This window comes from Dromiciops gliroides, chromosome 3, assembly GCF_019393635.1.
Source record: "Dromiciops gliroides isolate mDroGli1 chromosome 3, mDroGli1.pri, whole genome shotgun sequence".
In the NCBI taxonomy this organism is placed as follows: Eukaryota; Metazoa; Chordata; class Mammalia; order Microbiotheria; family Microbiotheriidae; genus Dromiciops; species Dromiciops gliroides.
This window is the reverse complement of record NC_057863.1, coordinates 418,490,757-418,551,704: the sequence shown is the minus strand read 5'-3', so window position 1 is coordinate 418,551,704 and position 60,948 is coordinate 418,490,757. Positions and strand designations below refer to the sequence as shown.

Below are 60,948 nucleotides of genomic sequence, written 5' to 3'. Positions count from 1 at the left end.
AAACAACTATTTACATGCAGACCTTTAAAACGAGATGCATATAAGGAATTTATATGAAAATACTTGCATGGTGTAATGGAAAGAACTCTGGTCTAGGAGTCGTCGACCTGCGTTCTAATCGTGGTTTTGTTACTTACCACTTCTTGGGTAAGTAGCTCCTTTAAGCTCTCTGTTCAGCTTCAGTTTAAACTTGTAGGTTCCTTGAGGGCAGGGACTGTCTTTTGCCTCTTTTTGTAACCCCAATACTTAGCACAGTGACTGCCACATGGGAGGCACTAAATAAATCTTTGATTAAATGTGGGTAAAACCACAGGGTTGTACTAAATGATCTTTTAAGGTCCCTTCCCATTATAAATCCCATGATCCTAAACATGTGGTCTACATATGCATAACAGTTACAAATAGCTCTTCCTTATGCCTGAATAGATTACCCACCTGCCCTAGGTCAGTAGAGAGAAAACCAAGCCCAGAATCAGGAAGACCTGGATTTAAATCCAGCCTCAGAGACTTACTAGCTGTATGACCCTGGGCAAGTCACTTAACCCTGTTTGCCTCAACTTCCTCATCTGTAAAAACAAGCTGGAGAAGGAAATGACAGACCACTTCAGTATCTTTGCCAAGAAAACCCCAACGGGTCACCAAGAGTCGGACAAGACTGAAATGACTGAACAACTCTACCCATGCATGTGTGGTAAAATATGAAAGTTTTTAACAGTCGGTTAGGATAACTGAAAGACGCCAGTTTTTCAAGGACCACCCTTTAGGGGAGGAGATGAACAGTCCGCCTGCTGTGCATGTCAGACTGCCTGCCGGGTACAGGCCGCCTGCTGCGCATGTCAGACTGCCTGCCGGGTTTTTTGACTTCCGGGGTGGAGAGAACGAGAGGAGGCCTTTTGCCTGCTTGGCGGGACTCCTGACGGCGCGGCACAGACTCTCTCTCCAAAGGTGGCCTTTTTCGGTTTGGTGAGTTTTTATAAGGAATATAGACTAAGCTTAGACTTAAGACGATTTGTATTGTGTTTCTACTTTCCTATCCTTCTAATCAACATCACCTTGTGACTATCATAACTATAAATAAAAAGGTCTATCTAGAAAACCAAAAGCTGCTTCCATTTACTAGTTTGGGAGATAAATTAAAGGAAAGGTTAAGTAGGGGAGATTTATGATCTAATATCCAATTTTAAATCTCACACATGTTAATCAGTACACTCCATCATTGTTTATTACCATGCATGTTAATCAGTACACTCCATCATTGTTTATTAGGTTCCCATTATGTGTCAATCACTGTGATGGAGTGTACTGATTAACATGCATGGGAGACAAAGGCAAAATGGAAATCCTTCCCTCAAGTTTACCTTCAACAGGAAGAGACAACATACACAAATGTATATATACAAAATCAATAATATGGAAGATGGACAAGGAATCAGCAGCGAGAGGGATTAGGGAAGGTCTTGTGTAGGGTGTAGTATATGAACTGATCTTTGAGGGAAACCAGAGACTCTTTTTCTGTTGTTGTTTTTGTTTTTTGTTTTTTTAGTAAGGCGATTGGAGTTAAGTGACTTGCCCAGGGTCACACAGCTAGTAAGTGTTAAGTGTCTGAGGCTGGATTTGAACTCAGGTCCTCCTGAATCCAGGGCCAGCGCTCTATCCACCGCGCCATCTAGCTGCCCTGAAACCAGAGACTATTAAGAGGGAACACTGTAGGCATGGTGGTTTAAGCTGGTATAACTCTTTAGTACAGCAACAACTATTCTGACCTGAATCCTCGATGACTGGTACATTTTTTGCTTTTCCTTTTAGGAAAGAACAAAAAGAAAGAAAAATAACAAGAAAATCACCTTGCTACTGGGTCTTTCTTAGGTACAAAGAATACCATAGTATAGCCTAGGGGCAGCACCTATTTATCCAAATCTCCTAAAACAAGACAATAGATGTGAAAGCTTTGCTGTTCAGTGGTTTTCAGTCATGTCCAACTCTTTATGACTCCATTTGGAGTTTTCTTGGCAGATACTGGAATGGTTTGCTATTTCCTTCTACAGGTCATTTGACAGATGAGGAAACTAAGGTAAACAAGGTTAAGTGATTTGCCCAGGTTCATACAGCCAGGAAGTGTCTGAGGCTGAATTTGAATTCAGGTCTTCCTGACTCCAGGCCCACCAGTCTAGACACTGTGCCAATCTAACTGCTACCAATAGTGGAAAAACCTACTGTGCTTTAGAAAGATTTTCATTTAAGTATGGGGAAGGGTAGACTTCTGGCTAATGCTGCCTGGTTCCTCAGAAATTTGCTCCTGGCCTAGAGAAAAGACCAATGAAAATTTCTTAATCAGACAAATTACCCTAAACATCTGACTCCTTAAACATTCAAGATAAGCCAGATTTTGTAGCACATGATTCCCTGAAGCACTGTTGTTGGTGGTTTTTTTTGTTTTTGCTTATTTTTGGTGGGGCAGTTGGGGTTAAGTGACTTGCCCGGGTCACACAGCTAGTAAGTGTCAAGGGTCTGAGGTCGGATTTGAACTCAGGTCCTCCTGAATCCAGGGCCGGTGCTCTATCCACTGCGCCACCTAGCTGCCCCCCCTGAAGCACTGTTACAGAATCAGCTTTAGACCTGGAAGGAATCTTAGAAGCCATCTAGTCCAACCCACTCATTTTACAGATGAGGAAATTGAGACTTAGCCAGACCGAGTGTGACCTGTGTGGGGCCACATAGTTATCAGTGTTAGAAGTGGGATATGAACTCAGCTCTCCCTGGCTCCATGTCCAGCATGCTCCCCACTCCACCAGACTGCCTACTACTTTTCTTGTTTTCTGAGCAACTAATTAAGAGCTTTATCCTCAGGCACTCTCCATCTTGATCACTGTTGGAAAGACTGCAAGGCATAACAGGAGCAAAACCTCAGGGAATTTCCTTGGAATCACGGGAACTTTAGAGCTAGAAGGAATCTTAGTCTAATCCCTCACTTTACAGATGTGGAAACTGAGGCCCGAAGTCTCACAGCTACTAAGCTGCAGAGCTGGACACCTGAATTAAAATCTTCTGTCTCTAAGTTCACTGTTCTTTCTACTATTACTGACTACATGGCCAGGGTAAAACATTTGCAATCTATCCTAATGGCCATCAGACTCCAGGAATCTGTAACAGCAAAGCCCTGCCTAGGTACCAGCATCTTATATTGTTGCTGATGATGCTCCCCTCCAGCAGTTTTGACAATGAAAAGTCTATTTTAAAAAGTAATTTCTCTAGAATCTAATTCTGAGCTGTCTTCATCTGGTTGTAAGTTTGTTGTCTCCCCTAGCCGACTGTAAGCTCCTTGAGGGGAGGGGCTGTCTTTTGCCTGTTTTTGTATCCCTAGAGCTTAGCACAGTGCCCGGCACATAGTAGGCTCTTTGTTGTTGTTCAGCAGTCTCTGACTCTGTGGACCACAGCACACCAATGCTGTCCATGGGCTTTTCCCGGCAAAGATACTGGAGTGACATACAGACAGAGATCAAATGACTTGCCCAGTGTCACATAGCTATTAAGTGTCTAAGGCCACATTTGAACTTGGGTCTTTCCAACTCCAAGCCCAGTGCTTTATCTACTGAGCCACCTAACCACCTCTAGTAGGTGCTTAATGTTTATTGGCATTACACAGACAGTTGGCTGTGCCAACTGTTATAGTACCATAAGTTCAGAGACTTAGATTTGGAAAGGTTACCCAAAAGATGTGGTTTGCTGGAGTCACCTTGTACTGGTTTCTAAGAGCAAATTGTTACATTTTCAGTATGAGCACCTACACCTCACAAATGGGTGAATGCTACAAATCCAGGCTTAATTTATTTACATTATTATTACATTTTCATTAGTTACTTCCTGGTGTCTAAAAACTATAAATCTATCAAATATCTGGCCCATTCTAAATCCAAGGTCAGTGAATTTAAAAAAATATTTTGAAAAAATATATTTTGAGAATTTAAATATAACTGGTTTTCTTGGTAACATTATATATCTTACTTTATTACTTTAAAAACATTATCCTGGGGCAGCTAGGTGGTGCAGTGAATAGAGCACCAGCCCTGGATTCAGGAGGACCTGAGTTCAAATCCAGCCTCAGACACTTGACACTAACTAGCTGTGTGACCCTGGGCAAGTCACTTAACCCTCTTTGCCCTGCAAAAAAAACAACCAAACAAAAAAACATTATTCTGAGAATCTGCCAAAATGCCATGGGAGTCCATGACACAAAACCAGTTGAAGACCTCTGCTGTAAACAAAGAAATGATGGTAAAGACACTCCCAATGTCAAAGGAACACACCCTTGGAGAGTTCTAAATACCATCAGCAAATTAGATATTTGTTTCACAAAACATTTTTGGTGACATGTGAAATAGATTTTAAGAACTTTTAAAAATAATGTTTGAATGACATAATTGTTTAAGCACAGCCACCTACACAACAGCCTACCTACACATTTTGTGTTAAATAGTCCAGCTCATTAACCACAGTAAGCCTTTGTGAGGCACCTTGTGTACGCAATGTCACATGAGAAAGGATTCAATTCTGCTGAATAATTGCACACCTCCGTGGTGATGTGGGGAATGGGACCAAGTGCTTCAACCACCCGTGAAGGGTGGAGGTGGAAATTTTTATTTCAAAAGGTCATTTAAGCCCTCCGCTAATATCAAAAAGGTCCCTTAATAAGACTATATTACCCATGGCTTTTTGTTGGGGTGAGAGGGTTGACCTGTAATGAGTCATACTGGGAGAATAAAAATAATGGTCCTCCGCCCTCCAGCACAAGCAAACACACAATAAAAAATAAACACACGTATAAAATCAAACACATTTTATTTTAATTATCCAACTTTTCATAGTAATCAAAGTAAATTTGCTCAAGTAAAGGTAACAATAAAAAAATGTTCTCTGAAAGAATGTTGCATTTTTAAAAAATTTCTGAGCCTCAAGGGTGTAAACGCTGTCATAATAGTTACCCGTTGAACTAGTCCCACCCCCAGTTTCTCTCTATCCTTTCAAACTCATTTCTCTCTCCTCCTCCCCTTTCCCAAGGTCTCATATGATGTTATGGGACTAGTTTGCACTGAGGGAAGATAAAATGAGGGGGGCCCCCCGATGTGGTACTACTCCAAATATTGCCTATTACTATAATATAGTCCAATTACTTAGGCTATTCACGTTACCCCAAATATTCTGAACTGCACCATGTACTCCCACCAAGGTATTTGTCTGTGATTATTTCAGGCACAGGAAACATTTACAACATACTACCAGAAAATATATTTGTAAAAAAGATCACCTGGTCTCATCTCATGCCTAAAACAAAGATGATGACTCCAGTAATTCTATGCCTGTGCACACTGACAAATGGTTATTGAAATAGATTTTACTGATTATGTCAGAAGAGAAAATACTTGTTTTGGTTTACTTTTAAATGGTTACCACAGGAAAGAGTAGACTGAGTGTGCCTGACATAAGCCAATTTGCCTAACTGTAAGTTGCCTGGTAATAACGAAGGTTTTAGTGAATGACTTAGCTCTTCTTAGCAATACAATGATCCAAGACAACGCTGAAGGACTTATGATGAAAAATGCTATCCATCTCCAGAGAAAGAACTGATGGAGTCTGAATGCAGATCAAAGCACACTTTCTCTTTATTTTTCTTGGGTTTTTTTTGGTCTGTGTTTTCTTTCACAAATTGACTAACATGAAGATATGTTTTACATGACTGCACACGTATTACCTATATCAAATTGCTTGCCTTCTAAATGAGAGGGGAGGGGAAAGAGTAAGGGAGAGAATTTGGAGCTCAAAATTTTACAAAACAAAAGTTAAAAATTATTTTCACATATCATTGGGGAAAAAATAAAATATTAAATCATCCAAAAAGACCCCCAAAGATTTTATAGAAAGAACTATTCGATTTTGCTGAAGAAATACCATTTAAAAATTCATTCCTGCACTAGTCCCCACTTCTGGGTCCTACATCATTACCCCCCAAGAGCAAAACTCTACCCTGACTTGGCTCAGTGATGCAACACAGCTTTAATTTTCCCCACTCCACTCCTCCCTTTTGTTCTTCCTTCCAGAGAAGGTGATTCCTTAAGAATGCTTAAGAAAGTGTTTGTGAATTTTAGAACAGAAAAAGTCTAGGACAAATACTAAAAGGGAATTAATGCTATAACAAATAAATGCTATTGGACCATTAGCCTGTGGACAATTTTCTCAGTTCCAGGCTTCTACCCCTTCACTAGAAAAATACTGTCATTTATTTCCCCTTCTCTCTGGCTGAATATCATATGATCAAAAAAAAAAAAAAAGATCTTTTCCCACGGATCCATGAGGTGTTGCTACAAAAACTGGATGAGGTAAAGACCAGACAGATCTGTGATTTCATTGGTACAGGGAATTTCCATGTGAGAAAACTGCCTCTATCAAGGCAGATGGGCACCTTTTGTCTTAGGAAGCTGCCTGGGGCCCTGAGACGTTAAGTCACACAACTAGCATGTGTAAAAGGTGGGACTTGACCCCAGATCTTCTTGCTTTCAAGGCTAGCTCTCATTCCAATCTGCCACTTCCTCAAAAACAAAACAAAACAAAACCCCAAGCCCCCCTAACAAATGATTTAAATATTAGAAGATAAACATGCTCAAACATTATTTGAACATTACCATTCAAGTTAAATATGAAAAGTAACCCTGATGTCATGAAATTACATTCGTGAAATTATCAAAACCTGAAAAAATATAGAAAAATGGGTTTCCCTTTTTCAAAGTTATCAATGTTTATCCAACACACCTAAAACAAACCAAAAAAATCAAATAAGGAATGGCATATGAAGCTTATCTGTCACATTATCAATGGTCTCTTCCTCTAGTTGAGAGCCAAAATATGCTAGAAGACAACAACGGCCTCTCTCACTTTGAGGATCAAGAGGAAGACTTAATGCAACAATGATAAGGCACCTCTTCATACTGGCTGACCTCCTGAGGAACAGAAAGAAAGCCTCCCATTGTTCCCAGGGAGAGTTTCCCTTCTAGGAAACTCAGAAGGAATCTTTCAAAGAATCTTGGTTGCCACCTACAGTACAAGGAGTAGCAAAACTTGCCAGCAGGGATGACTTCCAGGCACAAAAGATATTTACAATGTTTAATTTCCCTTTCCCTTGGGACTCTTAGGTATTCCAGGGAAATTGCTGAGGCCTCGGTTTCCCTATAATACTTCCTCTTCCCTTTCAGACACACCCTGAATTTCAACTACTTCCTCTTCCTGAGAGTAATCACCTTGTTGATTGGACTCATGGGCCCCTCCTGAGTTAAAGAGCTGTTCTTCCAAGAACCATCCTCCAATACCATACTGCTCTTCATGAGCTCTGATTTCTTCAGGTGACAGGTGACTTGCTCCCAAAACAAACTCTGCAAACCTACCAAAAAACATTTTTTTTAAAACAAGGTTAACATTAGGAAGGAATATTTTATTCAGCAAACAAATGTGTTTTTCTGGGTATTCTGACAATCCTTTAATTAAATTTGCCTTTGTGTCAGTCTAGATTTGGCATTTAAAGAGCATTCATGGTGGGAGTAAAAACTGGAGATGTTTATGTGACTGCTGGAAAAATGCATTCTGGGAAGCATCAGAAAACATTAATATGCAATACAGTCCTATGTATTAACTTCATTCTATTTCCTTTCCTTTTTCTTAATTTTTTTAAAAATCAAAGGTAAAATCTAAACTAACAACACACAGTGCCTAGAGAGATAGCTTTGAAATCAGGACGAACAGGGTTTAAACCTGTCATCTGACATGTACCAGACATGAGACCCTGGGCAACTGATTTCAGTGAGTCCAGGAAAATCTCCAAGAGCATTGTGCTAGTCTACATTAGGACTTTTTCTATTGGGAAGGTTCTTAGTACCAGTGAAATCCTAGGTTCAGCTCATATTTTCCTTTAAATTTTAACTTAATAAGGGAAAGCTATATAATTGGGGAAGGAAGGAGGGCGGGAAATGATTCCTTGTAAATTCAGAGATGGTTTCCAATATCTGAGGAAGGTAGGAGTCTTTAGATCCCACCAACTTTACTTTCTCCCCACCCAAAAGTTATTTTTTAAAATCTTGCCTATCAAGGAGACCAAACTAATATTTAACCTGCTGGGCACAATTCTATTGAGTAAGTTGAGGAATCTGAGAAAGAATGGAGTGAAGACTGCATTATGTTCTCTTCTCTTTTGAATGGTAAGCAAAACATTAGGCATGTTAATCTAGTCTGTATTTTCTATCTGACATGGCTATACCCGAAAAACCATAATGTTCACAGAAGTCTAACCAACTCGATAAGAATTGTACGCTCAAGAGCCAGAAGGGAACTTAGACGATCAAATCCAAATCTAGTGCCTATGCAACAAAGAAAGCTTTTAAGAAGGATGGAATTCTTTTTTTTTACTTTTTTGGGGATTGGAGTCTGGATATAGTTAACCACGATGGGAAGTCTGTGCTGTGGCAAAACTCCCGCAACCTCTGCAATGCTTTGGCTGTCTCCATTTCAGCTTGCTCCCTATATTCTTCTTCCGTAATATGCTTAATCACCAGCCTTTTTGATTTATAATATTCCTTGATTTTTCTAAAATGACAAAAATAAGCAACATTTAAAATGGAAAATGCAAATTATACGTAACTTCAATTTTTTCTAATGACCCATACAGCATTTTTGGCAAAATAAGGAGTGCTAGAATTGGAGTCAGAAAGATCCAGGTCTGAATCTTGACCCTAGCTAAGAGTCAGCTGATGAGTTATCTCTCTGAATTTTCTTATCTGTAAAATGAGAATATTGGCAACTAGGTGGCAGAGTAGATAGAGTGTTGGGGCCTGAAAGTCACGAAGACTCATCTTTTTGAGTTCAAACTGACCTCAGAAACTTACTAGCTGTGTGACCCTGGGCAAGTTACTTAACTCTGTTTGCCTCAGTTTCCTCATCTGTCAAATGAGCTGGAGAAGGAAATGGTAAACAACTCCAGTATTTCAGCCATAAAAAACCCAAATGCGGTCATGAAGAGTCAGACACGACTGAAAAAGACTGGAAAGATTAGAATAATACCTCTAGTACCTGCCTCACAGAGGCTCAAACACCATGGAAGACTTTGTAAACTTTACAATGCTACATAAATAAAGGTCAGCTCTTATTCCAAATACCTGCTTGAACGGTTAAGACCAGTCTACTGAAGTCCAAGAAAATGCACTTGTTAGTTCTACCAACTCTGCCTCTAACTACCTTTATATCTTTACAATCTTTTTCTCCGTGTCACTGGCCCCTTTGGCTGTCCAGTGAAACCTATGACCTCATTTCATAATGTTTTAAAAATGCATAGGGAGTTCCAAAAGTCTTCATCTTAAAATTTCAATGAGACTTTTGGGACACCCTGTCAAATAACACAGCAGATGAGGCAGCTAGGTGGTGCAGTAGATAGAGCACTGGCCCTGGATTCAGGAGGACCTGAGTTCAAATCCAGCCTCAGACACTTGACACTTACTAGCTGTGTGACCCTATGCAAGTCACTTAACCCCAGTTGCCTCACCCCCCCCCAAAGAAATAAATAACACAGCAGATTAGAAAGAAAACCAATTATATTGAAATACAGCTGTCAAAATATTTTGTTAAGTTGAGTTTTAAGACTCAAGGTTAAGAACCCCTGCTTTGTGCTATCTGTGGTTTTTATGTTTTATTTATTTTTTTTATTTTTTTGGTTATTGTAAGATTTTCAGGGTCTCAGACCAGATACAGAGAGTGTGGGTCCTGCTTATACTTTTGTCTCCTTTCCCCCTCCATGTAGGCTAACCTGTAAACAAATGAAGCCATGGGGGTTTTCATTTTTGTTCTTTAAGCACAGATGATGAAAATATATAATTTGCTTCCTCTAGGAAATTCAACATGAATTTAAAATAATGGCTTCTCTACATCTGATCTGATTCTACCCTAGAATATTAAAGAAACAGGCCAGTAGCACTAGGGAAATGGGCCACTCAAGAAGTCTTTATTTAGGAAACAAGTAGATAGTGGGAAAAACTATTTCCTCAAATCACATATGCTAAAAAAGGGCCCCACACCTAGAGGATGTTGTGGGGTGTAGCCTCCACCTAGTGGTAGTGAGTCTGTGTAATGCCAGTGGAAAGGAGAAGGGGGCTAGAATGTTTGTGTGTCCTCTACAACCAGGTGGCATAAGGCCACAATCTAGTTTGCTTGAAGGGGACACTCTTTAAAGACTACTGAATATCAGGTTTTAGGAAGTTACCAATTATATTAGTCAATGAGTTTTTTAAAACTTCTCACTGCTTCCCTCAGACTTCACAAAGACTAATTTATCTTTTCCATTCTTCCTTTTGCCAAGTACATGATAATCATTTGTTTTTAAAAAAAATAGCCCACAGTGGGCAGGGGAAATAGGAAGGAGAAAAAAATGCTTGATAATCGAAATATATGTACACATACACACCCTCCCAAAAAAACCCTCCATTTCAAAGCTACCTTTAAATTGAATGTGGCAAATGACAAGATTTATCCTATAGGATCTCATGTTTTCTGCTGGGCTTTCCAGAAGTGGTACATATCATTTTTATTGTCTAATCATTTCAGTGGTGTCTAACTCTTTGTGACTCCATTTGGGGTTTTCTTGGCAAAGATAATGGAGTAGCTTGCCATCTCCTTCTCCAGCTCATTTGACAGATGAGAAATGGAGGCAAATATGATTAAGTGATTACACAACTAGTAAGTGTGGAAGGCTGTATTTGAACTCAAATCTTCCTCACTCCAGGTCCAGCCCTCTATCCACTGAGCCAACTAGATGCTTACGTATAATTAGCGAGATGAAAAAGTGAATAAATGTAGTAATCAAAATCCTACCTAAATAATTGGGGGCAGCTAGGCAACACAGTGGATAAAGTACCAACCTTGGATTCAGGAGGACCTGAGTTCAAATTCAGCCTCAGACACTTAACACTAGCTGTGTCACTTAACCCTCATTGCCCCACCCCACCCGCCCAAATCCTACCTAAATAATTAATGGGAGGGTCAGGTAAACAATTGTAACACCAAAGAGACTAACAGTTCTCTATTTGAACATTACACATTTCACATATTGGAATAATCCTAGCAAGGAAAAATTTGTCAAGTCAACATTCTCATAGAAAGGTGGCTTTGTCTATAAGATATTATAATAATGTATTTATTCATAGTTACATTTTTATTGATGCTATTTGGCTTGAAGTTCCAGTAAAACCACATATATGTGGTTTTGGGGGTTTTTTTGTTTTTTTTGCAGGGCAACAGGGGTTAAGTGACTTGCCCAGGGTCACACAGCTAGTAAGTGTCTGAGGCTGGGTATGAACTCAGGTCCAACAGAATCCAAGCCTGGTGCCTTATCCACTGCACCACCTAGCTGCCCCCACATATATGTGTTTTTATAGAATAGAGCCCTTCGATGAGGAAACACCCTCCAATAAAGCGGGACAGCACTATCCCTACAACCTATTGTCTTAGAGAATTATTCAGTGCACTGAGAAGTGACTTGCCCAGGCTGGAATTGGTTTGAGTCCTGCCTAAGATATATACTAGCAGTGTGACCCTGGGCAAGTCACTTAACCCTGTTTGCTTCAGTTTCCTCATCTGTCAAATGAGCAGAAGAAAATGACAAACCACTTCAGTATCTTTGCCAAGAAAATGCCAAATGGGGTCATTCAGCGTCAAACACAACTGAAAAACAAATGAACAAATGTTTGTTTATACTTGTAACATCTATATAATATGTGTTACATATGTATATCTTTTCAATTATGGTTTACAGCATCAAATTCACTGGAGGGATATACTAACCTGCCCACACAGCAGAAAGCTCTGAATGGATAATGTAGACCCTGAGAAGAAATCAGGAGAACTATCACTGCATAGGCAACCTGGGTTGTGGTGACACCAAAGTAAATTATGACCAAGGATAAAAGCTGTAATGTCCACATCAAGAGATTTATGCTCCTTTCTTTGACGAGTGGTCCATGTCTATAACAAGCAGCAAAGCTGATGGATCCCATGGTCAGGATGTAGCCTGGGAGAGCACAAGAAGGTGGAAAAATCAGCACTTGTACAAGAGCCTGGAAAATGGTGGAAAAAACCTGACCCCGGGCATTGTATACAAGGAACACAGGTTTGAGACAGCACCATAGACATTAGTGCAATGTTAGGAAATGCATGTTTTCACTTTCCTTTGTTGGTGCCAGATGAAATCAGTCACTAAAGTAGGCAGTACATTCCTGATTAGCTATTCCTTCTGAAATGCAAAGATGAATCTTATAATCATCTGAGATGTTTTTCAGACCAGCAGACATCTGAGTTTATTTCTCAGGTCAAGCAACTTGTTACTCTGAAAGTTTGGGGGTACAACTCCCTGTGATTTCCAAGATTTTCTTTTATTTACTATGAATTTGAAACTGCTTTTCAGAGTTGTGGGTTAATAGTCAGAGAACCAGGTGTGTCAAGTGACGTGAAAATGTTCTTAAATTTATTTATTTTATTTTATTTTATTTTATTTTTGGTGAGGCAATTGGGGTTAAGTGACTTGCCCAGTGTCACACAGCTAGTAAATGTCAAGTATCTGATGCTGGATTTGAACTCAGGTCCTTCTGACTCCAGGGCCAGTGCTCTATCCACTGCTCTACCTAGCTGCCCCATTAAAATTTTACTTTAAAATAAAAATTTTCATCCTATCTCTTATTTATTGTGCTTTGGATAAAAAAACAATTATCACATCAATTGATGCAGCATGGTCCTTCTGCAGTATTCTTAAATTCTAGTCCTTCTTAGGGCTTGTATAAGAAGTTAAATGTTTAAGTTATGCAAAAGCTTAAAAATCAAACCCAACAAATTAATCTTCTTTTTCTATGAATGCCCCAAACTATTCCCCATTCTACACTGTGCCCCAAGTTACTCATGTCAGTACTTCAAGGATTTCATTAGTCTTTCTATGCCCTTGGTAGAACTGTCTTCTTGAGTTGCTTTGGTCAAAACAAGTCAATACTTGGTAACCAATCTCATGGTAATGAACTTCTCTAAACAGTTAGGATGGTCCATGGACAACAGATATACACTTAGGAGGCAGTGTAGTGTCATGGAAGGAGGAACACTGGCTATAGCAGGGAGAGTATCTGGGTTCAAATCCCAGATTGCCACCATGGGCAAGTCATTTATCTTCTCTGGTCTTCATTTTCCTCAATCGTAAAATGAGTTAGATGAACTCAAAGGTCATCTTTCACCTCTAAATCCACGATCCTATGATAGCCTGTCTCTTGGGCCATATTTGGAGCCTTTCCAGATTGATAACAATTTCCAGAACTTATGTCTGGCTGGCAAAGGCTACCATCCTGTTAGAATGAAAGCTCCTTGAGGGAAGGAACTGTTTTTTATTTTTTTTTTCTTCTGTGCACTTCTGGTATTTAGTACATCTTAAGTGCTTAATAAATGCTTGCTGACTGATTGCCTTCAAGAGCTCAGGACCACCAACACAACAGAGGAGGTACTTAGTATCCTTCAGTGAAGAAACTGAACAAGCTGTTTCACTTAGGATGTTTCTCAGGGAGCCTCTTCTTATCTTATGGATAAGGTACAATTAAATTTAATTTTCATTATCAGACTAGGATGTCATCAGACAAACATAAATATGATTTCATACTATATCAATTTAAAAAAGGAAATAAAGTCACACTTTAGTGCTTCTTTTAAGAAGCATTTTGAACTACTATGAAGATTTAGGTTGGAATTCAACTCCAATGTAGCAGGTAGAAAGGATATTCAATCACTTAGTTTTTTAGTTAACGATTCTCAAACATTTAAAGAAACAAACAAACCTGTTTTAAGGTAGAAGAGATATCTATCTATCATCCATTTATCTATCCATCTATCCATCTATCTATCTATCTATCTATCTATGGAAATAGCCTCTGACTTTGAGAACACACTCATACAAATCTGGCAAGACTCAAAGACTTTTCCACTCCAATGCATCAGTACAGCATGAAAGTAACCCTAAGTTCCCAAAGGTTATGCCAAGTCCTGGCAAGTCCTACCCACCTGGAAAAGGAAGAGCTTCTTGCATGGGCTTGTTAATGGACTATGTATGGGATATCTGAAGACCAGAAAAAGTTGTAGGAGAGATTCATTCCCAGTTGACCGCAGGGCCAGAGCAACTCTTGGAGACAACTTCCTAAATTTTAGAAAGGCTGTGACCTGTCCTAGTAGAAGGAGTTCTTTTTCCCTACTGCCCCATGAGAGCTTAGCTCCTTGAAAGGCTCTCAAAACTTACCTCCTTCTAAAGTTCAAAACTGTCACTAGAAAGATCCCTCTGCATACTTTTCAGTTTTATAAATACAAGAGTCTACATGTTTCTTTTAATTTACCTACCTAATATATACGTTTTGTTTTCATACCAGAGCCACCTTAGTTCTTCCATTAACTGGCATACGAGGTAAAACGAAGCAAACCAACAACCAACCATGAGGGCCCCAAAGGTGCTATACTGTGTGTGGAAGAAAAGAAATAAAGAATGTTCCAATTTATTCATCCTTAAATGAAAAGCACTGTTCCATTAGACTTCATTATCAATTGACAGAAAGGTATAGAGAATATAAAGATCACATTGTACCCATGGTTTACTGATGACAAGAATATATTCTACTTGATAGAACAAAGACTTAAAGACTCTTCCCAAAAGATGTCCTCTAGGTGTATGTCCATGAAGGATGTAACAACATAGATAACTTTGGTTGACAAGCCTCTGATGATTCATATTAAATGGGGCATTAAAAACCAGAAGCATTTATAAAAGATGTTGGTCATGATCATGGAAGATGTCCAACAGGGAGTCTAAATGAAAGGAGGAATTCCTAGACAATGAGTTCCTCAAGAGGCTACTTTTTTGAAGATGACTGCTGATTGTATCAAACCCCAGATCCCTGAAAAGCCTTCTATATGACACTGTGTAATTTAAGATTCTAAATGTGGGTTCTAATCTGTTCCCCCAGTTTGGGGGGAAACTGACTAAAATCACTGATAAAACGAGTTTAGGTTTTTAAGGGTTTATTGGAAAATAGAAAAAAAAACATTGAGAACAGAATTCTAACAGCCTGGCATTCCTATCTTTCCTCAAATTTCCTGTGAAGTCCTCTGCCGCCACCACCATCAAGTCAGGAACCCAAAAAGCCCAAGAGCTCTCTGCGCAGGCTCCTTTTCCTCCTTCCTGTCTCCTCCCAGAAAGTAGGAGGCTCCTCAAGTTGATTGGCTGGTAGCCTTGATAGACAGCACCCATGAGCAAACGTCATTTCCTGACGCCAAGGAAAAGCCACAATGTCTCTGAGGCATTTTCCTCATGGTGGAGCTTTCCCACAGCAAGTCTCCAGTAGGTGGCATCATTCCAATCATTCCAATAGCCATAATCATGCAAAAGAATATGGCTTTACTCTCCACAGTTATCTATAGATGAGGAACATTTATTCTCCAGGCTATAATATATAAGATTGGTTAGGGTTAGTGAATCCGTATCTATCTTGCATGTACCTATATAATAATATGTTGTCTCTGCCATTAGAATGGGAGCTCCTTGAGGGATAGGAGCTGATTTTTTTTAACTTTCCATATATCTCCAGCATTTAATACATTGCATGGCACATCATTTAATAAATGTTTGTTGACCGAGTCACTGACTGGTCCAACAAATGGACAATGAAATGGGCCCAGACTGATGAAAAGAAGCAACATGGCCTGAATTGCTCCCACCCAATTACACAGATTTTAATGACTTCTTTCCAAAACAAAGGTTTAACTTTTAAAAACAATATTCTTCAGGTGGTACTATATGGTTGTGAGTCACAGAATATCAAAATCTCCAAAACCAAAGGGCAACAGATGGCACAAGCAAGTTAATATCGCATGAACCATAAAGAAATAAATGGGAGAGATGGCATAAAAGATGTCATGAAATATATGACCAGGCTAAACATAAAGGGACAACAAAGGGTAACCGAGAGATAGCCCATGTACTATTAGGACCCAGAGGAATACCAACAGCACATTGAGAGGATGCCCTGTGATGCAGGATTTATGGACATGATTAGCTCTGGACGAGAAAGCAAGGATGGAATGTGATCTGCATTGCTGGGGGAACATCTACAATAATGAGTTTACTGATCCTTTGAGGTCTCAACCTAAACTAGGACAGAGGCAGAGTTTTATCAGCTTTGATGATACAGCTGCCGTCTCTTAGGGCCTTGACTGAACTCAACGAAACATGGCCACAGGGGGACAGACTTAGATTGGTAAAGACCTTAGAAATGGCCTAGTCCATGGATACTTCACCTGGGGTCTGTGAACTTTTTTTTTTCCTTTAAATATCTGGAAAACTCTATTTGAATGTAATTATATTATATTCAGTAATTGTAATCTTATGTAATTTATTTTATGCAATTAAAACGTTATCCTGAGAAGGAATTCATGGATTTCATCAGACTGAAAAAAAGATCTGTGACACAGAAGAAGTCAATAACTAACCCCTGATCTTGTCCGCCCCTCATTTTATAGAAGAGTGACTTATCCAATGTCAAACAGGAAGGAAGTAGAGGAGCCTGGATTTGAACTCAGGTTCTTTGATGTCAAATCCTTCCCACCACCCCCCCCCCAGCCACAACAATGAACATATGTTGATGGCTAAATAAGCACATACCAAGATGGTATGAAAATGTGCTGTGAGAGGGCAGTTGGGTGGCACAGTGGAAAAAGCACAGGTCCTGGATTCAGAAGGAGCTGAGTTCAAATCCAGCCTCAAACTCTTGACACTTATTAGCTGTGTGACCCTGGGCAGGTCACTTAACCCTCACACTTCCCTGCCAAAAAAAAAATGAAATGAAAATGTGCTGTGAGATGATATATGGCCTGGATGTGAGAAAAGTGTCATATAAAGCCTTAATGTGATGGTGCTGTGCTATGCCCCACACCTTTCAATATGGGAGAAAATTTTAGCATGTAATTTAATTTTTACCTGAATGGAAAAAAAAGATGACCTGAAAGTAGAATGTCAAAAGGAATAGCAAAACTATAAACTTATTTCAGCTGCTAAAAAATGATGAGATTTTTCCACCCTATATGTTGAAAATCCACACATTTTAAAGACAGTTTCTAGACTGATGTAACACAGTATAGAATAAGGAACTGATAGGATCAAATGAATGAAATAACCTTCCCCCCCTCCCCCCCTCCCAAGTCCTAATGCTTAGCACATCAAGATTTCCAGTTTTAGTTTTATAAATAACACACCTACCTTGGGAATGTATCTTCTCATGAACAGCAGGAAAAAGACTAAGGTCATAAGGATGCCCAGCACAGTTCCAGCAGAATAATAGAAAGTAGTGCTCCTGTTAGGGACAAACAGTCAGATACTAGTTACCTGATAACTGTTATTTTCAAGTATAAAACATAGACATTTTAACCTTGCTCTGGTAGTCACAAAGAAAATCTTAAAAGAAAAAATACACAATTGAATGGTAGATCATGGTAAATACGCCTCTCTCTATTTAATTAGGAATATAACCCAGTGGCTGAAATTGACAATGATTTGCTTGCCTTTGGTGTATATGCCCTATAATTTTATATGTTAAACAGAAATATATTATTGATGCACAATACGGCACATATTTAAAATGAAATAAGAGATAAAGTTAAAATTCGTAACCAATTAACACGTTAAGCAGGATGGGCATCTAAGAACTAAAATGTTGGCAGGGAAAGGTCTCTCACTAGAAGAAGTGGCTGAAGATTGGGATCATAATGTAATTATACCGGATTATTCAGAGCTCAGACTTCTGGCAAACTCAGTCATCCATTACAGACCCCCCCTCCACCCCCGCCCCAAGGCAAAAAGACCTTTCAGTAGTAAGGGAAAAAGAACTGTAGTTATCACACAGTTTATGTTCTTACTCCACAGGATGGATGGGAATGGAATCCACCTTAACTCTACTGATTCAAGACCCATGAACTCTAAATGAAATAGGCATCAGATAGAATCCATAAGGACACATTGACTGGAAGTGATAGCCAACTATGGAGGGAGAAGATAGAAGAATTATAAAAGGTACACAAAATAAGTATAAAAGCATAGCACCAGGGGCAGCTAGGTGGCACAGTGGATAAAGCACTGGCCTTGGATTCAGGAGGACCTGAGTTCAAATCCAGCCTCAGACACTTAACACTAGCTGTGTGACCCTGGGCAAGTCACTTAACCCTCATTGCCCCACAAAACAAAACAAAAAAGCATAGCACCATGGAACCATTTTTGGAAAAACCCTAAAACAATGAACAGACTGTGAAAATATACTGTACAGTAATTGATGTTCATTATGATGACCTTGCATCAGTAGGAAAATATTAAACTATGGACAATATGTTCTGATTGATAAAACAGGGAAATATGCAATCATTTGACAAAGATTTACATCTAAAATTGTTAAATTTTTGAAAACTGGTCTTTTAAGAGATAAGCTTCAATTATTTATACATTATATTTAAGTGGAAAAGCTCATTTCCTGATATGCAAAATTAAAAGAGTCAGAGCATAGAGGTGGTGAAGAAATTTTCATTTTTCACTTTTACCATTGGAATACTGACTTCCCAGATAAGTGTCGGTTATAGTGTGTGGTAAAAAAATATGAAAGTTTTTTAACAGTCGGTTAGGATAACTGAAAGACGCCAGTTTTTGAAGGACCACCCTTTTGGGGAGGAGACCAATGGCATGAGCTACGCACGCCAGTCCGCCTGCTGTGCACGTCAGACTGCCTGCTACACACTTGACTTCCGGGGTGCGAGCTTAAAAGGCAAGGAGAGAATGGAAGTGGGAGTTTTTTTCCTGCTCTGCTGGTCTCCTGACTGCGCTGCACAGGCTGATGCTGTGCTGATGAGAGTTCGACTGGGCCCGGCTCGCGGTTAGCAGCAGCACTCGCTTGACACGGTCTCATTCTCCCCAAAGGTGGCCTTCAGCTTTTGGTGAGTTTTATACAGAATATAGACTAAGCTTAGACTTAAGACGATCTGTATTGTATTTCTACTTTCCTATCCTTCTAATCAACATCACCTTGTGACTACCATACAATAAAAGCTCTATCTAGAAAACCAGAAGCTTCTTCCATTTACTAGTCTGGGAGATAAATTAAGGGAAAGGTTAAAGAGGGGAGATTTATGATCTAATATCCAATTTTAAATCTCACAACTGTGTTGTCACCAAAAAAAGCTTTGAACTTGGATTTAGAAAGAATTGTATTCAAGTCACCATTCTGATACTTAATAGCTTTCTGATCATGGGCAAGTCATTTTATCTCTCTGGAACTGAATGAATTAGTACCAATGAAGACTCGCAAAGAAGCAAAAATAGGAAACACATCTCTCTAAAGTACATAGATTCTACCCCAAAGTCATTGTGAGGTTCTGGATGTAATATAAGATACCCAAGTTTAGTACCTAGCACAAAGACTTGTATAAACTTGGCACTTAATAAAATCTGTTGAATTTAAATGAATTCTGGAAAATACCAAACTTTAAATAAAGACAACTGAAAATTTTAAAAGTTCAAGTTATACCCATTGACAAAATCAGTAAGGAAATTTGACTTACCTACTCAGGGTCTTTGCTTTAAAGAACAGGAATATCCCTGTCATGAACACAAGGAAGAGTTTTGTATCCACAACTAAAAAAACAAGAAAACATTAAGATTTGGAGCAAAATGTATTCAAATGTTACCTCACAAGTGTTTAATCTAGTGTAACGATTGGAATGATGCCACCTGCTGGAGAGCTACTGTAGGAAAGCTCTGCCATGAGGAGAAGGCATCTGAGGGCAAGCCATGCGGTCAGGTCCTTGGCATCAGGAAGTGACGTTTGCTCATGGGTGCTGTCTATCAAGGCTACCAGCCAATTAGCTTGGAGATGTGTGTGCATGTGGATGGGATGTTGCCAGTTTCACAGGAGGCTTGTGGGATGAAGGAGGTGTGGCTCTTGCTCTTTTGTGAGGACTCTCGTGGAGAGTGGAACTAAAATGCGCTCTCCCTTTGATAGATAGATGAATCTAGGCCTTTTTCTCTTTCTTCACCAAATTCTTATTCTCCTTAATAAATGCTTAAAAGTTTAACTCTTGCTAAAGCTTATAATTTATTGGTGACCACTCATTAGATATTTTAGAAAGACTAGCTAGAATTTTAGCCTTTATACTAGACAGTTATGACAAAATGGTAGATGAAATATTATTATTATCACTTATGTCAATTAAAAAAACCTCAACTTACCATTTCGATTCACCCTCAATGTATAAGCAAATCTTTTGGCAGACTTCACATAGAAACACACAGACTTCTCATATGGATTAATATTAATAGTTATATCATTAGACTCCTTTGGTTTCCAAAAGGCATGAATCGTGCACTTGATAAAAGCAAGGATAGTTTCTGGATACTGACAATCGTGTTCTTCCATGATAAATACAATGCTGAGCATGTCTGAGCTGGTAATTTTCACCTATTGAGAGAGAGAGAGAGAAACTGTCAGTTTTTAAAACAAGAGTCAAGGGGGCAGCTAGGTGGTGCAGTGGATAAAGCACCTGCCCTGGATTCAGGAGGACCTGAGTTCAAATCTGGGCTCGGAAACATGATACTTACTAGCTGTGTGACCCTAGGCAAGTCACTTAACCCTCATTGCCCCACAAAACAAAACAAAACAAAACAAAAGACAAAGAAAAGAAACGAGTCAATAAAGCTGGAGCTAATGGAATGTAACAAAGAGTATCCAGCATTAGATTTTTAAGAAGAAAATAAATTATAGTAACATAACACTGAAATCCTGGACATTTTCTATAGGCATGTGCTTAATAAAGAGGACATACATTGCAGGCAAGCATCCCCTTTTATGATAATTTAACTAATCAATATAACGCATTACTGAGTACATAAGAAATACCAGGTAATAAAAGATGGGAGGCATTATCAGGGTTATAAGAGAACATAACTCATGTTTTTTAATAGTGTAAAAAACATTACACCACAAATTTTTTAACTTAAATTTTTAATTTTAAAGATCATTTTTTAAGTGAAGAAAAACACCAGTTCTTCCTTCTTCCCCATGCCTACCAGAAAGGGACCAGTACCAGATCTCAGATCCTTCCTGACTCATCTACTATAGAGCCAAACAGATGGTGATGGACAGCTCCTTAAGAATTAACTCATGATAATTCTGCTGCTGCCAATCTATGCTGTGCTCTGTTTGCTGTTCTTTAGCACCGGGAGTAAGCCAGACCCAATGATAAGTGTTAGCAGCAAAATACTAAAGTTTTCTTGCTAACTGAAAAGCAGTCCTATTACAAAACCCATTTTCTGGTTTTGTATTTCATCTCTCCGTTTACGACTTAAAGATAGAGCCTTACCTGGATAGTTGACCAAATGTATTTCCATTCCATTTGGGCAAGTCGGTTGTAGCAGTAACAGACTGATTCAGAACTCTTAATTATATCCATTTCCTTCAGAACTCTACATGGTGCTGGGAGAGAGGAAGAGAGATCAACCAGGAACTGAAACAAAATCAAATTCAGATGTTTAAGAAATGTTCCTTTTTATTTCCATGTCTTTGGGAGCCATAACATTTCACAGAATTTTTGACCTACCTGCTTCATCTCAAGCCCTTCACTCTCTCCTCTCTGGGTTTTCATGACACTGCTCTCTCTTACTCTCTTCCCACCTTGCCTAGATGCTCCTCCTCGGTCTGCTTTGTTGATTCATCATTCAGGCCATGCCCCCATACTGTGGTGTTACTCAAGGCTCTTTCCTAGGCCCCCAATTCTTTCTTCTCTACACTCTCTCGGTGACTTCATTGGCTCCCGTAGGTAAAGCGATCATTTCTATGCTGATGACTCCCAGTTTTTTATATATACAGCCTTAGTCTCTCTCCTGAGCTTCAAATCTGCATCCTGTTTCTTGCATGAGGCACTCCATCACCTGACTCAGTGTCTTTGCATTAGCTGTCTTCCATACCTGGAACATACTCCCTTCTTATCTCAACCTCACAGAATCCCTCTTTTTCTTCAAAACGCAAGTCAGGTAACACCCTTTATGTGAAACTTTTCCTAAATCTCTGAATTGCTAGGGCCCTCCTCAAATTATCTTGTATTTAACTACTTTATGTTAATTTGCTTTATATTTATGTATTTCTTCATTGTCTTTCCCCATTCAGATGTAAGGCCCTTGACAGTAGGGATGGTTTCATTTATTGTAATTGAATTCTCAGCAGCTAGCCAGGGTTTAATAAAAATTTGTTGATTGATCTACCACAAATTCTTGTACTCATTAAGTACATTGATCTCTCCCAAGCACATCATGTTTTCTCCATTTTGTTGTGAAAAATGACAGTTAAGATTAATGACAGGGAAAAATCTTTTTGGTTCATAGGGGTTGTCCAGATGTATTTGTCTACCACTACTATTTATTTATTCTAATAGAGCCTTATCATTCACATTACTCAATTCACTGTCATAATAACAACACAGTATTTTTTCTAACATGAAAATTTGTACCATGTCACAGGCACAGCTAATCACTAAAATTGCTACTATAATGATTAGTCAATTAGATCTACTTTTCATTTCTTCTTTCTAGGTGTCTGTGGTAATGCAACATTTTTAATCTATACTTTTATCTTATCTTTGAAAATGATTTTTTCTTTCTAAATCAAGGGATTTCCTTAACTAGGCAGTTCTTTTCAGGGATATATAGCTACTAATTCTATTCAGTTATCTGCAAAGTTGAAATAAAGGCATATGAAAAGCCACCAACAATTGTATGGAGGGTGAAGGTGTGGATATGTTACAGACTGTATTCACAAAAACAGTATCTAAATTCATGAGACCAAACCCAGATCTTGCTGACTCCAAGTCTGGAAGATCCTTTCCCTAGAAATGGTCCACAGAAAGCTTGGAGTCCAACTCAAATGAGCCACATCTCTGAAGAATTCATAGGTGAAACTCCCGGTCAAAAGACAACAATCAGAAAATAGAACTAATTTATTTGTGTTTCTACACCATTTTAATCATCACTAACAAAGAATCTACCACATTTGGATTCATATCAGACCCTGAAGTTCTATTTAAAGAATCAGAAATGGTACTTAGGAAGAAGTTGCAAAGAGTGACTAAAAGACAGTCAATAAACATCTATTAAATGCCTACTACGTGTCAGGCACTGTGCTAAGAAGTTGGGACACAAAAAGAAGCAAAATCAATACTTACTTTCAAGGTACTTTCAGTCTAATAGGGAAGATAACAAATATATACAAATGAGTTATATACAGGATGAATATGAAATAATTTTTTTGAGCAGGGCAATGAGAGTTAAGTGACTTGCCCAGGGTCACACTGCTAGTAAGTGTCAAGTGTCTGAGGCCGGATTTGAACTCAGGTTCTCCTGAATCCAGGGCCAGTGCTTTATCCACTGTGCCACCTAGCTGTCCCAATATGAAATAATTTTAAAAGGAAAGGCACTTAATTACAGGGGTTTGGAAAGGCTTCCTATAAAAGATGAGATCTTAGTTGGTACTTAACGGAAACCAGTAGGCACAGATGAGGAAGGGGTGACAGAGAAAATACTCAGAGCCAGGAGATGGAATATTTTCTTCCTAGAACAACAAGGAGGCCAGTGTCACTGAATCAAGGAGTACATACATGGTGGGGAGTAAGGTGTAAAATGATTGGAATAGTAGGAGGGGGCTAGGTTGCCAAGGGCTTTGAATACCCAAGAGAGCATTTTCTATTTGATCCTGGAGGTGAAAGGAAGTTTATTGAGTGACATGGTCAGATCTGTGCTTTAGAAAAAACATTTTGATGGTTGAGTGGAGGATGGATTGGAGTGGGAAGAGACTTGAGGCATGCAGACCCACCAGCAGCTATTGCAATGAGGTGATGAGGGCCTGCACCAGAGCAAAATCAAGTGTCAGAGGAGAAAAAGAGGCTTATTGGAAAGATGGTTTGTTTAAAGGTGGAAGTAATAAGCCTTGGCAACAGATTAGATAGGAGGGGTGGTAAATAATGAGCCTAAGAGACTGGAAGGATGGTATTGCCATCTCTAATAATCAGTAGGGGGGAGGGGAAGAGGGTTTAGGGGGAAATTTTGAGTTCTGTTTTGGAACTGTTTAACTTAAGATGTCTGCTTAACATCCATTTCCAAAAGGCAACTGAAGATGGGAGATTGGAGGTTGGCAGAGAACTTGGGAAAGCACGGCAGATTTGAGAATCTTCAATATAGAGATGGTAATTAAATACACAGGAGCTGATGAGATCACAGTGAGGTAGTACGGAGGAAGAAGAAAAGATGGTGATGGACAGCTCCTTAAGAATTAACTCGGGGGCAGCTAGGTGGTGCAGTGGATAGAGCACCGGCCCTGGAGTCAGGAGTATCTGAGTTCAAATCCGGCCTCAGACACTTAACACTTACTAGCTGTGTGACCCTGGGCAAGTCACTTAACCCCAATTGCCTCACTTTAAAAAAAAAAAAAAGAAAGAAAAGAATTAACTCATGGGGGCAGCTAAGTGGTAAAGTGGATAAAGCACTGGCCCTGGATTCAGGAGGACCTGAGTTCAAATCCAGCCTCAGACACTTGACACTTAAGTAGCTGTGTGACCCTGGGCAAGTCACTTAACCCTCAGTGCCCTGCCAAAAAACCCCAAAAAACAAACGAACAAACAAAAAAAGAATTAACTCATGAGTTAATTCTGCTGCTGCCAAAGTATGCTGTGCAAAGAGCCCTGCGGGACACCTAATGCTAAAGGGCATGAACTGGAAGAAGATCCAGCAAAGGAGATTGAGAAAGAAGAATCAGATAGGTAGGAGAAGAACGAGGAGAGAGTGGAGTCTCAAAAACCTACAAAGAAGGAAGTATCAAGGAGGAGAGAGTGATCAACAGTGCCGAAGACTACAGAGAAGTCAAGGAGGGTGAGGAATGAGAAAAGGCCACGGGATTTGGCCATTTAACTTTGCAAACAGCAATTTAAGTGGAATGATGAGGTCAGATGCCAGCCTATAAGGGGTTAAAAGAAGTGAGAAGAGAGAACATGAAGGTTCCAGTAGTAGCAGGCATCTTCAAAATGTTTGGCCATAATGAGAAGAAAAGATATAGAACAACCTTGGGGGGGGGGGGGTGGCAGGGAGGGGTAAGGTCAAGTCAGGATTTTTTCAGGATTGGGGAGACATGGGTATGTTTGTAGGCAGGGGAGAAAGACCCCGAAGACAGGAAGACTGAAAGTAAGTGAAAGAGGGGGATGACAAAGGGGGCAATCTTTTAGAGGAGAAATGAGGGAACAGGATCCCTTAAGCAGGTAGAGGCATTAGCCTTGGGAAGTAGTAAGGCCGAATCATCTTGTGAGACACCAATAAAGGAGGAGATAGGCATGTGAATTTATAGGAAATGAGGAAGGGAGAAGGGAGCTTTTGGTGAAGAGCCTCCATTTTTTTCTGTAAAATATGTTTTCAGCTGGGAACCATTACATGGGAAAGTGAAGGGAGGGGAGGAAAATAATTGTGAAGACAAGGATGCCAGGTCCTAAAAAATGCAGAGCTGAGCGGCTTATTGGCTCTGGTGGCACTGGTTAGAGGTCAGGGCAACAAAAGCAGTCAGATCCCATTGTGTTTAGTGTTTGTTCATTAGTCCGGATCTCCCAAAGGGTACTGATTTGCAAAACAAAATACAGCCTTTAAAGGCTCTCTCCCTCTCATAAGGAATCTTTCCTTTATTAAGTGAAGCCAGAGATAACTCCTCAATTACCCTCTGATTACTGTCATGTGAGACAGTGTAATGTACACAGCCCAAAAGCATTTGTTCACCATTGTTTATGGAAGGTATCTTCTACAAGGTCTGAAATGAGAGAGGGATTCCTTATAGATGAAAAGAACTTAAAGATGCTCCTGTCTACTGATGTTGGCGAACCAAAAAAACTTCCCTAAAACTTTAAAACAAGGTTCTAAATTCTTTAAGGCTTGAAAAACCTAGGTCTTAGACCTTCCCCTAATTAGACTTAGGGAATCTCCATGGGGGACAACAACAAAAGTTTTCCAGGTCTTTATAATGCCAATTATTTCAAAATTAGCTTTTATTCCTGAAGAGCAAGAGTAAAGAGAAAAGTTTTCTTGGGAATGGGGGCAGGTTGGGGGGGGGGGGCGGGATTGCTTTCTGTCTTTTAAGTCTGGTTAAGTTAGGAGGCAGACAAGAAACATAGATGAGGGAAGCAGGATCTTTCCTCCAATTTACAAGAATGAAACTATCAACTACTATGAATGTCCAAAATGTGGTTTGAATGTTTTTACAAAGGCTAAAATAGGGGGCAGCTAGGTAGCGCAGTGGCCGGCCCTGGATTCAGGACGACCTGAGTTCAAATCCAGCCTCAGACATTTGAGACTTACTAGTTGTGTGACCCTGGGCAAGTCACTTAACCCCCATTGCCCCTCAGAAAAAAACAAAAAAACAAAAATAAAAAGGCTAAAATATTCTAGCGAGTTTGGGGTTAACATTTTGTTTTATGGAAATTAAGAACATAACTGTGAACATTAAATGGACCACTTATCACTCTTTCCCTGAAGAGTGTCAGATTTTTTTGTTTTACAGCTAAGAAAGGAAGATCATCTTGCTGATTAGAAAGGTTTGAAAGCAGTATCAGTGAAGTTTAAAAGTGGAAAAAATATTAGGTTGAAGCTTACACTTTAAACAGATATGGCACTTAGGAACTACCTATTTATTAACTCTTTTCTGGTTATGCCAAAGGTGGTATAAGAAGGGTATAGATGAATTTAGGGGGATCACCATAGATGTATATAAGAGCTACTCAACATGGCTACAGGTCCAAGAAGGGGAAGTCGGCTTGTCCTAAATTTTCAAGTTTATAATATGTATTTTTAAAGAACTCTTTTGCTTCTTGCCCACAAAAAGAAAAGCTTATTTAAGGGAGCAACTTGGGTGAAAGTGAAATTTAATTTGGAAAAATGCTCTGTGTTACTTCACTGGATGCAAGTCTTTTAGTGTTTTTCTAAAATCTGCCTGCTCATCATTTCTTACAGCACAGTAGTATTCCATCACAATCGTATACCATAACATATTCAGCCATTCTCTAATTGATGAATATCCCCTTAATTTCCAATTCTTTGCCACCACAAAGAAAGCTGATATGGATATTTTAAAACGTATAGGTTCTTTTCTTTTTTTACCTGATCACCTTGGGAAACAGACCTAATAGTGATATTGCTGAGTCAAAGGGTATAGGCTGTTTAATAAAATAACTCTCGGGGCATAGTTCCAGATTGCTTTCCAAAGTGGTTGGATCAGTTCACAGTTCCACCAAGTATATTTAGTGTCCCAATTGGTAAGACCCTCTTGACTCAATTTCCTATACAATAAATTTTTCTGGTTAATTCTGAGCCTGGCTGTTTACCCTGTCATACAATTGACTGCCTATATGACTTTTAGCTGAAATCAAACAGAAATAAGGATGCTTTATCCTACTAAATGTGTACCCTTAAGCTTAGGCCTGGAGAACCAGTACTGATGCTGTTATAATCATGTCCTTGCCTCTTCCTTTCATAACAAATATCTCTAACCAGGGCAAGTAAATACTTAATTTTTTTAAAAAATAGAAGAATCTTGTTGTTGCAATACTTCAGCATTGCTATAGGCCATAAGTATATAAGATCAGATTGTCTTCAGTCTGAAATTATAGTTGTTCCCACACCCTAAACAATTAAGTAGATGAATACTTGTACTTGTCATGTGCCCGTTAAGAGTTATGTATTCATGTATAAGATAAGGTCCTTGAAATATCTCAAAAGGATATGTGAATAAAGAACCATGCAGAAGTTTGTGGGACCGAGGTACAAATCTATTAATCAGTAAGGCTAAAGTCAGAAACATCTTCTGTTTTGTTTTAAGGAAAAGAATTTCAGTGCAACAAGTTATCTTAGAGGAATTAACTTATGAACTATCTTGTGTTATATCAAAGGGAAATCCAATTTTAATTAGGTTTGTTATTTACTTTGGGATTAACACCTGTATGTAGAGCATATCCTTTAGTACAAACGTGTTTTACAATAGACAATTTAATATCACTGTTCTCTGTATACAATTTGGAATTAATTACTTAGTATATTTACCCATCCCATTGTAGGTCTTTTGTTGGAATCGGAATAAAGTTAGCATCTTTTAAATTCACTTGTATAGCCATTGAACCTAGGAAGAGAGGTCATCTACTTACAAGGAATTCTGTTACCTATGTTTTTGTTTATAGGATTAGATCCTTATCAGGATCTAGTCCTCCTAAGGAGGGAACTGAAATGAACTAGAGTGGAAAATTTTGAAAAAACAGTAAGATCAGATGATTATATATGTCAAATGTAAATTATTCTAATGAGATATACAGGCTCTTGAGCATCTTTTGATAATAAGTTCTAAAAATTACGTTCAGGACTTTAAATATATAAAATTGTTTTGTTCACTCTGACACAAATCAGGCATCTTCTCTGTGTGTGTGTGTGTGTGTGTGTGTGTGTGTGTGTGTGTGTTATACTTAATTTAAAAGATTTTCAGAGTTCTGCCTTCTGTGGTACTTTAAAATGTTTAGGTTTTGCTTTCTCAGTTGTTATTTGAATTTCTTAAATATATCAACATAACAATTTGCTAACTTACATTACAGGACAATTCTAAGTAGCAAAACTTAAGTCTTTCCCTTTTATGAAGCTTAAATCCCAAATAATGACTGAAATAAATGAACACCAGTCTTAAGAAGGTTAAACAATAATGGAGTCAGTGTCAATTTAGAAAAGCATTCTTAACTTTAGCTTACCTGTCACCTTTAATATCTTCCCATTTCAGATACTTGGAGAAGAATTCTTTCCTTGCTCTTAAACATGTGTCTCCTTTAGCCCAGACATCCTTTGTATTTATTTTTTTTTCTAGTACACTGGCTCTTTTTATTTTTGTTTTCTAAAGTGCCTTTTCTACTTCCTCATGCAGCACAGTGAGGATTTCAGAGTCCAACCATGGTGTTCCATTGTCATCGATGAGAAAAATGTTTCTTATAAAAATCTTTACAGATCTTTTCAATTTTTCATGTTTATTCTCTTTCCAGTTGAATACTTACATATACTTGGAATGGTTTGCTTAGTTGGATCTCTAGAAAAGCTTCCTAAAAATTTGTTTTCCTCTTCATTCTGTGAAATGATTATTCTTTTCATGTTAATAACCAATTACTGAATTAGGACTAAGGTTTTCCCCCCTTCTATTGCCTCATTCAGAAATCAGCTGTAGGTTATTTAGCCCGCCTTTGATGTGCGGGCTGATAACGGGGGAAACTATTACCAACTGTGAAAACTTAGATCTGATCAAAAGGTAAAGAAATTCTAGTCTAAGTGAACTGGTGAATTCTAGCCCACTGTGCTTAATTCAGACAGGTCTGAGTGGAAGTAGATTCCCCCTTTTGTCTAAATGGCCCTAGACTGGGGTGGTCTGGGAAGAGACAAGTCTCTGTGTCCAGGACTGAGTAATGAGTCACATTTTCCAGTCCCTCACTAGAATAAACCCAACTCTCATTATAATATTCATTTTCTCATCGTTACTTAACCAATCAGAATTGATTACTGCCTATTGGGAATATCCACTCTTCCAAGGGGCATATAAGCATCAAGAGGCCTCCAGAAGGGGGGGGGGGCTGTGGTTTATGAGACAGACAAATAACCATATTTTTATTAATTATTTGCTGTCCAAAATTAGTAAAATTATTAATTACCCAGAAATTATGTCTCTTGAACTTCCTATATATCGCACTATTGGATATGCTAAGTAAACAATGATCACAATCTTCCATAACCCATAAGGTTTTATAAATAAATTTACATTATTTATTTGGCTAGCATTTATATAGGTTTACAAAGTGCTTTACAAATATTACTTATGTTAATATTTGTAATGTTTGTTGTTCAGTTGTTTTTCAGTCATGCCTAACACTTTGTGACCCCATTTTGGATTTTCTTGGCAAAGACACTGGAGTGTTTTGCCATTTCCTTCTCCAGCTTATTTGACAGATGAGGAAACTGAGGCAAACAGGATAAAGTGACTTGCCCAGGGTCAGACAGCTAGCTAGGAAGTGTCTGAGACCAGATTTGAACTATCAAAGCTATCCTAGCTGCCCATTTTTAATATTCTCAACATTACAAATATTTGTAATATTATTACAAAAAATTATAAATATTGACTCCTCATGACAACATTGAGTGGTAGGGGCTTTTATTATCTCAATTTTATAGATGAAGAAACTGAAGCCAACGGAGGATGAGGGACTTATCCAGAGTCACACAGTTAATAAGAGTGTTTATGAAGCTGTATTTAACGTCAGGTTTCCTGACTCCAGGTGCAGCACTGTACTCATTGCACCATCTAGCAGCATCTAAGGGTGCACCTCACCTACAAGCTCTTATATTTTTTCAAAAGTATACCTACTCAGGGGCAGCTAGGTGGCACAGTGGATAAAGCACTAGCCCTGGATTCAGGAGAACCTGAGTTCAAATCCAGCCTCAGACACTTGGCACTTACTAGCTGTGTGACCCTGGGCAAGTCACTTAACCCTCATTGCCCCCCCCCCCAAAGTATACCTACTCAGTAGACAATAACGTGTGTGTGTGTGTGTGTGTGTGTGTGTGTGTGTGTGTTTTCTAAGTTTCTGTAGCTCTTGCCTGTCTAATCTATCTAGGAGGGAAGTCAGGTGTTTGCCTACTGACAGACTCTCTAGGCTCTTTTTTCGAGAAAAACAGAAACAAAATATGAGCTCAGTAGGCCTGCATTCTCTGTTCCATATTATCATCATCCCATCTACCTCAAGCATTATTTCTATCTCTCCACTGATTATCTTCTTGCATCCATCACTCTGGCATTGCCTATAACCCTCATAGCCTCCAGTGCCTGTTTTTGTTTCTACCTTCTATATAGATTAAAAAAAAAACCTGAAGATGGTCAAGAGATTCACTATGTATGCTCGTCATTCTGTTTAGATATCTCACCACTTCCTTCTTAACTGGAATAATTTGTTTCATCAGAATTTCCTCCTAAATGGCTTCGCATTCCTTTAAGACAATTTAGTAGTAATTTTAAGCCATATTCTTCTTTGTAATCTTTTAAATCTACTCTTTCCAAATGTAGAAAGCATTTCAGACTATGCCCAGATTTTCTTTGCTCCTCGATCACAAACTCTTGGACAGCATAGTCAGTTCCTCCCAAGATTCCCACCATTATTTAATTTCTCCAGTAACCCTCACCTACAAGATCTCCAGGATGATTTGTCCTTCTAATTCTTGTACTGCTTCAAAAATCTATCTTACTTTGGAATGCTATGCTACTGCTTCTTTTATCAGTTCTCTTCCTTTGGAATAATCTTTTCTGTAGCGATATTTCAAGGAAGGCTTGGGTTCAAAAACTCCTTCCTCTGGCACTTACTAGCTATGTGACTCTGGCCTGTTATTTAAACCAAGTTTCAGTTTCCTCAACTGTAACATGAGGGGACCTCATCTACATAATTTTTTTTTAAGTGAGGAAATTGTGGTTAAGTGACTTGCCCAGGGTCACACAGCTAGTACGTGTTAAGTGTCTGAGGCTGGATTTGAACTCAGGTCCTCCTGACTCCAGGGCCCGTGCTCTATCCACTGCGCCACCTAGGTGCCCCCATCTACATCTACAATTCCTTCCAGCTCTAATCTAATCTATGTATGATCCTATCAAGTAAACCTCTGTTGTAAAATTTGCCTTCTTTCACTAGAGTCTCTGGTTCCCTTCTCTTGTAAATTACTGATCCTTTCTACTAATATTCTTTCTCTCATACTGTAATTTTTACTTTATGTAGTATCTACAGGCAGTCAGACAGACACAGACAGTTTTCTCCCCCTTCCTCCCCTTTAGAATTTAAATCCATCTTGATTAATTTGCCATACTCTCCTATCCAAATATATTTTTACTGCTCTTCATGAGATACACTACATCCTTACATCAGAGCCCATTTCTCCCATCCAAAAAGTACAGTCCAAAAATCCCATTCTGTGATTCCATTTCTTTAATGTGCTATTTGTATCTCAAATGTACTTTTTGTTTCTGAAGCCTGATGCAACAACAGCAGTGCCACCTGTACATACTCTTAAGGTCTTCAACTTCTACTGATTCTGAGCTCATTTCTGGGGATATCAGTTGTTCCCACATCAGAAGTGGGTACTAACTGTAATATCTGCCCAGACTTGAGAAGCTTTCCCTCAAAAGCTCTCTCAGCCTCAGTTTCTTCATTTGTACAATGGGAGGTTTAGACTAGATGGCCTCTAAAGTCTCTTTTAGTTCTGAATCTATGATTCTATATACCAAATTAATGCTTTGGGAAGACCTGTTGTGTAGGTCAGTTCAATATTATGGCTGATCTAACAGCCCTTAGCAGAAAGTTTCCAACTACCATGCCTTGTCTCTCTTCTGACTAATACTGGATGACTTCTCTCTTCTCTTCAAAGCATGTCAATCTACATCATTAGAGAAGATGTTGCTCCCTCTTCAGATGGTCCATCTTAACCTATGTGAGAAGAACCTCAAACTACTAGAACTTCAAAGGTCTTTCTGTCATGTTCTCCTCACCACCCTGCCCCAAACTGAGATGAGGATTCCCCTTTGCCACTTCAGATGTCTTTCCTTTGAAACAATTGTTCCATTATTTAAAGGAACACTGCATTTAACCTAAATTCTTCACACTTGTTCAATAATGTCTTTTATACCACTTCTCCCAAGAAGTCATTGTTAATAACATGGCATTGTTAGTTAGGCTGAAGCCTTCTCACTCTCACGGTGTGTATTTCTACTGAACTTTGGGTTAATTATAATTTCAATTCTTCTGAGAACTTAGTGTTCCATGATTCGGAGCGATATGGTATTACTGGGGGAAGATTGGTGATGAAGAGATGGGCTTTTGCAGCAGCCAGCAGCCTGAGATCACAATTCCCAAATGAGGTTTAAGCTGATCTCTTCTTCCTACTCAATTCTGAGCCCAGCTTACTGCTTTATTCCAAGTGCCTATCCAAGATATACATTTTTTGCCCATTAATTAACTTTCATTTGTCCCTCTTCTAAAAAAAATTAGAATCATTTCCCGGGGCAGCTAGGTGGTGCGGTGGATAAAGCACAGGCCCTGGATACAGGAGGATCTGAGTTCAAATCCGGCCTCAGACACTTGACACTTACTAGCTGTGTGACCCTGGGCAAGTCACTTAACCCCCATTGCCCCCCCCCCAAAAAAAAAGAATCATTCCCTGATATTTTCCCCATTACTGAATCCTCCAAAACCTTATCAACAAAGCAATCATACCTGGAAATACATGCATCACAGTATACCCAAAATTCATCCACTTCATAGGTATTATATATAAAATAATAGATTTAGAGCTGAAAGAAATGTTAGAGGCTGATAAGTCTAACATCTTCATTTCACAGAGGGGGAAACTAAGGCTTGGAAAGCTAACTGACTTGCCCAAGGTCGAACAGCTAGTAAGTGTCTGAGGCAGTATTTGACCTCAGAATTTCCTAACTCCAAGCCCATACTTCCTCCTCTTTTCTATTGGAAAGTCATTGCAATTAATCCACAACATTTTTGTGTCATTTTCACTTATATTATTGTAGTCATCATGCATACTGTTCCCTTGATTCAATTCTCTTCACTCTGCATAGACACATATAAGTCTCTCTGATTTCCTCATATTTATCACTCATATGTGTCATGTCTTACAGGACAATAATATTCCATTTCATTTAAATACAATCATTTTTTTGGTCATTCCCTAGTTAATAGGGTAGCTAGAAGGTACAGTGGATAGAGTGCCAGACCTGGAGTCAGGAAGACTTATTTCCCTGAGTTCAAATCTGGCCTCCAACATGTACTAGCTGTGTGAACCTGGGCAAGTCACCTAATCCTGTTTGCCTCAGTTTCCTCATCTGTAAAACGAGCTAGAGAAAAAAATGGCAAACCATGCCAGTATCTTTGCCAAGAAAACCCCAAATAGGGTCACAAAGAGTCAGAGACAACTGAAAAACAATTGAACGAAGTTAATAAGCACCCTTTACCTGTGATTAATAGGTCCTTAATGAATGCTTGTTAGTTGACTGATTGGTTTCAAGGTTTTGTCACAAAGATGATAATACTGTAATGAATATTTTGTCATATATGGAATTATTACTTAGCTCCTTACCTAGGAGTTGGGTGACTGGGTCAAAGGGTATGGACAGTTTAGTTATTTTTAAAACATGTATTGATTGACTGATTCAGAGAGTTGTTTGTTCATCTGGATAATATCAGAGCCCAGGCAACCTGAGTTTTCCCATTTGCTTTTTTATTCTACGGTACATACATATTAGATCAGTCTTGCACTTCTGGGGATTTCACTGAGAAAACCTTGTGGCTTTCCAGGGTTCAATGTGCAGTGACATCTGCAAATATTTGGAGAACCCTGCAATCAAAAAACAGGGAATCCTGGTGATATGACCAGAACATTTGGAAATCAGTCAAAAATTTCACTAAGCCTCTTCATCTCTCCCTCTCACAACAAAGAATAATGATAATAATAATATTAATAACTAGCATCCATATAGCACTTTACCATTGTTTTACAAATAATATCCATTTGAACCTGACAACAACCCTGGAATTTATGTGCTACTATTATCCTAATTATCACACATTATCCTTATCATCACAGAGAGGAAAACTGAGGCAATTAGAGGTTAAATGACCTGTCTAGGATCTGAAGTCCTATTTGAACTCAAGTCTTTCTGACTCTCAGAATATCGCTCCATACATTGATTCAAAAATTTTATGCTGACCTGGAAGATGGGCAGTCAAGTTAAGAATCATAGCTTGTAGGGGCACAGCTAGGTGACGCAGTGAATAAAGTACCAGCCTAGCTGCCCACCTCTGATATGTAATGTTTGCCAATTTCCAAGGTATAAATGTTATCATTGTTGGGGGCAGCTAGGTGGCACAGTGGATAAAGCACTGGCCCTGGATTCAGGAGGACCTGAGTTCAACTCTGGCCTCAAACCCTTGACACTTACTGGCTGTGTGACCCTGGGCAAGTCACTTGACCCTCATTGCCCCACCAAAAAAAATCATAGCTTATATCTACAACCATATAAAAAAATGTTCTCAGTCATTAATTATTAGAGGAGTGCAAATTAAAACTACTCCGAAGCAATACCTCACAACTATCCAATTGACTAATATGACAAAAAAAGGAAAATGATAAATGTTGGAGAAGATGAGGGAAAATTGGAACACTAATGCATGGCTAGTAGAGTTGTGAACTGATCCAACCATTCTGGAGCACAATTTGGAACTATGCCCAAGGGACTATAAAACTGTGCATACCTTTTGACCCAACAATATCATTACTAGGTCTGTGTCCCAAAGAAATCATAAAAAAGGGAAAAGGACTCACATGTATAAAAATATTTATAGCTGCTCTTTTTGTGGTGACAAAAAATTGGAAATTGAGGGGATGCCCATCAATTGGGGAATGGCTGAACAAGTTGTGGTATATGAATGTAATGGAATACTACTGTGCTATAAAAAATGATGAGAAGCAGGCAGATTTCAGAAAAACCTGGAAAGACATATGAATTGGTGCTGAATGAAATGAGCAGAACCAAGAGAACATTGTACACAGTAACAACAACCCTGTGTGATGATCAACTGTGACAGACTTAGCTCTTCTTGGCAATACAATGATCTAAGGCAAGTTCAAAAGACTCATGATGGAAAATGCTCTCCACATGTAGAGAAAGACCTATGGAGTCTGACTGCAGATTGAAGCATACCACTTTCACTTTTGTTGTTGTTTCTTCTTTCTTGTGCTTTTTCCCTTTTGTTCTCCTTCTTCTCTCACAACATGATTAAAGTGGAAATATGTTTAACATGATTGTAATATATAGCCTATATCAGATTGCTTGCTGGTGTCAGGAGGAGGAAGGAAAGGGAAGGAGGAAGAAAAATTTATAACTCAAAATCTTACAAAAATGAATGTTGAAAACTCTCTTTACATGTCATTGGGGAAAAAACAAAATAAAATACTATTTTTTTAAAAAGGATCATAGCTTGGAGTCAGAGGACCTGAGTTCAACTCGTGCTTCTGACACTTATAAATTGTATGAATATGGACAAGTCATTTAACTTTCCCAGGCCTCACTTTCCTTAATCTACAAAATGAGACTGCTAGACTAGATGGTCCCTAACATCTCTCCCAGCTCTAGATCTAAGGTCCTACGATAAATTAAAAAACAAAAACAAAAGCAAATACCACACTATAAGAAAACCAGCCAAAACTTTTGAACATGGATAACAAAGCATGGAATAAGAGAATCAACAGTCAGCTGCCAGAAAAGAAAAACAAAAAAGGAAAACAAAACAAAACAAAAATCACACTTTAAACTTTAAGACATTTAGTGGTTAACAATGTCAATGACTGGGGCAGCTAGGTGGCGCAGTGGATAGAGCACTGGCCCTGGAGTCAGGAGTACCTGAGTTCAAATCCGGCCTCAGACACTTGACACTTTCTAGCTGTGTGACCCTGGGCAAGTCACTTAACACACACCCTCCACCCACCCCCCCACCCGCCCCCCGGCCTTGGCCCCGCAAAAAAAACAAAAAACAAACAAACAAAAAAACCAATGTCAATGATTGGGGCAGCTAGCTGTCGTAGTGGATAAAGCAATGGCCCTGGATTCAGGAGGACCTGAGTTCAAATCTGGCCTCAGACACTTGACACTTACTGGCTGTGTGACCCTGGGCAAGTCACTTAACCCTCATTGCCCTGAAAAAACAAAAACAAAAAACAATGTCAATGATTAAAAAAACTTTTACTTTTTTTTGGGGGGGGGGTGAGGCAATTGGGGTTAAGTGAGTTGCCCAGGGTCACACAGCTAGTAAGTGTCAAGTGTCTGAGGCTGGATTTGAACTCAGGTCCTCCTGAATCCAGGGCCAGTGCTCTATCCACTGTGCCACCTAGCTGCCCCCACCAAAAAACAAACAAAACAAAATAAAACAAAAACAAAAACTTTTACAAGTGGCCAGGAGACAGACCTTCAGTTATGAAGGAAAAATAAACAATAACACAAGATTAAACTGCCTTCACGAGAAATCACAGAAAAGAATGAAATAGTAAATGCTGAAAGGCAAACCCAAAAGAATAAACCTGAGCCTAACAAATAATGAAAAAAGATGGAAATTCAACAAAAGGGAGGGACATTTGAGGCATTACCACAAATAAAAAAATAAGCAAATGGATATAATCAAAATATTTAACTTACAAACACCCCAAACAAAAACAACATAAGAAAAGCAAACAAGTTCAACTATAATGGGAAGACTTAGTAATGAAATGAATAATTTCATGGTAAGAGGTCATTGTTTTAAAAAGCACCATATGATAAAAGAACAAGAGAAGGATGATCACAAGAAAGAAGGGAATAAAAATTTAGGTGGAACTAAAAGAATTAGAAGAAATACAGCTGGAAGAACTGATACATCATGGACTAAAATCCCAGAAAGATATTAAAGAAATCCAAGAATGGAAATTAATTGAAGAAGTATTCTCTTTTTAATAATAATGTATCAAACTGGAAAGCAGTTTGGCAGAAATTAGGTCTAGACCATCACCTTACACCATGTGTATATGAATATGTTTATTTATCACAATGAGCTCAAAATGGATATGGGACCAGAATATTAAATGTCAGATCATAAGAAAGCAGATCAGGTGGCTTACATAGCTATGACTAAGAAAGAGAATTTCTAACCAAATAATGGGTAGAAGTGATGACTAAAAATGAATTAGGTAATTTTATTTGCACAAAACTGAAAATCTTTTGTACAAACAATATTTACACAACTAGGATGAGATGGGAAGTGACATTTGGGAAAATATCTTTACATCAAACACATCCTATGGGGATGTAGGGGATATCCAGTCTAACACCAAAGAAATAGAGGGAATTAAAACAAATATACAAGGTTAAAAACTATTCACAAATCAATGCATGGTCAAAAGATCTGAATAAACAGCTCTCAAAAGAACTACAAAATGAAACAACTTTACTAGCAAACTGGCAAAGATAACAAAATCTAGGAACATCCAATGTTGGAAAAGTCATGGAAAGACAGGTCCAATGATACACACCTGTTGGAACTATGAATTGGTCTAATAGTTCTGGAAAACAATATAGAATTGTGCTAAGAATGCTCATACCCCTTGGCTCAGAGATAGTACTGTTTTGACATACATCTCAAGGATGTCAATGAGAAAAATAGAAAGGTTCCACAGAGAACAAAATAGTTACAGAAGTGATTTTTGCCATATCAAAGAAATTTTAACAAATTAGATGTCTGCAGGATCTGGGAAATAACTAAATAATTGTGGTATATGGAGATAATAGAGTTTTATTTTGCTGACAGAATGATGAATACAGAGAAGTATGGGAAGGCTTACAGGGCAGCTAGGTGGCAAAGTGCTGGGCCTGAAGTTAAGGAAGACTCATCTTTCCTGAGTTCAACTCTGGCCTCAGATACTTACTAACTGTGTGACTCCACTGGGCAAACTACTAAACCCAGTTTCCTCACCTGTAAAATGAGTTGGAGAAGGAAACAGCAAACCACTCCAGCATCTTTGTCAAGAAAAACCCCAAAATGGAATCATGATGACTCTTAACACAACTAAACAATAACATAAGAAGACATATGCCAGACACAACTAAACAACAATAACATGGGAATGAATGCAAAGTAAGGTAAACAAAATAGGAAAACATTATGTGTGGTGATTATAACAAAGTAAATTGAAAGAACAGCAAAACAATAAAAACTGAATATTGGGAAATTTTAATGATCGAGACTGGCTCCAAAGGAGAAATATGAAAATGTATATGGCATATAATATTACATTCATATACCACAACTTGTTCAGCCATTCCCCAATTGATGGGCATCCCCTCAATTTCCAATTTTTTGCCACCACAAAAAAGAGCAGCTATAAATATTTTTAAACATGTTCTGAATTTTTTTTATTTCCCATCTTAAAATATTCTTTAATAAAGGATGATTCTCTGGTAAGAGGAAGAAATATATTAAGGAATGTAGGCAATATAAAACTAAGATACATCAACTAAAAGTTTAAAAGGAAAAGAAAAAAGAACTAGGGAATCCTTTTATTTAAGACTTCAGGCTAGACATTTTCCATGTCAGTGGTAGACTCCTTCAGTGGATATATAATCTCCTTACCACCTCACTTGATGTCAATAACTCAATGGATCACTGAACAAGGTTATCTCCATAGCCACATCTGTCATAATCTCATATGGTTTTAATGTATGAATGAAAGTCGTGTCTGAGGACAGCTTTTAAAGCTGCTTTGTGTTCTAATGAGTTGAATACTTCTATGCTATGAAATGACCACTCAGAGATGAAAAAGCATCTCTCTCCTCTCTGCAGAAAATTGGGGGACTCTAGGAAGGATGAAAGGGAACAAGCCTTCATTAGGCATCTACTACTGTGCCAGGCATCATGCTAAGCACTTTATAAATATTATCTCATTTGATCCTTACAATAACCCTTGAAGGGTTATAATGCTATAAAGGTACTATCAAGATTCCCGGTTCACAGATGAGGAAACTGAGGCTGAAAGAGGTTAAGTGAGTTGCCCAGAGTCCCACAGCTACTAAGTATCTAAGGCCACATTTGAATTCAAGTCTTCTGACTCCAGGTCCAGCACACCATCCACTGTACCACCCAGCTGCCTCTGTAAGGTTTGGAATGTAGCAAACACAATCAGTTAACTGTTTTTCTTGGTTAAATGGGAAAGCTCATTTGGTATGTTTGAAGAGCAAAGCATCAATAACATAAAAATCATAAAAATAAAATAAAGAGGAAAAGCAAAAAAGAAAATGACCAGAACACTGAGTCTGATCTGAATCACAACTACCCTTTGGTATTGAGACGAGTGACCCATACTCTTTATTTTCTACCCAACTAAAACCCTGTGTGGCTCCTACAACCTGATCCTGAATTTTTCAAAAGAGCTGGGGAAGGGAGCAGCTAGGTGGCGCAGTGGATAGAGCACCGGCCCTGGATTCAGGAGGACCTGAGTTCAAATCCGACCTCAGCCACTTAACACTTACTAGCTGTGTGACCCTGGGAAAGTCACTTAACCCCAATTGCCTCACACCAAAAAAAAAAAAAAAAAAGGATCTGGGGAAATCTTGGCTCTGTCTTATCTTATAGGACCCAAGAATGGCATTTTGCACTTCAAAGTGGTTACAATATTCCTCTGTAGAATAGACCCAGCTGCTATCTTTATCATGATTTGCCCTGGCAGGTCTACATCAGAAATGAAATGAGTTAAGGGGCAGCTAGGTGGCAAAATGGATAGAGCACCAGCCCAGGAGTCAGGAGTACCTGAATTCAAATCCGGCCTCAGACACTTAACACTTACTAGCTGTGTGACCCTGGGCAAGTCACTTAACCCCAATTACCTCACTAAAAAAAAAAAAAAGAAATGAAATGAGTTAGACAGGGAAGGCATCTGAGGAAACTGAAACACAAGAAGGGCTAAATAGCTTATCCAAGGACACACAGATAGTGTGTATGAGTAAGTAGCCAAAATGGGATTCAAACCCTAGTCCTCTGTCTCCAAATCCAATGTTCATTCCACTACACCATGCCTGGATGTCTGATCAGCCATGGGATATTTCATATCTTGTCCTCTGACTTAGTTCTTTGACTATACTTTATTTAAGTCTTACTTAAGAGCTGTTTCTTTGTTTGCATAGATGTACCTCAATTCAAGAACATCCCACATAAATCCAAATTCCCAAAATACATGTTATATAGTGATGTCATTTTGGTCCTCAATTGAGAACAACAGACAACCACCAACCAACCATCTCTGGACTCTGCCTTTTCAGTGGCTGCCTTCCAAGCCTGGAATACTCTACCTCCTGACCTCCATTCTCCTGGCTTCTCTCAAGTCTCAGCCTTTTCTGATCTACCTTAATTACCTTAAAGCTAGTACCTTCCCACTGAGATTATATCCAATAATAATCTTTCTTTACCCTGTCTATATTGTGTGTGTGTATGAATGAAATGTATGTCTCGGGGGCAGCTAGGTGGCACAGTGGATAAAGTACTGGCCTTGGATTCAGGAGGACCTGAGTTCAAATCCAGCCTCAGACACTTGACACTTAACTAAGCTGTGTGACCCTGGGCAAGTCACTTAACCCTCACTGGCCTGAAAAAAAGAAAAGAAAAGAAATGTATGTCTCCCATATTAGACTGTAAGCTGCTTGGGGGCAGGGATTGCTTTTTGCCTTTGCCTTTCTTTGTATCCCTACCTCTTAGCACAGTGCCCAATTCTCATCATAGGAGCTCATAGGAGTATTTCAGGAAAGAGAAATGTTTGTTGACATCTTGACTTAACTTCTTGTGCCTCAGTTTCCTCATGAATAAAATGATGGAGGTTGGTTTGAATGAATTCTAAGGAGCCTTCCAGCTCTAAACATACGATTCTATTTATTATATTCAAAACTATTTTTCAAGTTCATTAATAAAATGATTCAGTCAAAACTCCGTAAGTAATACTTATTTTTGGTTAGTTTCTTGTCATCTTTTTAAAAAGATAACATCTTCCAAGTCTTAGGCAACTTTAAAACTACTCCCCTAAAAATTTCAGAGTCTTTTTGTGCAGAAATTGTGATCTTTATAGAGAACACCAGTGTGGAAACTCCCTCCACTGAAACATCAGCAACTCAGCACCTCTTATGTAATTTGTTGTTGTTCATACTTGACTCTCAAATAGGACCAATGACGTCATGAGGGTAATGTCCTGACTTGCACATGAACTGGATCTGAGTGGGGCAAAGCCACACAAAGTCCTTGGGTTCACTCTCTCCTCCAGAGTCACTGTCTTAACCAAGAGGTTAAGTGATCTGCCCATGATCCTATAGCTAACACCCTGTGACTCCAAGACCAGTCCTGGAGCCTGCTTCTTCAGTAGATGATTTATTAAAGCACTTCCATAAATCTAAGTTTCTTTTATGTGTAAAATAGATATTTCAAAATATGGCCAAGTCAGAAACATGAATCTAATAATTATCAAGCTGTGTTGGTTTCTTTCCTGCCGACAGAAGGGGGCAAAGAAAGTTTCACTTTGGGAGGAGTTTTCTTTTGTCTCTATTAAGGAGAGATGGAATGTGTTCAAGCAGCAAGGGGGCAAGTGGGATCAATTCATGCTAAATAATATTTCACAATCTCTATGACTTCTCTCTGACCTGCTTAAACAGCCGTCTTTAAGTATTTTTATTTCTCCAGAGGACCTATTATAGGAAGTATGAAATTGGGACTGTAATTATCATATGCACTGATGTGCCCAGAGATCTGCTTTTAATTTCAAGGACAGACTTCCTCAGTTCAGAGACGTCAATGAAAAAAGTATGCGCCGTTTAAGAAATGGAAACTGACTCAGTAGTGTGAATTTCATACTGGATATTCAAGGACATCTCAACCATGAACTTCAAAGTTTCTAGGGGCTCCACCTATTGGCGGAAAAGCATGGGTGGTTCTCCACTTGAAGTTTCAATTCTCAACCACTAGCTCCTCCCGTTTAACTGAATTGGCTCCCCGGCCCCCCCCCCCCCAAAAAAGGGTCAGGTAGCTTTATGGAGGCCTAGATTTTCTTGGAACGAGGGTTTCTGTGGAAACAGGAGTATTACAATAAATCACAAAAAATATTTAAGAGCTGGAAATGGTATTAATAATTATTTAATTCAACCCCCTTATTTTAGAAATGAAGAAAGAGGGGCCTAAGGAAGCTTAAGTAACTTTGCTAAAGATCACAAGGTTAATTTAGTGACAAAGCCAGAACTGTGAACGTGGGTGATCAAACGCGCTACTGCTTGATTATCAGGGATGATAACAAAATGAATCTGGTGAACACTGCCCCCAGTCGAAAGTTAAGAAGAAAAAAACGCCGTTTCCCGGACCTTGGTAGGAAGGAAAACTAAACGGGCTAGAAGCCTGACAGCCCCAACTACAGAGAGTCATCTGGGGTCCGGAAGATATTCATTCAGTTCTGCAATCCCTGTACTCCAAAGAAAGCGCTTGGGAGAGGTAGAAGGGAACCTGTGTCCTTCGTCCATGCTTCACTGAGACAAGGTCCCTGGAACCCAGGCCTCCAAGGTTCAGAGACATCACATTTGGCAAGATGAGCCCAGACTTTAGAGACAGAAGGGAAACAAAAAACTGGCTTGTGAGAAATGCCACATACAGGAAAGGGGCAGAGAGAGGTCGTGTAAGAGTTGGAAGGCACAGGGTTGGTGCGTGCAGCTGCAGGCTGGGAAAGAGAAGAGGAGAGCAAGAGAGATGCGGCCCGCCTTCTACCCCAGTCAGATGTTCCAACACATCTGGCTGGGGGGCACTTACATAAGGAAAACTGACGAGGTGGGGGAGGAGAGAAAGAACTAGACCAGACCAGCCCGCCTCCAGAAGTCTCGGTGCCAAGGGCTGGGCTTCCACAGGGAGAGCAAATTCCCCTCCCACGGACGGGGCAGGCGCACAACTGCTAGGACCTCCTAGCGCCGGGGAGGGAAGGCAAACAAGGAGAGAAAAGAGCGGGTGAGCGAGCGAGGTTGCACGGTTACCTGATAACGCCGCCACCTCCTCCCCTTGCACCAGGCCCACGGGGAGGAAGGCCAGCGGCTGCAGCCAGAGCAACCGCAGCCACTGGCCCAGGGACGGTTGCAGCTGCGGCTTGGAGAGCCGCCGCATCCTGCGCCCGTGAGGGCAGCGCGGCGGGACGCCTCCTCCTCCTCTGCTCAGCCCCATGCTCGCATTTTGCAGCTGCTGCTGTCGCCACCGTGCAGCTACCCCGAGCTGGTGCAGCGGAAGTGGAGAGCGAGGGAACAGGGATGGCTGGGGAGGGGGCTACTGGGTGAGCCCCGCGGGGAGACTGCAGCGCCCGGCTCGCCCCGCCCTGGCCGCGCCCATCCGCTGCCGCCCGCGTAGCCGCAGGCTGTCTTGTGCTTTTCACCTCCCCTCGCGGGTCTCCGCACTGCCACCCCCTGGCCCCAGGCTCTTCTGGACGCTCCAGCGCTGCAGCTGCTCCGGGAGGGCCCTCACTCCGTCCTTGGCCCCAGGCTCTGGTTGGACTGGAGGTGATGCCACCGTGAGCAGAGCCGTGTCCTCTGAGCTCCTGGGCCTGCAAACTGCTTGCGCTGGCATTCCCGGGCTTGTCCTGGCCGGAGCAGTAGTTGGAGGTGGCCCAGAGAGCCTCGACTCCCCTTGTAGTCTCCACGTGAGAGCCCTAGTGACTCCACCAGCGACTCCCACCGGACGTAGACAGTCAAAGTTGCAACGAACCTAATGGGGCTGTGAGCACCTTGTGGAAGCCTGTTTCCACCCTTTAGAAAATGCGGCTATTATGTTTGTTCTTTCCTTCTTGTTTCTCAATAAAACTCCCATACCCTGGGCAAGTCACTTAACCCTCATTGCCTCGCAAAACAAAACAAAACTCCCATAACGTTTTGTTTTGTTTTGTTTTGTTTCTACTGCTATTCCTCAACACAAGATCTTATATTTAGAATTGAAAAGGAACTTAAAACTCTTCAATCAACATTTATGAAGCTCCATAGGAACTTAATAGCAATCAAACTCAGGAGCTTAAAAAATGTTGGTTGATTACTGTGTGCCAGCACTGGGCTAAGTGCTAAGGATCCAAAAAGAGACAAAAGACAGTGCCTGCTCTCAAGGATCTTACAGTCTGATGGGGAAGACGACATGCAAATTTCTACACAAAGCAAACTATATACAGGATAGATGGGAAATAGTTTTAAAAGAGAAGGCACTGGAATTAGGAGGGCTTGAGGAAGGCTTCCTATGGGATTTAAGTTGGGCTTTGAAGCCAAGGAAGTGGTTGGTCAGAGTAGAAGAGGGAGATTGATCTAGGCACGGGGGACATCCAGAGAAATTGCAGGGAACTGAGAAATGGGAAGGTTCTCTTGGTGGAACAGCCTGGAGGTGGTAAAGTATAAGAAGACTGGTATAATTCCCTCACCAGGATTAGAGGTGAAGTGACTTGCCCAGGGTCACACATGTATAGTACAATGGCTGTGGCAGGGTTTGCTCTGACGTCCACTGGTTGCATATTCTGTGTTCTTACTATTGTAACATACCCTAGCTTCAGAGCAGTGCAGTTTTCTTATGCAATTGCTATTCATTCTCCTGTGTTTATAACATCTTGGAGTAGGTTCCTTTTTAGTCTAGCCATATTTACTTATATAATTTTTAGAATTAGGATATCACAGTGGAGAATGGCAAAAAGAAACAGGTGATATCTTGAAAAACAAAGATATTTTCATGGAGGTATGCCTAGAATGGCAGGAGAGTGGGAGGCAGCGAGGCAGTGTACCAAAAAATAAGGAAAGGATATTTAAAGTGCTTGATAGAGTGCCATTCACATAGTGGATGCTTGCCTAGTAAATATTTGTTGAAGATTATGAATAGAGGAGAATGAATAGAATCATCCCACTACTCCATAGGCTGTTAATAAAAAAAATTTCAGTGTTTAAGTGTACAATATTTATTATTGTGTCATCTTGAATAAGGCTAAATACCAAAAGTTTAAAAACTAAGTTTTGAGTAGTGAACCTTAGGTTTCTACACCACTGATAAACTTTTAGAAGTAGTTCTGTGATGTGGGGCTTTTTTTTTCCTTCCCAGAACAGATTTAGTCCACAAACATTTACTAAGTGTTTACAGTATTTAAGCATCATGAGTAATACAAAGAGAAGACCTGGTTCCCCTCCTCAAAGCACTTAGAATCTAGTATAGTGCTTCTCAATTGGAAATCTTTAACATAATTTTTTAGTTGTTTTTCATTTGGGTCTGACTCTTCATGACCCCATGTGGAGTTTTCTTGACAAAGATATTGGAGTGGTTTGCCATTTCCTTCTCCAGCTCATCTTACAGATGAGGAAACTGAGGCAAAAAGGGGTAATTGACTTGTCCAGGGTCACACAGCTGGTAAGTCTGAGATCAAATTTGAACTTCAGGGCTTCCTGACTCCAACACTCTATCTACTGAGCCACCTAACTGCAAGGCATGTTATTTACTGATCAGCAAAACTTCCAGTGTCAAAGGTCCTTATTTTTAAAAACCCAATTATTTTTTAAAAATGATTCTTTTTTCTCTGCTGCTTGTTTGCTGATAACATATAACTGTCCTCTATTCCTATATGCCACAGTCCTGTCCAACTCCCTTTCTCTCTCTTCTTCACACATAGGCTTCCATTGCTGTTCCTCTTATCTAGAATGCCCTTCCTCCTTACTCCCCTTCACAGAATCCCTCCTCATTCAACTCAAACATCACTGTATCAAAACTTTTCCCGATACACTAATAAAATATCTCCCTCCATCCTCCCACCCCCAGCTAGTACTTTCCTACCTACCTTGTGTTTATATTGTATTTTGTACTTATAATACACATATACATGTTTTCATCCCTAATGGAATATAAACTACTTGAGGTCAGAGACTTTCAAAATTTTTGTCTTTGCATCCCAGTGCTTGGTACATATTAGGTGCATAGAAATGTTATTGACTGATTAATTGTGCCACTTGCCCCTGAATCCTTTTTCCCAAAAGTTCCAAGCCAAGAGCAGCAAAGTCTGCTATAGACAATGTGTTTATCAGCAAGCATCTACAATGTTCTATGAATTCAAAGAAAATTGGATTTTAGGTGTTGCAGTAGACAAGTGCTAGGTTTGACTTCAAAAGGATCTGAGTTCAAATCCAGCCTCAGACACTAGACAGTTAGTTAGCTGTGTGATACTTAGCCTGGAGTCAGGAAGATGAATCTTCCTGAGTTCAAATTTGACCTCAGACACTTAACCCTGTTTACCACAGTTTCCTCATCTGTCAGATGAGCTAGAGAAGGAAATGGGAAACTGTTGTGGGACGAGGGACCCCAAGAAACCCAAAGACCTCAACCCCAAGGAATCCTTAGACTTTCCCAAGGGAAAAGCAGCTCTGCCTCCCACCTCAGTGAGAGGGACATATGGATATGACCCTCCACTGAGATGGAAAGTGCCCCCCCTTTGGCCTAGTGATCTGATCTCAAAGTCTTAAAGCCCTTTAGAGCCCCCTATTTCTCTCTCTCTATTTTTTCTCTAGAGAGAGGCAATAATGGGAAGCTACTATCCCCCTTTCTAAATATAGACATATCAACTTAAAAATTGTTTCAAAGAGTCTGTACCGAGACATTACGTAGACTTGATAAATTTGTTGCAGAAACTGAAAATGTTGCAAAATAAGTAATCGCTGAACATTCCAGGAGAATGATTTATTGCTGAACCCAGTTACCGCATTTTGCTCAAATTAGATGTCTGTAAAAAGTATAAAAACTGCTTGATTTCTAATCCCGGTGTGTCACACCTCCTGGTTGTCCCAGTGAGTGTGGTGCACCTTTCTTTCAAAAGAAATAAAATCAATGCTTCGGCCTCCTTTCTCCTCGAGTCTCTATTACAGGGGTCAGTGGGTGTACTTCCCATCCCACTCATCAGGAATGCAGGTGGCTGAGCACAAAGACCCAGGTTTGGTCTGCAAGGAACAAAGATAATATATTGATATGGATGGATGGTGCTATTCAAACTCCAGTTGTTTTGCCCCTCCCCATTGCTTAGCATTCCCCTCCCAGATATTTTGACAGCTTTTGTTTGTAAACTTGCAAAAAGACCAACTCTTCTCTTACTCAGTGAGACAGTCTCCATAGTGATTCTGTCTCCCAGCCATATATTCCTCTCTCCTAAAAAAAAAAAAATCTTTTTATTTCACAAGATTTGTGATGAGCCCCCCCCCCCCCAGGTCACAAGTTCCCCCAACAAAACCATTCTAGTATCTGCCAAGAAAACCCCAGATGGGGTCCTGAGTTCAAATGTGGCCTCAGACACTTACTAACCATGTGACCCTGGGCAAGTCACTTAACCCTGTTTGCCTCAGTTTCCTCATCTGTCAAATGAGCTGTAGAAGGAAATGGCAAACCTTTTCTGTATTTTTGCCAAGAAAACCAGAACTAGAAGAGTTAGATATGACTAAACAAAAAAAGCTCTTAGCATAATGCCTAGCACATCGTAACTTTATAAATGCTAGCTATTATTATTAAATTAAATAGTCCCTGCCCTCAAGGACTTTACAGAATCTAGACATTTTACTTGTCCAAAGTACAGTTTTGGTTGGGAAATTGCTCTAATAGATAATTTCTTTCATGATACTCAGAGTACTCCATGACCTTGCATGACCCTTGCCAGTCTTTTGCCTATCCTTGCCTAATATCACTCCTTTCCACATGCTCTACACAAGTCTCCCTGGAGCATACACACTACCTTCACACTTCTGCCTTTGTCAGTTTGTTTGTTTATTACCTTTTTTTAACCTCCTTGATTGTAGAATTCTGATATAGGTCTGGCCTAAATCAGAGGTTTTCTCCTTGAGAAGCTAAACTAAAAGAAGGACACACCTAAGAAGTAAGGGAGATAAGCCCAGTAGGTGTGACTGCTGCCTGATTGGAGCCAGGGGACAGAGATAACTCCAGAAGTCAAGAACACCACCTCTCATTTTTCAAGCCTTTCCCATTGCACCCCTTATTCAAGCTTTTTCCACCCCCAAAGGGAACTTTCCCTAATCAGGTGGCCATCTCATCAACCCCCTCCTCTCCCATCCATCCTCTAAAAAGGCTTTGGCCTCCCTTCTGGTTGAGGAGGAAGATGTCTCAGAGAAAGAAGTCTCTAAGCCATCTCCTCCCCTCAAGATCAAGTCTTTGACTTCCCTCTTGGTCACTTTCTCTAAGCATCCAAATAAAAGACCCTTTTACTCAAATTAGATTGTGTGCAAGAGTTGTAATTCTTTACAGAGGAACACCTAGGGATCCCTACCACCTATTTCTCCCCTGCCAAATTCCTTCCAACCCTTTAAAGGCCAATTAAAATGTTACATCTTCCAGAAAGCCTTCCCTAATCTCCACTGCCACTTGGTAATGACCTTTTCCTTAAAGCCCACATAGCATTTTGCTTGGTGACTCTCTAATGTGGTTATTATATAATGTGCATTCTAACATTTATGTTCATATTTTAACTTACTACTAAACTGTATGTTTAGTAGGGACTGGGTACTAGCTAACCTTTGTATCTCCCCCCAGAGCATGGCACTGTGTAATTTAAAATTCTAAATGTGGGTTCTAATCTGTCCCCCCAGTCTTGGGGGGGAACTGACTAAAATCACTGATAAACGAGTTTGAGTTTAAGTTTAAGGGTTTATTGAAAGATAGTAAAAGAAAGAGAAAGATTGAGAACAGATTTCTTATAGCCTGGAAATCCTTGACTTCCTAAACCTCTCACTTCTGAAGTCCTCTGCCACCATACCAATGTCTCCCACCAAAAGAGAAAGCACTCTCTCCCCAGCTTCCGCTTCCTCCTTTATGTTCCACTCGCAGAAATGGAAGGTTCTTCAAGCTGATTGGCTAGCATCATTCAAATTCATTGGTTCACTGGACTGGAAGGTGGTCTCGATGTAAAGTTCAATGTTTTTGGCTTCTGAGAACAATACCCTCTTAAGTACCAGCCAGATGTGCTTACAATCTAGTATGCCAGTCAGAAGTCAGTCGATCTTCCCCAATTCAATCAGTTTAAATCAATCTCCAGGTAGGCCCCTGAGTATCTGCTAAATCTCATCATCTACCGTATTCCATTATCTTGACACAGCACATCACTCTGCAGGTGACCAATGCCTGAGAAATATTTGTTTTCATATTTATAAATTCATATTTATAGTTTTATATCTCTCAACCTTCCAAATAAGAAAGTGGCTGAGCAGCCTCACCTGATAGGCTCCTTTTAACCCCTGTAATGTTGCCCTAAGTTTATGTAAGACCCTGAATATGTGCATATTTCCCTTTTTCCTGGGGAGCTGTTAGCCACCAGACAACTGCCCATCAACTGATGCTAATTAAACTCTTTATCTTATAGCCTTGCTTCTTGATTTATTTACCTCCAGTGGACCAATTGGGAGAAATTACTTTCCAGGAGGATCTTAGGATTTCTGGATTGAGGAATTCCCCAATAGTAAGTTAGTATCCAGTAAAAAAGAGGTGCTAATGAGGGGGCAGCTAGGTGGTGCAATGGATAGAGTACCGGCCCTGGAGTCAGGAGTACCTGAGTTCAAATCTGGCCTCTGACACTTAACACTTACTAGCTGTGTGACCCCTGGGCAAGTCACTTAACCCCCATTGCCCTGCAATATAAATAAATAAACAAATAATACTTTATTGGGGGCAGCTAGGTGGCTCAGTGGATAGAGCACCAGTCCTGGAGTCAGGAGTACCTGAGTTCAAATCCAGCCTCAGACACTTAACACTTACTAGCTGTGTGACCCTGGGCAAGTCACTTAACCCCAATTGCCTCACAAAAAAAAAAAAAAGAGGTGCTAATGACCTCTGCTCAGCTGTTACTACTTTTACTGTCTGCTAACAGTAGCTGATTTTTAGCTGTGGTGCTAATAGTTAGGAATTTCCCAGTTTGATAGCCTCAAAGACTGCTCTTTTGCCAAACCAACCCCAGTCAGCTGTACCCATCCAGCCAGATAGCTAGAGAAGTCCTTAGGCCTTTTAAAGCCTGACTTTAAAGCCTCTTTTCTCTCGTTTTTTTCCAGGGCCTCTCAATCTTATCTGAGTTATGGTGCAAAATTTCCTGTAACTCCTAGCATATCCCTGAATTACTACCCTACAACCTCCTTGAGATCATCCCAGGGACTCCACTTAGCAAAAACTGCAAAGGAGCTAGGGTAAGGAATTTCCTTTCAATGCCGCCCCCCCCCCCATAATAAAAATTGTCCTTTGCTATATAAATCAGTTTAGGGGCAAGCCTGAGAAATATTGAGTACTAGTTGAATTGATGGCTTTTCTTCTAATTCCCTTGGGCAGTTAAAATCAGAGTATTATTTGTTTTCAGTTTCTATCACTAATCTTTGTATCTTATTAGTCTATCAATTCTAATTTCTCTCCACAAAGACAAACTCAAGTAGCCAAGTTAGCAAACATTTACTAAAATCTTAATATGTGCTGGAAATACAAATACATGCAGAAAGTCCCTGCCCTGAAAGAGGTTCCCTGTAAAAGGGCAAGGGTTTGGGGTCATGATAAAGTCTATGGAGATGAGTCAGCAACTAGTCTGGAGAAGAATGAAGATTTGGTTGAACTAGCCCTCTTCCTTAAATTAGAGGTTTTGGGAGGAACCAATGAATCAGAGAGAGAGGTCACAGTGTGTGTTGGGGGTGCGGGGGGGGGGGGGGTTGGTCAGGCAGGACTTCCATTGTGAGTAGTCCAAGAGTGAGGTGAGCTTCCAAGGTGAAGAGTTTTTCCTGTGGTATGGTAGAGAAAGAACTAACATGAGTCAGCAGGAGGCTTGGAAAGAAGTACATATTTATCAGGACAAGTAAGCAGCCCATAGCCAAGACTGAGATCCCTTGCCAAGCCCATTTATGTGAGGTTTTTTAAAAAGACCAGACCATATTTTCCGTATAAATTTACCTCTGTGATATGAATAGAAAATCAGGTTGTAAACTCCACAAAGACTGTGCCTTGCTTAAACTCTGTATTTCCCAAAGTGTTTTGCACAATTAATTCTCTGCATACAGCAGGCTCTCAGTAAACGTTGAATTGAGCTAATCATTTTGTGTATTTTATTTAGTCCCAAGTTACCTTACACAAGACTTAATTTTCAGCATTTAGAAACAAACTGAAAATCTATACCACAAACAGAGCTGAGCTAGACCAAATCAAGCCTGAAGGTATCAAAACAGCCACAGAGCATAGGGTATAAGGTAGCTGCTGAATCTCAGAGGCCACTGGGAACAATTGGCTTTTTCATTCATCGTGGGTAAGTGGTAGACCAGTGAAGAAGAGGACAAGGATGAACTATAGTCTAGAGGAGTAGAATGAGTGAATGAAAAATCATATATTAAGTGCTAACTTTGTACCAGACTAAGTGCTAGGGATACAAATACAATGAGTCAGTTCCCATTCTAATAAGGGAAGACAATATATTTGGGGAGTGATTGCTAGGAAAGGAAGTTTTGGTCTGGGGAGACACAGGGGTGGTTAGTTGATTCATAAAGCAGTCAATTGATGCCATTCTAAGAAATTAGGGTACCAATTTGATTACTATTTCCAGAGTAAGACGTGGAATGTTTGGGGTACGTCTGAATGCAGTAGTATATGGTAAGATGCTTTGGATGACTGGTCAGATTTGAAGTGTGGCCTGGTCCGGGCCCATCTAGATACAGTGGTCTAAATTGTCTGCACTAATTTACCAATCAAGATGATTCAATTCCAGGGTGGGAGTTCCAGAACTTAAAAGATTAATGATGGCAGGCTCATGGAGAGCAGTGGTGGTCATTTTTATGGTAATTGGGCAGAGGACAGATGGATTGTCTTCCCAGAAGGTATTAATGGGAAATGGCCATTTAAAAATAGGAAGGGATTGAGGACAAAGGAGCAGTGAAGATTAAGACTAGGCTTCTGGGGTGTCCCTAGACCATATCTCTGAAGCCCATGATGACCTTCAAGAAGGCTAGCACTTCTCAAGGATATTTCTAGTCTGACATTGTCATGGCATACTAGTCTTTCCTACCAAGTCAAAAGTGGGAGTGCCTTGAATTAATCCCTTTTTGGGTTCCCCTAACAGAACAGAGTCCCTATTCTCTCTGGTAGCATTGTACTTTCCCAACTTTCCAGTTCTTATTTCTACCCTTCAGAGACCATTTTGGGAGCCCTGGCACCCTTCAGTGCTGGAGAATAGGCCCAAAGATGTTTATAAGTGTACACTGATGTCTACATTTTAGATTGGCTGGCATCCAGCTAAGAGTAGTAACAAAAATCACTGAGAGATTCTATCCTGTCAAAATATCACTTCTGTACATGCCTTTCTCTCTTACAGAATTCCCTCTGGCATCCTTGTGTTTCACACTTGTTAGGAGAAATAGAATGGATGATCTAGGGCACTCTATGGTGGTGCCTCTCTATCAACTACATACACTACCATTAATTTAGGGAGAATGTTTTCATAATCCCGATTTCCTAAAGAACTAGAGCATTGAGTATGCCTTCTTTAAAAAATCATTCTTCTTTAGTGTTTGCCAGTCATTCCTATTCTTCTTCAATTTTCTAAATTCATAAAAAGGGTTTCCTCTTTGATTCATTCAGGTAGTGGTAAGTTGTGGTAGTACGAATATATGCTTTAGGGGCAGCTAGGCAATATAGTGGATAAAGCACTGCCCTGGATTCAGGAGGACCTGAATTCAAATCCCGTCTTAGACATTTGACACTTACTAGCTGTGTGACCCTGGGCAAGTCACTTAACCCCCATTGCCCCACCAAAAAAAAAAAAAGATGTCTGCTTTAAAGTCACTTCACTGAGTTTTGAATCCTGGTTTTGACATTTATTGTGTGACTGGGTAAATTACTTAATCTCTCTGAACCTCAGTTTCCTCATCTGTATACTTAGATAGATAATACTTATCATTATTTATCTTGGTCTTATTTTGTAAACCTCAAAAACTACACAAATTATTATTCATATACTTTTTCTATAATATTGAATTTTTTACTTATTCTACCATAGCACATTGATTTTAAGAAGTCACCTTCCAGTGTAAAAATTTTTTTCTTTGAGTTCATTAAGACATTATACTGTTAGGAGAGATAGCTTGGTCGGGCAGAAAAAAAACCAACACAAACCCCACCACACAATTGAACAGGGAATCAGGAGATCTAAGATATATTCCTGACTCTTTCACTAACTAGCTATCAGCCTGGGCAATTTATGCGATCTCTCTGGGCCTCATTTTCCTGAGACATAAAATGAGAGGGTTGTACTAGATAGTTTCTACAGTCCCTTGCAGTGGACTATTTCTTTGGAAAATTGTTTTGCTTTCTCCTTTCTTTCTTAGGGATATTTTCACTTCCAGACCTTTGTTAGTTTCATGCTTGTATATCAGGTGTCAGTTTCAACAAATCTAAACGAAATGAAAATATTTTATTGTTTATAAATTATTAAGTAATTTATATTGCTACCATGACAATATGCTTATTAGCAGAAATATATGTGAAAAGTAACCTTTTCACAATTATTTTGACTGAATGTTTTAGTTCTTCTGTTCAGCTTTTCATTTTTAGTGAAAGAAATCACAATTTGACTTCCAGCCTCTGCATTCTTATTCCTAGAGCTCTTTGCACTTCAGAGCTAATTAATTTTCAATAACTGTCACAGCATTACAATCAGACACAATGAATCAGATGGGAAGTGTTAACTCCCAGGTGCTACAGTAGGTATTAGACATCCTTCTACTACCATATGCTCTTTGATAAAAGATTGAGTCTGATATTTTGGTACAACCTGCAAGTGCTATTAAGATAACAGATTATATGTCATCATTTCCCCCTCTTTAGATATCTATTTTCAGAACTTATGCATCAAGTAAAAAAAAAAATGTCAAGGACTAAATTTGAATGCAGTCTCTCATCTCTACCTCCTGGAACCCTTCAAGCCCCAGCTAAAATCTCATTTTCTACAGGAAGCCCTTCCTGATCTCCCATAACTCTAGTGCCTTTCCTCTGTTGATTATTTCCAATTTATCCTTTATATAGCTTGTTTGTACGTGTTTGCATGCCACCTCCTCTGTTAGACTGTGGGGTCCTCAAGGTCAAGGACTGCTTTTTTCTTTTTTGTATCCCCAGAACTTAGCACAATGCCTGTCATATGGTAGGTGCTTAATAAATGTTTATTGATCGACTACATAGTTCTGTAAGGGACACAAAAACAAACACAAGTGGACTAGGGAGGGAATAAATATACGGCAACTACTTTGTGCCAGACACTGTACTAAGCACCTTACAAATATTATCTCATTTGATCTTCACAACAACCCTGGGGAGGTAGGTACTATTAATACTCCCATTTTACAGTTGAGAAAACAGGAAGAAGTTAAGCCACTTTCCCAGAGTCATACATTCAAATTTGAATTCAAGTCTTCCTGACTCCAGGCCCAACTCTGTGTGCACTGTGGTGCCACCTAGTGGCAAGAAGGGTTCATTAACTATTGCACTGTATGAGTTCTATCATTCATTTTGATTCTTTTGATTCTTTTCTGTGTAGCTCCTTCATCATAGGATTTAGAGCTGAAAAGGAACCTATTCCTTCCCTTCACAGATGAAGTGATTTATCCAAGGTCACATAAAATAAGCATTTGAGGGAGCAGCCATTATCCACCTTCAATCAGCTCTACCCAAACCAAGAAGACATCAAAGAACTTGGAGTCTTTGGCCAGAACAAGAAAATGCCCAGAGCAGCAAAACTCACAGAAAAATGTGCTGAAATCATCTTCTAACCAAGAATGGCTTGGAAGGTCAGAAGGAGGGAGCTGCTGTGCTGATACAGGAGTCGGGCCCAACCCCACAGTCACCCTGACAGATCCAGTCCCAGGAAGGCCTTAACAGAGAAAGAGAGCCCCAGAGCCTCTGAATCAGCTGAAGCACCAGTGTTGTCTGGAACTAAGCTCACAGTCTGGTGAGAGGGCTGAGCCCTGGGCAGGGGGGGGAGACTACAGGGGTCTATGCTGGTGCTAAGGCAGAAGTTGGATTTTACACCCCTGCTGAGAACCAGGAGGTAGGCTCCTGTAGCAGTGGCCCAGGTGGGGGAAGGGCACAGGCTCATCGGAGCTAACAACCACAACACACAAAGCTGGTTGATTAGCAAGTTGATCTGGGGTCATCTAAGGACCAGGGAACAGGCCAGGCAAGTGAAGAACCTGATTTTCCTTAAATCATACCACCTGGGACTTCTTAAGCTTGGGATACTGCATCCTGGAAACAGTGCCCCACTTTAAGGAGCTAAAAGTCAGGTAAAAGAAAGGCAAGATGAGCCGACAGAGAAAGGTGAGGACCATAGAAAGTTTCTTCAGTAACAAGGAAGACCAAGGGGCACCCTCAGAGGAAGATGTCAACATCAGGGCCCCTATATCTAAAGCTTCCAAGAAAAATATGAATTGGTCTCAGGCCATAGAGATGCTCAAAAAGGACTTTGAAGATAAAGTTAGAGAGGTAGAGGAAAAAAATGGAAAGAGAAATGAGGGTGATGCAGGAAAGACATGAGAAAAAAGTCAACAGCTTGAAAAGTCAAATGGAAAAGGAGGTCCAAAAGCTCTCTGATGAAAATAATTGCCTAAGAATTAGGATTGAACAAATGGAAGCCAGTGACTTTATGAGAAACCAAGACACAATAAAGCAAATCCAAATGAATAAAAAAATAGAGGGCAATGTGAAATATCTTCTGGGAAAAACTGATGACCTGGAAAATAGGTTCAGGAGAGATAATTTGAAAATTATTGGTCTACCTGAAAACCACGATCAAAGAAAGAGCTTAGACACCATCTTCCAAGATATTCTCAGGGAAAATTGCCCTGAAATTCTAAAAGTAGAAGCTAAAATAGAAATTGAAAGAATCCACTGATCACCTCCAGAAAGAGATCCCAAAAGGAAAACTCCTAGGAATATTATAACCAAATTCCAGAGCTCTCAGGTCAAGGAGAAAATATTGCAAGCTGCCAAAAAGAAAGAATTCAAGTAATGTGGAGCCCCAGTCAGGATAGCACAAGATCTAGAAGCTTCTACATTAAAGGACTAGAGGTCATGGAATATGTTATTCCAGAGGGCAAAGGAAATGGGATTACAACCAAGAATCACCTACCCAGAAAAACTCAGCATAATATTTCAGTGGAAAAAAAGGGGACTTTAATGAAAAAGAAGACTTTCAGATATTTGTGATGAAAAGACCTGAACTGAATGGCCAATTTGACTTTCAAATACAAGACCCTAGAGAACCATAAAAAATTGGAGCTGGGGGACATACCTGGGGTCATACAGTGGGTGACTGTCTTGTGTCTGAGGCCAGGTTTTGGCTGGGATCCCCCTGAGTCCAGGGGTGGTGCGTTGTCCACTGTGTCACTTAGCAAGGTGATGATATCTTTAGGCTTGAACTGAGGGGTGAAGGGAATTCACTGGGAGGGGGGGAAGGGCAGAAGTGAAATCCTGCATGAAAGAGGCAGGAAAAAGCTTATGGAGTGGGGAAAGAGATGGGAGAGGAGCAGGGCAGTAAATTAATTTTACACTCATCAGAAAAGGCTCAAAGACCTTAAACTTATCAGAGTTGGCTCAAGGAGGGACTCTACCCAACTGGGTGGAGTAATCTATTTAAGCTGGGCAGTAAATGAGCCTAACACTCATCAGAATTGGCTCAAAGACCTCAATTTCATAAGAATTGGCTCAAGGAGGGAATAATGTACACACTCAGTTGGGCGGAGTAATCTCTCTAACCCTGCAGGAAAATAGGAGGGGAAGGGGATAAAGAGAGAGGGGCAAAAGAAGGAAGGGCAGAGTCGGGGAGAGGACAGACAGAAGCAAATCCCTTTTGAAGAGTATAGGATGAAAGAAGATGGATAATAGAATAAATATCATGGGGAAAAGAATAGGATGAAAGGGAAACAATTAACAATAGTAATCATGAAAAAGAGAAAAGGGGGGAGGAAATTGTACAAAAAATATTTATAGCAACTCTTGGTGGAGGCTAAGAATTGAGAATCAAGGGAATGTCCATCAATTGAGGAATGATGGAAAAAACTGTGCTATATGATTGTAGTGGAATGGTCTTGTGCTACAGGAAATGACAAAGAAGATGATCTCCAAAAAACCTGGAAAGACTCATGAACATCGATATATAGTGAAGCGAGCAGAGCTGGGAGGACATTGTGCATAGTGACAGCAGTATTGTTCAATGAGCAATTGTGAATGACTTAACTACTCTCAGCAGTGCAATCACCCAAGACAATCCAAGGGAACTAATGAGGAAGCTTACTATGCCCCCCTATAGAAAGAATTGATAAAAACACTTGTGGATTGTACATATATAACCTGGTTGTGATCTTGTGGAGGGGGGAGAAAAGGGAGGGAGGGAGGGAGAAAAATTTGGAATTCTAAATCTTATGAAAATGAATGTTGAAAACTACCCTTACATGTAACTGGAAAATAAAATAAATATTTGTTGTTAAAACTATAAAAAAAATAAAATAAAATAAGCATTTGAGCAGGGAGTTGAACCCAGGCCCTTTTTTACCCTCAACCCAGGGCCCTTCCCATTGTAGTTTTAATTATTACCATTGGTCATCAATTGGTAATAACAAAAAAAAAGTTTGGAACTGGAAAGTACCTTAGAGATCATCAAGCCCAACCACCCCTTTTATAGATGAAGAAACTAACACTTTGAAAGAAAGGCTCATTGACTTTCCCAAGGACACACAAATAATAGCACAGCTGGGATCTGGACCCCTCTTAATTCAAATGCTTTCTCTCTTTTCTTTTTCTTTCCTTCTTTCTTTTTCTTTCTTTCTTCCTTTCTTTCTTTCTTTCTTTCTTTCTTTCTTTCTTTCTTTCTTTCTTTCTTTCCTTTTCTTTTCTTTTCTTTTTTCTTTTCTTTTTTTTGCAGGGCAGTGAGGGTTAAGTGACTTGCCCAGGGTCACACCTACTAAGTGTCAAGTGTCTGAGACCAGATTTGAACTTAGGTCTTCTTGAATCCAGGGAGAATGCTTTATCCACTAAGCCACCTAGCTGCCCCCACCTTCCCCCTTTTAATAATTCCCTATTTGTCCTGTCTGTAGCTTGCTTTGTATTTACCTGTTTGCATGTTGTCTCCCTCATTAGATTATAAGCTCTTTGAGGATAGGGAATGTCTTTTGTCTCTTTTTTTGTATCTCCAATGCTTAACACTGTGTCTGACACATGGTAGGTGTTTAATAAATCTTTATTGAGTTGAACATGAAATGTTTTCTGAGTTAAGTCTTTTTCCCAATCTGCCTTTTGGTAGAATCTCAATTCACTTCAAACATGGGATTTCTCATTCAGCTTCTATTCACAGTTCCTAGGATGGAGTTCTTAAACTCTCATTATCTCAATATTTCTCAAATTTTAGAACCATTTCATTTTAGAGACTGAAAAGAACTTTTCTTTAGTTTATCCTCCTCTTTTCTTTTTTCTAAAAATAAGCCACAATCAATTAAAAAGGTAGCATAAGGATTAGCTAGAAAAGGAACAGCTCAAGAAAGAGGAACTCTGCACAGTCTTGAAGATTGTTCCTTTGTTCTAGTTTGTCTGTGTCCTCTTTTAGAGTTCACTGTTGTTCAGTTGTTTCAGTCATGTGACTCTGTGACCCCATTTGGGGTTTTCTAGGCAAAGACACTGGAATGGTTGGCTGTTTCCTTCTCCAGCTTATTTGATAGATGAAGAGCCTGAGGTAAACAGGGTTAAATGACTTGCCCAGGGTCATACAGCTAGTAAAGATCTGAGGTCAGATTTGAACTCAAGAAGGTAAGTCTTCCTGACTCTAGAACTGGCACTCTAGCTATTGTGCCACCTAGCTGCCTCCCTTTGTCTAGATTTGTACATAAAGTTTTGTTCCATAATTAGATACAATGTCATATTTTGGATGGGCATCACGAGTGCTGAATTTGTGGATCATTTGGGAATATCAGAGGAAGTGGGAGCAGCCACTATATTTGCAACCCAAGTATCTATCATTTTATTTTATGAAAGAAAAACAACAAAAGAAAAGTTCTACTTGCTTTATTTTTTTTTGTCAACCTGCTTCAGTAGCAAAAACAGATGAATTATTTAATTTAGAACACTGGATTCTTTATTGCCTAGTGAGTAAACAGTAAGATGGTATAAAGGAATATATGTAGCTGGCCCCAGAACGAGCTTCATTCATATCCATTCACCCTGGAAATCTCAAGCCATCCTATCTTCTGCTTTGTAGATGCACTTATATCCCCACCACCACCACCACCATGACACCCCCCACCCACCCACCTTTTGCTCTAGGAACAGTAATCAAATCAGCATTATCATTGCTTCTGGCAGGGGCAAGACAATGAGCTGCCTTATTGCTTCATTCATAATTCTTGTGACTCACCAAACAAAAACTCTACTCCCTGGCTGTCATACCTTTATAAGTGTTGTCTCCTTCTTTTACAATATAAGCTCCTTGAAGGCAAGGATTGTCTCATTTCTGTTTTTGAATTAGTAAGCAATTAATGCGTTTTCATTTATGCATTCATCTCTACCTTAGTTAAATATTGTTAGAATATTCTGGGAATGGAGAAATAAAAATACTTTAGCCCACTGCATTTGCCAATTTTGAGTAATGCTGTTGAATGTACTTTGTATATTGGCTTACCTGAAATTGCTAGTCTTTTTACATCTGATTTATGCAGGGTTTTTGTGGTTAAGGGAGGAAAGGTAGGTTTGAAGGAGGAAGGAAATAAGCATTTAAGTATTGTAACGATTGGAATGACGCCACTTGCTGGAGACTTACTGTAGAAAAGCTCCGCCATGAGGTGAAGGTTTCTGAGGGCAAGACCATGCGTCTTTTCTTTGGCGTCAGGAAGTGACGTTTGCTTGTGGGAAGAAGGGGGAGCCTGGCGCTCTGACTCGCTCTCTTTCCTGAGGACTCCGGTGGAGAAGGGAGCTACAAATGCGCTCTCCCTTTAATAGATAGATGAATGTAGGCCTTTCTCTTTCTCTTCACCAAATTCTTATTCTCCTTAATAAATGCTTAAAAGTCTAACTCTTGCTAAAGCTTATAATTTATTGGTGACCACTCATTAG

General features: G+C 39.7%; 1 protein-coding gene across 3 annotated transcripts; it reads right to left on the bottom strand.

The window, feature by feature from the left end:
- Positions 1–5,764: 5,764 nt before the first annotated feature.
- On the bottom strand, positions 5,765–44,151 carry NEMP2 (nuclear envelope integral membrane protein 2). 3 transcript variants are annotated; one of them, XM_043998815.1, is made up of 9 exons: positions 43,833–44,151; positions 21,487–21,599; positions 20,357–20,585; positions 19,690–19,762; positions 17,348–17,441; positions 14,440–14,554; positions 11,866–12,091; positions 8,446–8,622; positions 5,765–7,426 (listed from the first exon to the last, which is right to left on the bottom strand). In XM_043998815.1, exons 1-9 carry the CDS (start codon positions 44,014–44,016, stop codon positions 7,216–7,218), a joined length of 1,422 nt encoding a protein of 473 aa, XP_043854750.1. In that variant the 5' UTR covers positions 44,017–44,151; the 3' UTR covers positions 5,765–7,215. The 3 variants fall into 3 exon arrangements, with proteins under 3 accessions (XP_043854750.1, XP_043854752.1, XP_043854751.1); XM_043998817.1 differs by lacking the exon at positions 43,833–44,151 and adding an exon at positions 28,930–29,272; XM_043998816.1 differs by lacking the exon at positions 8,446–8,622.
- Between the last annotated feature and the right edge of the window lie 16,797 nt (positions 44,152–60,948).

Excerpts from the sequence above, each read along its gene's own strand:
- NEMP2 (XM_043998815.1), bottom strand. The coding sequence starts at position 44,016 with ATGGGGCTGAGCAGAGGAGGAGGAGGCGTCCCGCCGCGCTGCCCTCAC. Across the intron at positions 20,586-21,486 it reads ACATTTGGTCAACTATCCAG|GTGAAAATTACCAGCTCAGA; the intron begins GTAAGGCTCTAT and ends CTCTCTCAATAG. Across the intron at positions 7,427-8,445 it reads AGACTCCAATCCCCAAAAAA|GTTTGCAGAGTTTGTTTTGG; the intron begins GTAAAAAAAAAG and ends GTTTTTTGGTAG.